At 44.7% G+C, this 72,089-nt stretch overlaps 1 protein-coding gene across 3 annotated transcripts; it reads left to right on the top strand.

The window, feature by feature from the left end:
• The first annotated feature begins 15,828 nt into the window (after positions 1 to 15,828).
• DNAL4 (dynein axonemal light chain 4) lies at positions 15,829 to 68,535 on the top strand. Of its 3 annotated transcripts, XM_073592537.1 has the most exons (6): positions 15,834 to 15,985; positions 46,187 to 46,313; positions 46,625 to 46,721; positions 49,946 to 50,056; positions 60,747 to 60,830; positions 67,032 to 68,535. In XM_073592537.1, exons 4-6 carry the CDS (start codon positions 49,985 to 49,987, stop codon positions 67,194 to 67,196), a joined length of 321 nt encoding a protein of 106 aa, XP_073448638.1. In that variant the 5' UTR covers positions 15,834 to 15,985; positions 46,187 to 46,313; positions 46,625 to 46,721; positions 49,946 to 49,984; the 3' UTR covers positions 67,197 to 68,535. The 3 variants fall into 3 exon arrangements, with proteins under 3 accessions (XP_073448637.1, XP_073448638.1, XP_073448639.1); XM_073592538.1 differs by lacking the exon at positions 46,625 to 46,721; XM_073592536.1 differs by lacking the exons at positions 46,187 to 46,313; positions 46,625 to 46,721 and having other exon boundaries at positions 15,829 to 15,985.
• Positions 68,536 to 72,089: the final 3,554 nt, after the last annotated feature.

Here is a 72,089-nt window from a genome sequence, read left to right as displayed (position 1 = left end):
GGAAGAAATTGTGCAAGCAATAAAGAATATGCAGAGCCAAAAGTCCCCAGGCCCCGATGGACTACCAGTCGAGGTTTACAAACAATTTGGGGAGGTGTTGGCCCCGGAACTTCTGAAGGCATATAATTGGTCAGCTGCATTTGGGAGCTTACCTTTATGTCTGAGGCTACTATAGTACTGATCCAGAAAGAAGGGAAAAATCAATTAGAAACATCGTCATACAGACCGATTTCGTTGTTGGGCATGGACGCCAAGATCCTGGCAAAGGTCTTGGCTACCAGGCTCAATAAATGCATATCTGGTCTGATTCACCCGGACCAGTCTGGGTTTATGCAGAATAGGTCCACTAGTAAAAACATAAGAAGAACCTTTTTGAATCTCCAGACGCCGGTAGAGAATGCAGGCTCCAGGGTTGTCCTGTCCCTGGATATCGCCAGGGCATTTGACTCCCTGGAGTGGGATTATTTATGGTGGGTATTGGGAAAATTTGGGTTCGGCCCTCGGTTCATAAAGTGGCTTAAGATACTATATCACCACCCCAGTGCTAGATTAAAAATAAATAATACATACTCAGAGCGGATCTCCCTTGAGAGGGGGACTAGGCAGGGGTGTCCTTTGTCGCCCCTGTTGTTCGCCCTAGCAATGGAGCCATTCGCGGAGGTAATAAGAAGCTCTCTAGGCCTGCAGGGTTATAAAAGAAAGGGGGGTGAGGAGAGAATAGCACTTTATGCCGATGATGTGCTGTTGTTTCTGGGGGACATGGGGCCGTCATTAGTAAGGGCGATCCAGTTGGTGGAAGAGTTCGGAAAGATCTCAGGGTTAATAGTTAACTGGGAGAAATCTACACTTCTCCCGCTTGACTCGACTACCGGCTCCCCTCCGCAGGAAATACCTCGTCTTAGGGTGGTGGAGAACTTCAAATATTTGGGTATAGTAATAACCAATACCCCAACTCAGTATATTAGAGACAATCTAGTCCCACTTTTGGAAAAGTTTAAAAGGAAAAAAGATATCTGGTGCCGGCTCCCTCTATCTATGGCAGGGCGCGTAAATTTGATAAAGATGATCTGGATGCCACAATTAATGTACATATTACACAACTCACCGGTTTGGATTGGGAGGGAATGGTTTGCAAAAATAAATTCCATCTTTCGTGAGTTAATCTGGAAGAAGGGTCAGGCCAGGATCAGTCTTCAGACCTTACAGCGCCCTAACAGGGAGGGGGGGATTGGCGGTGCCCCACCCATATAGGTACTTTCTGGCGGCCCAGTTGCAGCATCTGGGGGGGTGTGAGTGCGGGGGAGAGGCGAATTCCAGTACAAAAATTATGCTATCAGGGAACCCGCATAACTCCCTGATAGGGGCACTGGAATCGGGAACATTAGGAAGCGTATTTCCAACATACAAATTGGTTATAAAAGTTTGGCGGTCAGTGAAGATCGAAATGGGTTATAGGGGGCTTACGGAGTTCTCACCTATATGGCAGAATGGGCAGCTGCAAGAACTGAAGACTATAGGAGTGAACAGGACCTGGGAAAGGGCGGGTATAAATAGGCTGAAGCAAATATTTGATGGCAATATATTAAAAGCCTTTGTGGACCTGAGACGGGAGTTTGGAATTCCTAAAGAAACATTCTATTTTTATCTCCAGATTAGACGCGCACTAGAGAAGCAATTTAAGATCAAAGCACTGGACTGGTGTAGTGCACCTCTGCTCAGTAAGGTGGTGAGGGTATCTAGTCTTAAAGGGTTAATATCAGGGATCTATGATCAGCTAACGGCAAGGGCAATTAGTTTGGCGCCACTTTCGCGTGTAAGGGAAGGGTGGGGGCAGATGTGGGGGAGCTGAGTGATGACCAATGGGAGAGAATATTGGAGCTCGGTCCACTGGTGTCCCTTTCCCCGTCGCAGCGGGCGTCGCACCTCTTGCTGGTACACAGAGCCTACTATACCCCCAAGAGGCTGCATAGATTTGGTCGAAGACCAGACGACAAATGCCCCAGATGTTTGGAGACGGGCGATCTTATACATATAATGTGGAGATGTCCGAAATTAGCTAGGTATTGGACTGAGATTCTAAACATCATAGAAGCTAGATTTGGGATAAGAGTGGAATACGAGGCTAAGGCGTGTGTACTGGGGCTAATTAGTAAGAACAAGGGGGAAGACCACATAGGTACAGCAATTGTGCGGGGTCTATATCAGGCGAGGAAATTGATCGCGAAAGCATGGTTATCAGCAGTGCCTCCTACTCCTGAAGAATGGGTTAGCACAATGAACTCACTGGTCGGAACAGAGAGGACAATCTATATTAGAAGGGGAAGTTATAGGAAATTTACAAAGATTTGGGGTTTGTGGTGTCAGGGTAGAAATATATAAATTTTTAGTGCAGGTAGGACCATTAGTATCTAGGAATAGTTATTTGAGGGTATAGCTATCAGTAGTATGCACTTAGTTAGGTAATAAGGTTTGTTAAAGTTAAGATATTACTCTTTTACTGGAAGCAACTGTGGGGGAGGGGGGAGGGTAATGGGGGTGATTGGGGACAAGGCTGGGAGGGGGGGGGTAAAAAGGGGAAGTACAAGGGTTTGATATTTTCATTCTTTTTCTATTGTGATATGGGATAATATACGATACAACGGCTTTTCCTTGCTTGTATAATGTTTATAATGAATACTGTATAATCTGAAAAACTAATAAAAATAAAGGAAGAAAAAAAAAAAACATATTGATCCCGAACTTGACGGGCGCTTTGAGGGGCCAAGCCAGTACAGCCAGTATCCAGGCCTGTCAGAGGATTCTCTATAAGTCCGGCCTCAGGCCCAAGTGATGCAATATAATTACTGGAATGTTTGTTTAAATAATTGTGCAGGTGCAGCACGCTAGGACAAGGTGATTTAGTTTGTATTCCGCCATGTGGATAGCTGTCTGAAACAGGCAGAACTGGCTGGCCATGATCCCGAAGGCATTCTCCACAACTCTTCTCGCTCTGGCCAGCCGCCAGAAGTTAAATACCCTCCTCTCTGGGGTGAGGGTCCTTTGGGGGAATGGCCTCATCATGTGCTCGCCCAGACCGAAGGCTTCATCTGCAATGAAGACAAAGGGAAGTCCTTCCACGTTACCCGCATCAGGTGGTAATCCCAGGCGACCACTCTGGAGATCCTGGTAGAACTCCGTCTGGGCGAAGACTCCTCCATCCGGCCATTCTTCCCTATGTCTACATACAGAAATTCATATTGTGCCAACACCACCGCCATTAAGACGATACTATGAAACCCTTTATAATTAAAATAGTATTACCCCGAATGGGGTGGTGGCACGATGTGGACGTGTTTCCCATCTATAGGCCCTCCACAGTTGGGAAAGTCCCAACGGGTGGCAAAATGGGATGCCACAGTCTGCCATTCCTGTGATGTTGAAGGAAACTGGGGAGTCAAACAAGAAAAAAAAATATAAGTACTTTTGCACATAACATTGCAAGCACATTACACAAAAAACATTCTTGCCCAGCATCAGTATAACATATATTGTAATAAGTATTATTTAAAGACTAAAATATAAGGCCCACTTATCAGATTCATCACCCCCTCTGATGGCACATTGCTAAATTTTAGGGGGGATTGTAAATCAATTTAAGGACACACAGACCATTTGCAGACATTTTGGGGGGGGGGATTGTAAATCAATTTAAGGACACACAGACCATTTGCAGACATTTTAGAGGGGGGATTGTAAATCAATTTAAGGACACACAGACCATTTGCAGACATTTTAGAGGGGGGATTGTAAATCAATTTAAGGACACACAGACCATTTGCTGACATTTTAGGGGGGGGGATTGTAAATCAATTTAAGGACACACAGACCATTTGCTGACATTTTAGGGGGGGAGGGGATTGTAAATCAATTTAAGGACACACAGACCATTTGCTGACATTTTAGGGTAAAGCAATACAATGGAGCTGGCAAAATACATTGTTAAGAGACTACACTAGTTGGATATGGGCCCAGCATATGCTGGGTAGGTTAGTGAAAGCTAATATGTATGCAGTACAAAAAAGATCATTGAAATATTACAGCATGCATGAGGACAAAGGGGACATTCACACTATATTGCAATCATGGTAATTAGTGTTTGAATAAAGAAATACATTACATTAGCAAACATTAAATACAATAAAATGTGATGTTAAAGGATAAAAATTCTTTCCTTGATATAGTCCTTCTGCAGGACCTGGATGATGGCAGAACAGGTCTCTGGGATAATGATCCCCAGAGCCTGGGGGGAGATGCCTGTCGAGAACCTAAGGTCCTGCAGGCTTCTCCCCATTGCCAAGTACCGCAACGTGGTAACTAGCCTCTTCTCCGCAGCGATGGCTTGCCTCATGCAGGTATCCTGCCTGCTGATATAAGGGGTCAGCAAAGCCAACAAACGGTCAAAAACGGGGTCCGTCATCCGGAGAAAATTCCTGAAATCCTCAGGGTTATTCTCAGGGATCTCAAGGAGCAAACGCATGTGACAGAATTGGTCACGCTGGAGCAACCAATTCTTCCTCCATGAACTCCTCCTCGCCCTGTTCATGGACTGGGCTTGGGTTGAAGAATGAGCTACAGCACCAAGCACATACAATGCACGAGCTCTACGAGTACATATACGCAACATGGCTTCAAAACGGTCGGCTGGTCAGAACAAACAGAACGCACTGAAGAACAGCAAGGCCTGTGAAGAGCGAGCTGAAAATCAGCAACGAGCGGACTGAACAACAGTTAAATGATCTGAAAAATACGAGTCTCACAAGCGCGAATTGTCTCTCACCAAACTTCTACTAACACGAGATAAACACGAGTTAGCAGAAGGGGCCCAACGGGTGGCGCACAAGCTATTGAACTTCCGTTTTATAGTCTCGTCGGACCTGGTGTACGTCACTGGGTACTAGACGGTCGGACTTTTGTGTGACCGTGTGTGCGCAAGTCCATTCGTTCTAAAGTCCGTAGGAAGTCCGTCAAAAGTCCGACGAAAGTCCACTGGACTTTTGTGTGACCGTGTGTGCGCAAGTCCGTTCATTCTAAAGTCCGTCGGAAGTCCGTCAAAAGTCCGACGAAAGTCCGCCGGAATGGCCGTCGGACTTTTGTTGCCGAAAAGTCCACTCGTGTGTACGTGGCATAAGAGTTAATATGGGGAAAACGTGTCTCCTCTCCACTGAGGCTTTATCACCACACCTTGTTTCACTAAAAACCTCAAATTTTCAAAAAACATTGGTCATTGGGACAGAAAGTGAGGTGAAATCTTCTGAAGAGGTGCACAGACAGCAAAACAAATGTTACAGGGGTGATAACCCTTCCCTATGTTTTCCAAAAAGCTTAAAAATAGATTTTTTGGCTGGAGCTACACTTTAAAAATGTACCAGTTCAAAATTACAAACAGATTCTACTTAACAACAAACCTAAAGTCCCTGTCTTGTTTGCACCGCCTGTATACTGCTGTTCAGAGTATATAGGGCCTGGGGGCCCCACTAGAGTTGCCACCTCATCCCTTTAAAACCAAACACATATTGATTACACAGGTTCTGTGGCTGATTAAGGTGATAATTAAACTCACTTGGTGCCTTATCTGCACTAAATTAGTCTCAGAACCTGTGTAATTAATATGTGTTCGGGTTTAAAGGGATGAGGTGGCAACCCTAGGCCCCACTCCTTTCCTTTTTTTAATTTGGGTGCCTGGGGGCCCCACTAGAGTTGCCACCTCATCCCTTTAAAACCAAACACATATTGATTACACAGGTTCTGTGGCTGATTAAGGTGATAATTAAACTCACTTGGTGCCTTATCTGCACTAAATTAGTCTCAGAACCTGTGTAATTAATATGTGTTCGGGTTTAAAGGGATGAGGTGGCAACCCTAGGCCCCACTCCTTTCCTTTTTTTAATTTGGGTGCGGGGTTCCCCTTAATATCTATACAAGACCCAAAGGGGCTGGTAATGGGCTGGGGGGGGTACCCATGCCATTTTTCTCAATGATTTTCATTCATATTGCCGGGACCAAACATTACATTAAAGCTGCAAGCAGTTTTAATTGACTTTTTTTCCTTTAGAAATGTCATTTTGTGCAGGGACAGTTCTAAACATGGGAAACACGTGCCACTTCACAGGCATACTATAGACACCCCCCAGGTACGATATTTAAGGGAATATTTCACTTTTTTTCACTTTAAGCATCATTAACCACTTCAATACAGGGCACTTATACACCTTCCTGCCCAGACCACTTTTCAGCTTTCAGCACTGTCGCAGTTTGAATGACAATTGCGCGGCCATCCAACACTGTACCCAAACTAAATTTTTATCATTTTGTTCCCACAAATAGAGCATTCTTTTGGTGGTATTTGATCACCTCTGTGGTTTTTATTTTTTGCTAAACAAATAAAAAAAGACCGAAAATTTAAAAAAAAATAAAAGTTTTGCTTTTGTTTCTGTTAAAAAATTTTGTAAATAAGTATGTTTTCTCTTTCACTGATGGGCACTGATAAGGTGGCACTGACAGGCACTGATAAGGTGGCACCGATGACATGGCACCAATGAGCGGGCACTGACGGGCACTGACGATGGGCACTGATATGCAACACTAATGGGCATTCATAGGCGGCACTGATGGGCACTCATGGCTGGCCCTGGGTGGCACTGATGGGCACTGATAGGCGACACTGATGGGCACTGAAAGGCTGCAAAGATGGGTTGTTATGGGTGGCACTGATGGGCACTGATAGGTGGCAGTGCTGGGCACTGATAGGTGGCACTGCTGGGCACTGATGGGCACTGATAAACGGCACTGATAGGCATCCCTGGTGGCACTGGCAGTGGTAGGCATTGTGAGTGGGCACTGATTGGCAGCTACCTGGGCACAGATTAGTATTTCCCTGGGGGTCTAGGGGGCATACCTGGTGGTCCAGTGTGGATGGCTTCCCTGGTGGTCCTGGGCGGCTTCCCTGGTGGTCCTGGGCGGCTTCCCCAGTGGTCCTGGGTGGGATCCGAAGGGGGGCTGTGCTGATAAACAATGAGCACAGACCCCCCCCTGTCAGGAGAGCAGCCGATCGGCTCTCCTCTACTCGCGTCTGTCAGACGCGAGTGAGGAAAAAACGATCACCGGCTCTTCCTATTTACATCGTGATCAGCGGTGATTGGTCATGGCTGATCTCGTGGTAAAGAGTCTCCGTCAGAGACTCTTTACCTAGATCGGTGTTGTGGGGTGTCAGACTGACACCCCGCAACAACGATCGCCGCGATGCGCGCCCCCGGGGGCGTGCAGCGGCTCAATATCCTGCGGACGTCATATGACACCCAGTCAGGATGTTGAAACCACTTTGCTGCCGTCATTCTGCTATATGGCGGGCGGCAAGTGGTTAAAATCACTTCTCCCGAAAAAACGGCCGTTTTTAAAACTTTTTTTTGCATTGATACATGTCCCCTGGAGCAGGACCCGGGTCCCCAAACCCTTTTTAGGACAATAACTTGCATATTAGCCTTTAAAATTAGGACTTTTGATTTCGAACGTTCGAGTCCCATAGACATTAACGGGGTTCTAAAGTTCACGTGAACTTTCGATCCGTTCGCAGGTTCTGGTACGAACCGAACCGGGGGGTGTACGGCTCATCCCTAGGCACTGACCTAGTAGTGAGAAGGACCTACCTGGTCCTAGCCGGGCCAGCCGAGGTACGCTCAGCATCTACAGGCTCAGCAAGCAATGCTGCCGGCTCCCACTCTATCGGACAGGCTGCCTCTCCATGTGCTCCTACATCTGCCATGCCTCTTCTGCTCCGTCACGTCCCAATGTCCGTGACAGAGGCGGATTTGCGTGATTTTACCCGGGACATTCTCAGACCGGGACATTGGTCTGATTTCCAGGAAAGTCCAGGGCAAATCGGGACTGTTGGCAACTATGGGACTGGCCATCTAACTAGCAGCCCTACCAACTACATGCAGACTTTGCTGGGACTGTACTTATGTGTACCACCGGAAAAACTGAGCCCCAATGATGAAGAATGAGGACAAAGGACTGTCCTCTCATACAGATGTTTGATAAGGACTTTATGTGTTGTCCACAGGGATCTCCAAACTATGGCTCTACAGTTGTTCAGGAACTACAATTCCCATCATGCCTAGTCAGGTCTGTGAATGTCAGAGTTTTACAATGACTTATGGGACGTGTAGTTCCGCAACAGCTGGAGGGCCGCAGTTTGGAGATCCCTGGTTCAGAGTAAGAGGTACCTCTGTAGGAAAGTCTTGGTCTTAGTGTATCAATTCGTACTGAGTGCAGTCTAAGCGGCATACCCTACTGGTTGCAGGAAAGTTGTTTCAGTATTGATCACCATAGCCGTTACACTTATCTATGCCATTGACTATTGATGATTTATAGATTATTGGGTATAGAACTCCATCCTAAACTGCTATAGTATAGTGATCATATTGTCTAGTAAACTGGAACTGTGGTTGACCTAATGCTTTATCTGCTCATTTATGCACGTACTGCCTTTTACCTCAACCTGTTACAATACACTACGTTTATTTACCGTTAACCAGTCTGGTGTTTTTTCTGATACTGAGTTGCAACTGGGTGCATTGTATTCATATTCATGTGTGCAGTCACTTTTGTTCAACCAGATGTGTCAGAGGCGCTGAGGTTGTTCTTGGAGTCGAGGCACAGAACAGAGAACCCAAAATACCAAGCGAAGGTAGTGCTATTGAGATTTAGGCTTCTTTAACATGGAGTCCACTCCACTCAGAAGGGGATCCATGAACAGATCACCTGTTAAATCAGAGCTGAACGGGACGGAAGTCAAGTTTTTTTTATTGCATCTGTGCCCATTTTGTTTACACCCGGCAGACATGGCAGACCTGTGCCAGCTGTACAGATGGCCGGATGTAAACAGTCTCTGCCCAGTAACCCAGAGGATTTTCGGTGGGAAAGGTGTCCAAGTCTGATCTTGCCCCTAGGTATTCCTGCACCATGTAAAACAGACGCTGGCGATGGTTGCTGGAACCGATCATACCTTGGGGCTGCGGACCAAAAAATTGTCTGAACGCATCGGTCAGACGGCCACCTTCTCCACCGCTCCTTCTTTGACTGACCGAAGCCTCAGCAACACGTTGTCCAGAAACAGGAGTTTGTAACCTCCCAGTCTCTGGGAACGCATTGCACAGACCTTTCTGCAAGGCCTCCCGAAGATGTTTCATCCTCTGCTCCCTCTGAGATGGCAAGATAAGGTCCGCAACCTTACCCTTGTAACGTGGATCAAGGAGGGTTGCCAGCCAGTATTGGTCCTTCTCCTTGATACCACGAATACGAGGATCCTTACGCAGGCTTTGCAGGATCAGGGAGGCCATGCAGCGTAGGTTTGCTGAGGCATTCGGTCCGGAGTCCTCTGGGTCACTAAGGACGACATGGTCCGCAGCCACCTCCTCCCAGCCACGTACAAGTCCATGTGTTTCTTGGGACTGATCCCTTAAAGACTGCTGCTGATGCTGAGTGCCAGGCTCCACCTCCATACTGACACAATCTTCCTCCTCCTCCTCCTCCTCTTCCTCCTCGTCCTCTTCCTGTGTGATCGGCGGGCACGCAGGAACACTGTCTGGATAAAGGGGGCCTTGAGAGCTAAGGAAGTCCTCCTCTTCCTGCCTCTGTTCTGCCTCAAGTGCCCTGTCCATTATTCCACGCAGCGTGTGCTCCAACAGGTGGACAAGGGGGACAGTGTCACTGATGCATGCACTGTCACTGCTCACCATCCTCGTGGCCTCCTCAAATGGTGACAGGACAGTGCATGCATCCCTGATCATGGCCCACTGGCGTGGGGAAAAAAAAACAAGCTCCCCTGACCCTGTCCTGGTGCCATAGTCGCACAGGTACTCATTGATGGCCCTCTGCTGCGTGTGCAGCCGCTGCAGCATGGCCAACGTTGAGTTCCACCTGGTGGGCATGTCACAGATTAGGCGGTTCTTGGGCAGGTTAAACTCCTTTTGGAGGTCCGTCAGCCGAGCACTGGCATTATATGACCGGCGGAAATGCACACAGACTTTCCTGGCCTGCCTCAGGACATCCTGTAAGCCCGGGTACCTGCCCAAGAACCGCTGCACCACCAAGTTAAGGACGTGAGCCAAACAGGGCACATGGGTCATTTGTCCCTGTCGGAGGGCAGAGAGGAGGTTGGTGCCATTGTCGCAAACCACCATTCCTGCCTTAAGTTGGCGTGGCGTCAACCACCTCTGAACCTGCCCCTGCAGAGCTGACAGAACCTCTGCCCCAGTGTGGCTCCTGTCCCCCAAGCACACCAGCTCAAGCACCGCATGGTATCTTTTGGCCTGCGTACTTGCGTAGCCCCTTGAACGACTACGGAGCACCGCTGGTTCCGAGGAAGAGGCCATGGAGGAAGAAGAAGAGGAGGGGGTGGAGGAGAGAGGTGTGTCACAATCATTAGCATTTTGGAGGTGTGGTGGCGGAACAACCTCCAACACTACTGCACCTTGTCCTGCATCCTTCCCAGCTGCCAGCAGAGTCACCCAATGCGCCGTGAAACTTAGGTAACGTCCCTGTCCATGCCTGCTGGACCATGAGTCAGCGGTAATATGCACCTTACCGCTGACCGCCCTGTCCAGCGAGGCATGGACATTGCCTTCCACATGCTGGTAGAGAGCCGGAATCGCCTTCCGTGAGAAAAAGTGGCGTTTGGGTACCTGCCACTGAGGAACCGCACATTCCACAAACTCACGGAAGGGGGCAGAGTCTACCAACTGAAAAGGCAGCAGTTGAAGTGCTAGCAATTTTGCCAAGCTAGCATTCAACCGTTGGGCATGTGGATGGCTGGGAGCAAACTTCTTTCGGCGGTGCAGCAGCTGGGGCAGGGAAATTTGCCTGGTACAATCTGACGTCGGTGTACCAAAATCAGATTGCCCACAAGCACGTGGCTGTGACACACCTAATTCTACACCTTCATTCCTCTCAGTGCAGGTCTCAGAGAGGACTGAAGGTCTAGTGGGGTTGGAAATCTCAGCTGATGAGGAGCAAGCAGAGGTCCTCTTTGTTCTTTGGTGTGGGTCTTTTAGATACGCTTGCCAACGAACTGCATGGCAGGTCAACATATGTCTGGTCAAGCATGTGGTACCCAAGCGGGAGATGTTTTGGCCACGCGAGATACGCTTGAGACATATGTTGCAAATAGCAGCGGTGCGATCTGATGCACTCGTCTCAAAAAAGGCCCACACCAAAGAACTTTTTGAATAACGCGCAGAGACTGCAGCGCCCTGCACATGTGGAGCTTTGGGGTGTGATGCAGTCAATGTGCTGCCCTTAGGCTGGCCCCTGGAGGGCATCCTGCCTCGTTGGTGATGTGCCGCCTCCTCCTCCTCTCTCCTATCAGGCACCCACGTTGAGTCAGTGACCTCATCATCCCCTCCCTCCTCATCACTGGAGCAAACCTGGCAGTATGCTGCAGCAGGGGGAGCATGACTGCCAGATTGCTGTCCTTCTTGGGCACCCCCTCTGTCCGTGCTCGTGTTACTGCCTTCATCGAGCTCAGTATCATCATCAGAGCCTTCCAAACGCTGGGCATCCTCCTGGAGCATGTACCCAACACTGTGGTCAAACAGTTCGAGGGACTCCTCAGGAGGACATGGTGGGGCTAGGGAAGGAGTCACTGATGACATTGAGCCGAGGGAAGAGGCCGCTGCTTTGCCAGACAAAGTACCCTGGGCATGGGTGAGAGAGGATGAGGAGGATGAGGACGGCTTGGTCATCCACTCGACCAAGTCTTCCGCATGTTGCGGCTCAACATGGCCAGCTGCCGAAAAAAAGGCCAAGCGTGTCCCATGGCCACGTGCTGATGAGGATGCACCGTCTCCACGACCAGCACTAGACACAGAGCCTGCTTGCCCTCTCTTATTGGCTTGTGACTGTCTGCCTCTCCTTCTTGGCCTTCCAGACATACTAATGGCCTGTAGCTGCACTAAGCTGGGATATATATATATATATATATATATATATATATATATATATATATATGTACTGATACTGCAGCTAGCAAAATCAACTGCCTGCCTGTAGTATGAGAACACCACCAACCTTCTACAGGTAGCTTTAGCTGAACACTGTGAGGTGGACACACCCCACTAACTTGTAGGTTTAGCTGAACACTGTGAGCAGGACGCACCCCACTAACTTGTAGGTTTAGCAGAACACTGTGAGCAGGACGCACTGCACTAACTGTAAATAGTCTAGCTGCCTGACTGTGGTACTAATAGGATCAAAAGAACACCAGCAATTTTCTTCAGGTAGCTGTATTTACTGTAACAAGACAAGCCTGCCTGTCAGTAAGAAGATAACAGAAACGGATCTAGCTGAACACTGTGAGCAGGACGCACCCCACTAGCTTGTAGGTTTAGCTGAACACTGTGAGGTAGACGCACCCCACTAACTTGTAGGTTTAGCTGAACACTGTGAGCAGGACGCACCCCACTAACTTGTAGGTTTAGCAGAACACTGTGAGCAGGACGCACTGCACTAACTGTAAATAGTCTAGCTGCCTGACTGTGGTACTAATAGGATCAAAAGAACACCAGCAATTTTCTTTAAAATACTGTAACAAGACAAGCCTGCCTGTCAGTAAGAAGATAACAGGAACGGATCTAGCTGAACACTGTGAGCAGGACGCACCCCACTAGCTTGTAGGTTTAGCTGAACACTGTGAGGTGGACGCACCCCACTAACTTGTAGGTTTAGCTGAACACTGTGAGCAGGACGCACCCCACTAACTTGTAGGTTTAGCAGAACACTGTGAGCAGGACGCACTGCACTAACTGTAAATAGTCTAGCTGCCTGACTGTGGTACTAATAGGATCAAAAGAACACCAGCAATTTTCTTCAGGTAGCTGTATTTACTGTAACAAGACAAGCCTGCCTGTCAGTAAGAAGATAACAGGAACGGATCTAGCTGAACACTGTGAGCAGGACGCACCCCACTAGCTTGTAGGTCTAGCTGAACACTGTGAGGTGGACGCACCCCACTAACTTGTAGGTTTAGCTGAACACTGTGAGCAGGACGCACCCCACTAACTTGTAGGTTTAGCAGAACACTGTGAGCAGGACGCACTGCACTAACTGTAAATAGTCTAGCTGCCTGACTGTGGTACTAATAGGATCAAAAGAACACCAGCAATTTTCTTCAGGTAGCTGTATTTACTGTAACAAGACAAGCATGCCTGTCAGTAAGAAGATAACAGAAACGGATCTAGCTGAACATTGTGAGCAGGACGCACAACACTAGCTTGTAGGTTTAGCTGAACACTGTGAGGTGGACGCACCCCACTAACTTGTAGGTTTAGCTGAACACTGTGAGCAGGACGCACCCCACTAACTTGTAGGTTTAGCAGAACACTGTGAGCAGGACGCACTGCACTAACTGTAAATAGTCTAGCTGCCTGACTGTGGTACTAATAGGATCAAAAGAACACCAGCAATTTTCTTCAGGTAGCTGTATTTACTGTAACAAGACAAGCCTGCCTGTCAGTAAGAAGATAACAGAAACGGATCTAGCTGAACACTGTGAGCAGGACGCACCCCACTAGCTTGTAGGTTTAGCTGAACACTGTGAGGTGGACGCACCCCAATAACTTGTAGGTTTAGCTGAACACTGTGAGCAGGACGCACCCCACTAACTTGTAGGTTTAGCAGAACACTGTGAGCAGGACGCACTGCACTAACTGTAAATAGTCTAGCTGCCTAACTGTGGTACTAATAGGATCAAAAGAACACCAGCAATTTTCTCCAGGTAGCTGTATTTACTGTAACAAGACAAGCCTGCCTGTTAGTAAGAAGATAACAGAAACTGATCTAGCTGAACACTGTGAGCAGGACGCACCCCACTAGCTTGTAGGTTTAGCTGAACACTGTGAGGTGGACGCACCCCACTAACTTGTAGGTTTAGCTGAACACTGTGAGCAGGACGCACCCCACTTACTTGTAGCTTTAGCAGAACACTGTTGGCAGGACGCACTGCACTAACTGTAAATAGTCTAGCTGCCTGACTGTGGTACTAATAGGATCAAAAGAACACCAGTAATTTTCTTTAAAATACTGTAACAAGACAAGCCTGCCTGTCAGTAAGAAGATAACAGGAACGGACCTAGCTGAACACTTTGAGCAGGACGCACTGCACTAAATGTAAATAGTCTAGAAGATAACAGGAACGGATCTAGCTAAACTGAATACAGTGTATATATATATATATGCAACACCTGGGATGCATATATATACACAATACACTTTAAGTGCAGCTAACTGACTGACTGTCCTACCTAATCTAGCTAACTCAAATGAAATGACACTGTCTCTCTCTCTCTCTAAGCACACTGGAACACACTGCACAGGGCCGCCGTGCAGGCGGCCTTATATAGTGTGGGGCGTGTACTAAATCCCCTGAGCCATAATTGGCCAAAGCCTCCTTGGCTTTGGCCAATTATGGCTCTCTGTTAAGGCGGCGCTGTGATTGGCCAAGCATGCGGGTCATAGTGCATGCTTGGCCAATCATCAGCAAGCAATGCACTGCGATGCCGCAGTGAATTATGGGCCGTGACGCGCCACACGAATTTGGCGCGAACGGCCCATATCGTTCGCAATTCGGCGAACGATCGAACAGCCGATGTTCGAGTCGAACATGGGTTCGACTCGAACACGAAGCTCATCCCTACTGATGAGCACTGATAGGCAGCACTGATGGGCACTGTTAGGTGGCACTGATGGACACTAATATGCGGCACTGGTGGGCACTGATGGGCGGCACTGTTGGGCACTGATAGGCGGCACTGGTGGGCACCGATAGACAGCATGGATAGGCGGCACTAATGGGCATAGATGGGTGGCACTGGTGGGTGACACTGATGGGCATTGATCGACAGCAGTGATGGGTATTGATGGGCAGCACTGATAGGCGGCATTGATTGCCAGCACTGACTGGCATCGCTAATGGGCACTGATTGGTGGCACTTGTGGGCACTGTATGGTGACACTGTTTTACTATACTGTAATCAGGGCACTGATGATCAGTGAAGATGCTGCTGATAGGCTCTCCTCTCCACACACTCTGTGTGAGGCGAGCAGTCCTTGTTTACATGTGACCGGCTGTGATTGGACACAGCTGATCACATGGTTAAAAAGCCTCGGACGCGGCTCTTTACAGACCATGTCCTAGCAACACGACATGTCCTAGCAACACGACGCGGCTGCGACTGAGGGACCCTAGAAGAGGAGGATCGTGGCCTCTCTGTGCAAAACCAACCGCACAGAGGAGGTAAGTATGACATGTTTGTTATTTTGTTTTTTTAAAACCCGAACCTTTACATATCCTTTAAGCCATGTTCAATATTTAGCGTAAATTAAACCACACACACTTTTGCCACACGTCCGCAAAATTGGATGCTAATGAACATACTGCTCTGCCTACACTACCTTTCTACAAAAAATGTCCTTAAAAATGTTTGGGAAATGTTGGCAACTATGGGAAAGAGAGGCAGAGCTCAGAGAATAATAATACGTGCAAAGGCATTTCATAAAAATCGTAATTTCCTTTGCACATGATTGGATAGCTGGAGTTTATACAGTAAAGCAAGTTCTAGTAAGACCTATGATAGAGCACTGTACGTGCTACGCTGGTCATAAGTTTGTTTAATGAGCTACTATGGAGATAGTCAGGCAGTGTTAAAGCCAGCTACCGCAGTGTCGTCGCCAGGGAAACCAGCGTGCGAATCCCTCAAACGTCATCAGGAAGGCCCTCTCGTTGAACCTATCATCTACCCCTGTGTGAGGCGAAGGGGCGTGGCGTAGAGCTCGGTGGCTCCGCTTCCGGATTTGCTTGCGGTTGCCAGGGGAGGCCTGGGCCGCGGCATAGCAACGAGAGCGGAGAGACGCCGTTGGATAGAGCGATCGATGCGGTGTGCACGGGGCTCCGGTAAGTGAGTCGGGGGTCGGCTTTGTAGCAGTGGGAGAAGTGTAGTATGTGGGGAGAAAGTACACAATGACAATGAATAGACCGACAGAGAACAAAAAAAAGTCAGGAGGCAGAAGACTGACTGGAATGTGAGAGGGTGACGAGGGAAGCCGTGCTGAGGGGACAGAGGCCGGTTCATTGGGTGCTCTGTGGGGTGCACTGAGGTGATCACTCATCCATAAAGATGAAGACATCATTTTTATCAGCAAGGACTGTCCTGTGCCTTTTGTTTTGTCCTTAAACAAGAACTTTGCTCAAAAAGTGATGGACCGCTCATTCTCCCCTCCCCCAGCCTGTAACCGAGTTTCAGGATTTTTGGGAGAAGGGGGGAACATGTACCGTCTCCTGTCAGTCCTCGCTCCCACCTGCTCAGTCCTCGTCTAGGTGAGACTGTTATCGCCTTGTCCCCCGCAGTCTCCTAGGACGCGTCACATGTCTCGGTAGGCTACGGGTCCAGTCTCCCTGTGCCAACCAATCCACTATCTTGTGCATGCGCTTTTGGGATCCAGCTGGATCCCGAATCTAAGATGGCGGCGCCAGGGATCCAGCAGCGATGGGAAGAATCGGCTGTAGGAAGACAGCGCTGAACTCCATGGGCTGGTAAGTACCTGGTTTGTAAAGGGCCTATGTACACTATATGCAGTTTACCTCATGGAACACAGGTAACTGCAATAACCTGCAGGCAAAATAGTTTTCTAGGTGTCGTGTTCGCCCCCAGAACCCGGTGTTACATGGCGTTATAGAGCAGCGCAATATTCTGCAACAGTGGCAGCCCAGCCCCTAATCTACATACAGGGCGCCGGACGCATGGATTCCATTGGGGTTTTTTCTTTTAAGCATGAAACATGAGCTTAGAGCCTGAGGCTCTAATTGGTTTTAAAAAAGGGTGGGCTCAGGGCGCAGAGCAGTGCACCCTGAGCCCACCCAGTTGTGTGACAATAGCGAATTAACATTTGCTGTTGTCTTCCTGATTCTCCTCCTGGCCAATCAGGACCAGGTCCTGAGACCCAATTAGCCAGGGGTCTCAGGACCCCCTTCCTGTTTGGCCAGGAGGAGAGGCAACAGCCCCGGAGAGAGGTCTCCAGGGCCCACAACCACACCACTCACCCGAAACCACATCCAGCACTCCCCGGCTTGGACAGTGGAGGAAGGAGGAGGGGAGTGTCATCCCGACCAGGACTCGTCACCTGCCTTCTAAGGTAAGAGGGCCCAAGATTGCTGCCACCTTCCCGTCCATCTCCCGGGGGTGGGGTGGGGGTGTGGGGGTGTGCCGTTGGGTCTCCTGCCGGGGGGGTGCCGCCGTTGGTTTGCCACTGACCCCCAGCCCCCACCCCCCAAATATTGAGCACCAGCCACCACTGTTCTGTAACATATTTGCAGAATTTCACATCGCTCTGTGTGGTCCGGCATATCGCTGCACAGCAAGTGTATCATGCTGCTCTGCAGTGACATGACTGTAGTGTCGCTTTGTACAAATCTAAGATAGTTTGTTAACCACTTCAATACCAGGCACTTAGACACCTTCCCGCCCAGCCCAATTTTCACCTTTCAGCACTGTTGCAATTTGAATGACAATTGCACGGTCATGCTACACTGTACCCAAACAAATTTTTTATCATTTTGTTCCCACAAATAGAGCTTTCTTTTGGTGGTATTTGATCACCTCTGCGGTTTTTATTTTTTGCGCAACAAATAAAAAAAGACCGAAAATTTAAAAAAAAAACAAGTTTTTCTTTGTTTCTGTTAAATTTTTTTGTAAATAAGTACGCTTTCTCTTTCAATAATGGGCACTGATACGGCGGCACAGATGGGCACTGATACGGCGGCACTGATGGGCACCGATGAGGTGGCACTGATGAGGGGGCACTGATAGGCGGCACTGATGGGCACTGATAGGTGGCACTGATGGGCACTGATAGGTGGCACTGGTATGCGGCACCGATGGGCACACATAGGTGGCACTGATGGGCACTCGTAGGTGGCATTGATTGGTATATATGGGTGGTACTGATGGGTACGTATGTGTGGCACTGATGTGTGGCACTGATGGGCACTGATAGGTGGGCACTGATGGGCACAGATGGGCACTGACAGGTGGCACTGATGGGCAATGACAGGTGGCACAGATGGGCAATGACAGGTGGCACAGATGGGCAATGACAGGTGGCACTGATAGAGCATTGCTGGGCAGATCTGGGCATATCATGGACATAATAGTGCCAATCAGTGCCCATTTGTGGGCACTGATTGGCACAGATTGGGCACATGTGGATGGCCATGGGGTACATACCTGGCCATCCACGTTGCCCCTTCCCTGGTGGTCCTAGTGGCATCCCTGGTAGTCCAGTGGGGTGATCTGAGGGGGGGCTGCGCTGATAAACAATCAGCGCAGACCCCCCCTGCCAGGAGAGCCGCCGATCTGCTCTCCTCTACTTGCGTCTGTCAGACGCGAGTGAGGAAGAGCCGATCAACGGCTCTTCCTATTGACAGCGTGATCAGCCGTGATTGGACACGGCTGATCACGTGGTAAAGAGCCTCCGCCGGAGGCTTTTTACCAAGATCAGTGTAGCGGTGTGTCAGACTGACACACCGCTCCACCGATCGCCGCGATGCGCGCCCCCGGGGGCGCGCTGCGGCATGTTATCCTGCTGGACGTCATATGACGTCCAGTCAGGATAACACAACCACTTCCCGGACGTCAATCCGCTATAGGGCGGGCGGGAAGTGGTTAAACAAAAAGGGGAACTGTGTGATGTGACAAAACGCGCAACACACTACCACACTCTGTGCGGACATTGTTTAGTGTGAACAGGTCCTAAAAGTCACCAGCTACAGTATTTGTAGTTCAGCTGCTGATGTTTCATTTTTATATTAGTGGGTGAAGTTTAAGAAGCTGAAGTAGTGAGATGTGGTTTAAAGTGTTGCTAAAATCAAGTGCCCAAAAAATGTACCTTATGACGACAGGGTAGTAAGTGCTCACCTGTGCTGATGATTCCGGTTCTAAAGCAAAGAAATCATCCAGTGAAGTCTCCTTAGAAATCAAGTCTTCCAGGAGTCTTCCTCCTTTTCTTCTTGCTGACCTCAGTCTTCCTACAGGACACAGTAGTGACATAGAGGACGGTGGTAAGAACCTCTGATTGAGTTTAGGAGATCCTTGATTCCTCATCAAAAAGGATGAGCTCATGTGTGTCCAAACCCGCCTGAGTTATCCTGCCTGGACCTGTCAAAGCCAACAGCCAATCATGCGGTGGAGGCCTGCCTTGCAGCTGCACATATACTTTCCTCTTGCATATGTGCAGCTGGGGGACAGGGAATGCCTTCACTGCCTATGATTGGTTGACAGCTTCCCAGTGGTATAGCGGTAAAGTGGTTTGGGCTTTTATCCAAACACACCTGAGTTCATCCCTACTCATCAACAGAGCAGCATGGGTGGCAGGAGAAGTAAAAATTAGGGGTCTTCAAAAAGTTTCCGCACCTTTATAATTTCATTGGAAACTGTGAGGGTAGGAGGAGTTGTAATTGGTCGTGTCTGAAAGTGTCATGTGGCTAGTCTGTCTGGCAGCTTAGTATAAGGCTGCATTCACCCCTGAGCATTTCAGCTCGTAAAACGCCTGAAAAACGCCCAACACGCAAAATCCCATTCATTTCAATGGCACCTGTTCACATCTGAGCGTTTTGTCACCTGAAGCAAAATGCCTCAAAAATGCCCTAAGCTCAAAAAAGAACATGAGCTTCTTTGTGGCAGATTACAGGCGTTTTCTGCCTTTTACATTGGTGACCTGAACAACCAGCTAGAGAGCAGAACTAGAGTAACATCCGCATAAATGGCAGTACCCAAGGTTTCCCAGCAGAACATTGACCAAAGCATCACCCTGCCTCCACTGGCTTGCCTTCTTCCTATACTGCATCCTGGTGCCATCTCTTCCCCACGTAAGCAACGCACACCCACCAGTCATCCACATGACCAGGCCACCTTTTTCCATTGCTCTGTAGACCAGTTCTGTTGCTCAGGTGCCCATTGTAGGCACTTTTGGTTGTGGACACAAGTCAGCATGAGCAACAAACTCTGGTGCCCATTTTTTCTGCTTTCAACACATTAACTTCAGGGACAATATGTTTACTTGCCGCCTAATTCATCCCACCCACTTTCAAATGCCATTGTAATGAGGTAATCAGTGTTATTCACTTAACCTGTCAATGGTCATACTATTGTGGCTAAAGAGTGTGTGTGTGTGTGTGTGTATGTATATGTATGTATATGTATGTGTGTGTATATATATATATATATATATATATATATATTATATATAAATCTTCTGTATTTGGCCACATTTACAAGTTTAGGAATCGGGAAGGACAGCTCTTGGGGTCTGGTACTGGATGAGAGCAGAGCTTTGACATTGAGTGCCAGTTCACACAACATGCAGTCCAGTGCGTTTTTTTTTTTTTTTTTTGTTTTTTTCCCTGCATCAAAAATGCATGGAAAGTAGGTTATATGGTTTTCAATGGCATAGTTCACACCAGTGCTTGCAGTTCCAGTGTGTTCCAGTTCCAGAAAAAAAAGTAGAACATGCTGCAATTTTCCTGCACTGGACTGTACTGTACTGTAACGCTGTAAAATGCATCAAAAATGCACCGGAATGCACCTAAAAGCACCAAAAACGCACTGGAACACACATGTCCTATTTAAGGTTAAGAAAAAAGGGGGGAGGATGCACTGGACTGCACCAAAACGCGTCAAAAATGCTCATGCAGAAAAGCATCTGGAACGCATCTGGACTGCGTTTCTATGGTGTGAACTGGCCCTTACTACGTATAACATTTCTCCCAGGTAGTTAGTGTTAGGGCTGGTTTGCACCACAAAAACGCACTCCAGATCCGTTCTGGATGCGTTTCTGCATGTGCGTTTTTAACAAGTTTTTGATGCATTTCCAGATGCATTCCAGCTGCATTTTTCTTCTTTTTTCCTGTTTTTTTTCACTATACTAGGGTCCAGTGCAGTTTTGATGCGTTCTGGCGCATTCCAGTACGTGTGCTTGCGGGACGTTGGGAAAAGTCCTGCAAGCAGCATCTTTGGGGAAGTTTGGGAGCGCTGTATACCAATTGAAATGAATGGCCAGCACTTCGAAAGCAGGGGTGTTTTTAATCCCCTTCTTCGGCCCCTAGCGGCGCTTTAGCGCTGCCGCGACCCCAGTGTGAAATGGGTCAAAGACTCAAGAAAAACTGACCAGTGTGATGGGGCCCTTGTACAGAATGAGGGTTTACATTTGTCTTAGGAGGGAGTGGTTTTGTATCATGGTTAGTTGTTTAGACAACATTGCCTTGTTCAGAAACAAACAAGAGTCACATTTTAATAACAATAGCTGTTAAAAGTAAATGTTTGCACTTCAAGGGCATCAAATGCTAGTGTAGTAAAGCTGGATAAACTGCCCATGTACAAAGAAATCCTGTGCTGTTTTTGTATCCTATACAGTCGGGGCAGTATTTACTATAGCAGTGCAGTACTTGAGGGCCAGTGCTTAGGGCAACAAAAAGTCTAAAAATTTACAAATTGTGAATTTTTTATTTTTATTTTTTTTGTGTGCACTGGATGATCCAGAACTTCATTTTGAGTTCCAAATGAGCAGATAATACAAATTTATTGTAATTATATTGCACCTACAATTTTCGTAGCACTTTACATACTGTACATTTACATCACATTTAGTACTTATGTGTGAATGGCCAAGTCTGATAAAGATCAGCTTTCCCCTGCGTGGCCAGGGTTTCTGTGTCTGGCTTTACTGATATTTGTGGTTTGTGAAATAGAACCCCAATTCCAAAAAAAAAGTTGGGATGCTGTGTAACATCTACATAAAAACAGAATGCAGTGATTCTGATTCATAAGCCCATATTTTATTCACAATAGAAAATAGAAAACATCAAATCGTCAAAGTGATTGTAGATGCTTTTTTATATATATAGATATAGATATATATATATGTATATGTGTGTGTGTGTGTGTAATATAAATAAATAAATAAATAAATAAATATATATATATAATCTATATATCTCATACAAGTTTATACTTGCTTGCTATGTGCACTTCCATTGCACAGAGCGGCTCCAAACCTCCTCTACTCATGTACCCCTTTGGAGCTTCTGGATCCTGAAATCCACGCATACCCCCATAGAAAGACACTTTCTGTGGGGGCATTCATGCGGGCTCACTCCTGATCCTCGCTGTTTGCATCTATAGACAGACAGCAGGACGTGGCCCTGACCCCCACTCCCGCCTCACTGGCTTTGACTGATAGCAATGGGAGCCAGTGGATAAAATATGGGCTGCATCGAGATGGGGCTCAAGTAAGTATTGGTGGAAGGGGGGCTGGGGGGGGGATGCTGCACAGAGAAGGTTTTTACCTTCATGCATTAAAAACCTTGAGCCTTTAGAACCACTTTAATGCTGTGAACGCATTAAGGTTAAACATTTTTCTCCAAGCGTCTTCCAGGACAGCCCATGAGACCTTGGGCTCCTCCCACCAGGACAGGAAACACGTCACCCCCACCAGATAAAAGGGCGGTCCTCCAGGCCCAAGTCAGTTATTTGTGTTTCCTCCGGATGGGGGGTAACATGTTCCTGGAACCTGCTCCCATAGGCCTTATGAGCAGGGGCTCTGTATGGCTATTTTTTGGGGCATATCACTTACCTCTTCCTCTGCCAGAAGCAGCCCACCGCTGGGGAGGTTGGCTGTGCTGCTGTTCCCTGTCCTCAGTGCCTGGAGAGGGCCAGGACCGGTGTGAGGTCGGGCCCCCTAGCGCAGTGCATTGCACTATAGCTCAGCTGAGCATCGGTTGTCCTTTCCTGCCGACAGCGTGGCTGATCTGAGCAGGGAATGGAGGAAGCCGCAGCGCTCGAGGGGGCGGGGCTATTGCGCTCCAAGCTGTCCCACAGGAAGTGCCTGGAGAGGGTTACTTCCAGGGCATATGACGTCATAATCGGGCGCCGGAGACGCGGTTCCAGTCTCCATTAACGGCGCGAACAGAGAACGCTGGCTTCTGGTGTTTCTTGGTGTAAAGCAGCCAGGCTGTGGACAACCAAGAGGGGCAGAATGGATCCTCCTGCAGTACCTGCACAGGCAGCGGATGCGGTTCCCAACACCAGCACCTCACAGGTAAGCCTGGGGTGTTCTGTCACCACCTTGCTATCCCTGTGAGTGTTCCCTCCCCCTCCCCCCTCTGTAGTAGTGGGTGTAAGGGGACACATTTCCTCCCTCCTGCACGTGGTGTTACGGAGCGATTGGGTGGCTTTAATTACATTGTGGGTCATTTATTTTGTCTTGCAGACCAAGACTCAGGACAAAGCCCAAGCGCAGCCACTTAAAAGGAAATGTGCGGTTTGCGCAAACAAATTGAGCTGCTCATGGAGCAAAGCAGTTTGTCGCACCTGTATAGAAGGCCTAGTAAAAGATGACCCGATTGCCTCTTGCCAGAAGATGCTTACTTCTGTTAGGGATGAGCTTGCGTCCACCTTCAGTTCTTTTAGAACGCTTATTGACAAGCGCCAGACTCCAGCAGAGAGTCCGTCTTCACTGAAGGCGTCAGTCAGCACTCCGCAGCAGGCAGAGAGTGAGGACTCTGAGGCTGAGGTCAGATCTGCCCATTCTTCTCTGGAAGAATCAGTGTCAGATACAGAGCCCAGGGATAGAGAATCCACTCGAGGCTCAAGATTTAAGTTATCTGTTGAGGATGTAGATGACTTATTAAAGGCTATCTATACTACCCTTGAATTAAAAGAGGAAGAGGTTCAGTTATCCAAACATGATCTTATGTATAAAGGATTGCATAAGAGAAAATCGAGAGTTTTTCCAGTTCATAGTTTTTTGGTTGATACTATTAAACTGGAATGGGATAATCCTGAGAGAAAACCATTCTTCTCTAGTAACCTAAAAAGGAGGTTTCCTTTTGATGAGGACACTGCGAAGCCGTGGAATAAGAATCCCAAGTTAGACGCACCTCTTTCAAAGGTTTAAAAAAACTCAGACCTAGCGTTCGACGATATGGGCGCGCTTAAGGATCCGATGGACTAGAGAGGGGATATCCTTCTCCACAGAGCCTGGGACTCAGCGGTTGGAAACCTGAAACCAGCTCTGGCTTCCACTTGTGTGGCCAGAAATCTGGAGGTTTGGTTGACTCAGATTCAGTCACATCTGTCAGCAGGTACCTCCAGAGAGCAAATTTTAAAGTCTTTTCCTCTCCTATTTCAGGCAGTGGGTTTTTTGGCAGATCCTTCCGCTGAGTCGGTAAGAATGTCGGTCAGGACTTCGGCTCTAGTGAACTCGGCCAGGAGAAGCCTTTGGCTTAAGACCTGGTCAGGGGACTCGGCCTCCAAGTTGCGCCTTTGTGGCTTTCCCTTAACTGGCGATCATTTATTTGGCCCAGGTCTACAGGAGGCACTGGAGCGCACGGCTGATAAAAAAAATGGCGTTTCCAGAGAAAAAGGGAGTTCCGACAGCCAGAAAATTTTTTCGTGGCCAAGGCAGGCAACAGAGTCCTAGAGAAAAGGACAGTAGGCCGAAAAAGCATTGGACTGGGCACAAAGGCAGAGGCAAAGGGGGAGTGCTGTTTAACCCTCCTCAACAGCCCGCCAAGCCACAGTGACTTGTGTTCCCCGGTGGGAGGAAGATTGAGGGCCTTCATCCCAGGGTGGGCAGCAGTCACTCCGAGCCCCTTCATCCTGGACCTAGTGACCAACGGGTACAGGCTGGAACTTGTTCACCAACCACCAGAACGTTTGTTGGTCACATTTCCTCCACAAGATCGGGAGAAAGCGAGGGCTCTGGGTCTCCAGATCGGAGACTTATTAGATCAAAAAGTCCTGATTCCTGTTCCTCAGTCGGAGCAGGGCAAGGGATTCTATTCCCATGTATTTGTGGTCAGAAAGCTGGCAGGAAAGTTTCGACTTATCCTGAATTTCCGGACTTTAAATAAGTCCATCAAACATTTCCGGATGGAGACGGTTTTTACTATCAAAAACCTACTATACCCAAACTGCTTTATGGCCACGTTGGACTTAAGGGACGCCTATCTTCACATCCCTATCCATCCAGCCTTCCAAAAGTTTTTGAGATTGGCAGTGAAGATGAGTATGGGGACCCGACATTTTCAGTTTCAAGCCCTCCCATTCGGTCTTTCCTCAGCCCCACGCATCTTTACGAAGGTGTTGGGGGAAGCGCTGGCTCCACTAAGATTAAAGGCGATAACTGTAATCCCTTACTTGGACGACCTCCTGATAGTGGCAAAATCATACCAAAGGCTGTTGGAGGATCTCCAGGCTGTACAGGACTTCTTACAGTCCCTAGGCTGGCTGATAAACAAAGAAAAATTGTCCTTGATTCCGGCCCAGAAAGTAACTTATCTGGGTTACGATTTTGCTCAGTGAACCAAAGAGTTTTTCTTCCTCAGGAGAAGATTACCAAAGTGTTCCAGTCAGCATTGCAGACCAACCAGTCGGTCTCTCTGAGACAGGTGTCGAGGGCAGTGGGTCTTATGACCTCATGTTTTCCCGCAGTACCATGGGCGAGACTCCGTCAGCGTCCGTTACAAATGTTTCTTTTAAGAAACTGGGACGGGGATGTAAGGTCCCTGGAGTCAAGGATCCGGCTTCCCGACAGGATAAAAAGAAGCCTGTGGTAGTGGAGAGCTGGTCAGCACCTAGCAGGAGGTCTCCCATGGTCCTTTCCCATTTCCCGAAGGATTACCACGGATGCGAGTTCCTGGGGATGGGGGGCCCACCTCAGCAATGCAGTAGCACAGGGAGAGTGGTCCTCAGAGGAGGCAAGGGCCTCATCCAGTCAAAGAGAGCTGCTTGCAGTCCAGAGAGCCCTGCAGTTTTTTCAGATGGAGATCATGGGTCACAACCTCCAAATTCTGTCGGTCAATATCGCGACAGTCACGTATATCAACAAGCAGGAGGCACGAGAAGCCGGAGGCTTCAGTCCATCACCCAGGAGATCCTTTCATGGGCAGAGGGGAATCTAGCTTCTATTTCTGCTGTACACCTGAAGGGGACAAACAATTACCTGGCAGATTATCTCAGCCGTCACAGGATAGACCGAGACAACTGGTCCCTTCATCCCGAAGTCTTTGCAGACCTCACCAAGAGATGGGGTTATCCCGTAGCGGATTTGTTCGCAAACCGAAACAACCGCAAGACCGAGTTATTCTTTTCCATGAACCCGGCAGACCAAGCCTTGGGGATCGATGCTCTGGCAAACCCGTGGCCTCCAGGCCTATGTTATGCCTTCCCGCCAATCAGACTGATTCCAGAAGTCCTCCAAAAGTTTCTGCTGGAAGAGACGGATCTGATTCTAATTGCCCCATTTTGGCCCAAGAGGCCATGGTTTTCCCTGCTACAGTCTCTGGTTTCAGAGCCTCCGCGGAGTCTTCCGAAAAGGGAAGACTTATTATTGCAGGGACCAGTATCACACCCTCGGGTGGTTTCCTTAAACTTGACGGCATGGTATCTGAAGAAAAGATACTGAGCGCCCAAGGGTTCTCTGACAAGGTAGTCAAGACTCTCGTTAATTGCAGGAAGCCGGTTACTAGAGCCATATATTCCAAAGTTTGGAAAAGGTTTAACTCATGGTTATCTGAAAATGAAAGATTAACTCATGATATTCCGTCTATTTTGGAATTTTTCTAAGAGGGTGTCGACAAAGGTCTTTCAGTTAGTACCTTAAAGGTACAGGCGGCAGCTATTAGTGTGTTCCTCCAGTTTTCTTTCCTGGAAAATCCCACTATAGCCAGATTTTTCAAATCTATCTCTAGGGCCAGACCAGCAGTGGTGAGAAGTTGTCCAACGTGGGACCTGTCCCTAGTACTTCAAACTCTGGTAGAATTTACGTTTGAGCCTCTGGGAAGTATGTCAGTTAAGTTACTTACATTAAAGATTGTGTCCCTTATAGCTGTTACCTCAGCTCGTAGGGTTAGTGAGTTGCAGGCCCTATCAGTAAGGGAGCCCTTCCTCACGATTTTTGAGGATCGAGTTGTTTTACAAACCGATCCAGGTTTTTTGCCCAAGGTGGCAAGTACATTTCACCAATCTCAGGACATTGTATTGCCAACCTTTTTGTAGTTCGCCTCAGGGCAACTTAGAAAGAAAATTTAGTTTTCTAGATGTAAGAAGGATTCTCTTAGTCTATCTTGAGGTCACTAAGACCTTTAGGAAAACTGCTGCCTTATTTGTCCTCTTTTCTGGAGTTCACAAGGGGAATAGTGCATCTGAAGCCACTTTGGCTAGATGGATAAAGCAAGCCATCTTGGAAGCTTACAAAATTAGGGAGGTTCCTACACCTTTTGTTACTGCGCACTCAACTAGAGCCTTGTCTACGTCTTAGGCTGAGAGGGCTGGTGCCTCACCGGAACAAATTTGCAGGGCTGCCACTTGGTCCAGTTACTCGACCTTCATTAAACATTATCGCCTGGATCTCCTATCAGTTCAGGAGCAGGCGTTTGGTCGTAAGGTCCTTCAGGCAGTTGTCCCTCCCTAGACTGGTAAGTTCTGGCTCATTGTCTCATGGGCTGTCCTGGAAGACGCTTGGAGAAAAGCTGAGTTAGACTTACCGGTAACTCCTTTTCTGAGAGTCTTCCAGGACAGCCGGATTCCCACCCGGTATTGTCTGAAGTTATGTGTATTATGCATATGTTTTGCAGGGTCCTACGGTTCTTGAGAAGACTGACATGGGCCTGGAGGACCGCCCTTTTATCTGGTGGGGGTGACGTGTTTCCTGTCATGGGCTGTCCTGGAAGACTCTCAGAAAAGGAGTTACCGGTAAATCTAACTCAGCTTTTTTTAGGCTTCTGTAGTATTCCAACTCTGAACTCTCTAGAACACTCCTTCCCTCTCCCATAGCAGCAGCTCTAGACCAATATATATATATATATATATATATATATATATATATATATATATATATATATATATATATATATATATATATATATATATATATACACACACACAGTTGCAATAAAAAGTATGTGAACCCTTTTGGAATGATATGTATTTCTGCACAAATTGGTCATAAAATGTGATCTGATCTTCATCTAAGTCACAGCAATAGACAATCACAGTCTGCTTAAACTAATAACACACAAAGAATTAAATATTACACCATGTAAACATTCACAGTGCAGGTGGAAAAGTATGTGAACCCCTAGACTAATGAGATCTCCAAGAGCTCTCAGAAGACCTACGATTAAGAATTGTTGACTTGCATAAAGCTGGAAAGGGTTATAAAAGTATCTCCAAAAGCCTTGCTGTTCATGAGTCCACGGTAAGACAAATTGTCTATAAATGGAGAAAGTTCAGCACTGCTGCTACTCTCCCTAGGAGTGGGCATCCTGTAAAGATGACTGCAAGAGCACAGCACAGACTGCTCAATGAGGTGAAGAAGAATCCTAGAGTGTCAGCTAAAGACTTACAAAAGTCTCTGGCATATGCTAACATCCCTGTTAGCGAATCTACAATACGTAAAACACTAAACAAGAATGGATTTCATGGGAGATTACCACAGAGGAAGCAACTGCTGTCCAAAAAAAACATTGCTGCATGTCTACAGTTTGCACAAGAGCACCTGGATGTTCCACAGCAGTACTGGCAATAATATTCTGTGAACATATGAAACCAAAGTTGAGTTGTTTGGAAGAAACACACAACACTATGTGTGGAGAAAAAGAGGCACAGCACACCAACATCAAAACCTCATCCCAACTGTGAAGTATGATGGTGGGGGCATCATGGTTTGGGGCTGCTTTCCTGCATCAGGGCCTGGACGGATTGCTATCATCGAAGGAAAAATGAATTCCCAAGTTTATCAAGACATTTTGCAGGAGAACTTAAGGCCATCTGTCCACCAGCTGAAGCTCAACAGAAGATGGGTGTTGCAACAGGACAACGACCCAAAGCATAGAAGTAAATCAACAGAATGGCTTAAACAGAAGAAAATACACCTTCTGGAGTGGCCCAGTCAGAGTCCTGATCTCAACCCGATTGAGATGCTGTGGCATGACCTCAAGAAAGCGATTCACACCAGACATCCCAAGAATATTGCTGAACAGAACTGTAAAGAGGAATGGTCAAGAATAGGGATGAGCTTCGTGTTCGAGTCGAACCCATGTTCGACTCGAACATCGTCTGTTCGCCCGTTCGCCGAATTGCAAACGATATGGGCCGTTCGCGCCAAATTCGTGTGGCACGTCACGGCCCATAATTCACTGCGGCATCACAGTGCATTGCTGGCTGATGATTGGCCAAGCATGCACTATGACCCGCATGCTTGGCCAATCACAGCGCCGCCTGAACAGAGAGCCGTAATTGGCCAAAGCCAAGGAGGCTTTGGCCAATTATGGCTCAGGGGATTTAGTACACGCCCCACACTATATAAGGCCGCCTGCACGGCGGCCCTGTGTAGTGTGTGTTCCGGCGTTCATTGAGAGAGAGAGAGAGACAGACGGTGACATTTGATTTGAGTTAGATAGATTAGGCAGAACAGTCAGTCAGTTAGCTGCACTTACAGTGTATTGTGTATATATATGCATCCCAGGTGTTGCATATATATATATATATATATATATATATATACACTGTATTCAGTTTAGCTAGATCCGTTCTTGTTATCTTCCTACTGACAGGCAGGCTTGTCTTGTTACAGTATTTACAGCTACCTGAAGAAAATTACTGGTGTTCTTTTGATCCTATTAGTACCACAGCCAGGCAGCTAGACTATTTACAGTTAGTGCAGTGCGTCCTGCTCACAGTGTTCAGCTAGATCCGTTCCTGTTATCTTCTTACTGACAGGCAGGCTTGTCTTGTTACAGTATATACAGCTACCTGAAGAAAATTGCTGGTGTTCTTTTGATCCTATTAGTACCACAGTCAGGCAGCTAGACTATTTACAGTTAGTGCAGTGCGTCCTGCTCACAGTGTTCAGCTAAAACTACAAGTTAGTGGGGTGCGTCCTGCTCAGTGTTCAGCTAAACCTACAAGTTAGTGCGGTGCGTCCTGCTCAGTGTTCAGCTAAACGTACAAGTTAGTGGGGTGCGTCCTGCTCAGTGTTCAGCTAAACCTACAAGTTAGTGGGGTGCGTCCTGATCACAGTGTTCAGCTAAACCTACAAGTTAGTGGGGTGCGTCCTGCTCACAGTGTTCAGCTAAACCTACAAGTTAGTGTGGTGCGTCCACCTCACAGTGTTCAGCTAAACCTACAAGTTAGTGCAGTGCGTCCTGCTCACAGTGTTCAGCTAGATCCGTTCCTGTTATCTTCTTACTGACAGGCAGGCTTGTCTTGTTACAGTATATACAGCTACCTGAAGAAAATTACTGGTGTTTTTTTGATCCTATTAGTACCACAGTCAGGCAGCTAGACTATTTACAGTTAGTGCAGTGCGTCCTGCTCACAGTGTTCAGCTAGATCCGTTCCTGCTATCTTCTTACTGACAGGCCGGCTTGTCTTGTTACAGTATATACAGCTACCTGAAGAAAATTACTGGTGTTTTTTTGATCCTATTAGTACCACAGTCAGGCAGCTAGACTATTTACAGTTAGTGCAGTGCGTCCTGCTCACAGTGTTCAGCTAAACCTACAAGTTAGTGGGGTGCGTCCTGCTCACAGTGTTTAGCTAAACCTACAAGTTAGTGGGGTGCGTCCTGTTCACAGTGTTCAGCTAAACCTACAAGTTAGTGGGGTGCGTCCTGTTCAGTGTTCAGCTAAACCTACAAGTTAGTGGGGTGCGTCCACCTCACAGTGTTCAGCTAAAGCTACCTGTAGAAGGTTGGTGGTGTTCTCATACTACAGGCAGGCAGTTGATTTTGCTAGCTGCAGTGTATATATATATATATATATATATATATATATATATATATATATATATATATATATATATATATCCCAGCTTAGTGCAGCTACAGGCCATTAGTATGTCTGGAAGGCCAAGAAGGAGAGGCAGACAGTCACAAGCCAATAAGAGAGGGCAAGCAGGCTCTGTGTCTAGTGCTGGTCGTGGAGACGGTGCATCCTCATCAGCACGTGGCCGTGGGACACGCTTGGCCTTTTTTTCGGCAGCTGGCCGTGTTGAGCCGCAACATGCGGAAGACTTGGTCGAGTGGATGACCAAGCCGTCCTCATCCTCCTCATCCTCTCTCACCCATGCCCAGGGTACTTTGTCTGGCAAAGCAGCGGCCTCTTCCCTCGGCTCAATGTCATCAGTGACTCCTTCCCTAGCCCCACCATGTCCTCCTGAGGAGTCCCTCGAACTGTTTGACCACAGTGTTGGGTACATGCTCCAGGAGGATGCCCAGCATTTGGAAGGCTCTGATGATGACACTGAGCTCGATGAAGGCAGCAACATGAGCACGGACAGAGGGGGTGCCCAAGAAGGACAGCAATCTGGCAGTCATGCTCCCCCTGCTGCAGCATACTGCCAGGTTTGCTCCAGTGATGAGGAGGGAGGGGATGATGAGGTCACTGACTCAACGTGGGTGCCTGATAGGAGGGAGGAGGAGGAGGCGGCACATCACCAACGAGGCAGGATGCCCTCCAGGGGCCAGCCTAAGGGCAGCACATTGACTGCATCACACCCCAAAGCTCCACATGTGCAGGGCGCTGCAGTCTCTGCGCGTTATTCAAAAAGTTCTTTGGTGTGGGCCTTTTTTGAGATGAGTGCATCAGATCGCACCGCTGCTATTTGCAACACATCTCCCGCTTGGGTACCACATGCTTGACCAGACATATGTTGACCTGCCATGCAGTTCGTTGGCAAGCGTATCTAAAAGACCCACACCAAAGAACAAAGAGGACCTCTCCTTGCTCCTCATCAGCTGAGATTTCCAACCCCACTATACCTTCAGTCCTCTCTGAGACCTGCACTGAGAGGAATGAAGGTGTAGAATTAGGTGTGTCACAGCCAAGTACTTGTGGGCAATCTGCTTTTGGTACACTGACGTCAGATTGTACCAGGCAAATTTCCCTGCCCCAGCTGCTGCACCGCCAAAAAAAGTTTGCTCACAGCCATCCACATGCCCAGCGGTTGAATGCTAGCTTGGCAAAATTGCTAGCACTTCAACTGCTGCCTTTTCAGTTGGTAGACTCTGCCCCCTTCCGTGAGTTTGTGGAATGTGCGGTTCCTCAGTAGCAGGTACCCAAACGCCACTTTTTCTCACGGAAGGCGATTCCGGCTCTCTACCGGCATGTGGAAGGCAATGTCCATGCCTCGCTGGACAGGGCGGTCAGCGGTAAGGTGCATATTACTGCTGACTCATGGTCCAGCAGGCATGGACAGGGACGTTACCTAAGTTTCACGGCGCATTGGGTGACTCTGCTGGCAGCTGGGAAGGATGCAGGACAAGGTGCAGTAGTGTTGGAGGTTGTTCCGCCACCACGCCTCTAAAATGCTAATGATTGTGACACACCTCTCTCCTCCACCCCCTCCTCTTCTTCTTCCTCCATGGCCTCTTCCTGTGCTTTGTCCTCGGAACCAGCGGTGCTCCATATACGTTCAAGGGGCTACGCAAGTACGCAGGCCAAAAGATGCCATGCGGTGCTTGAGCTGGTGTGCTTGGGGGACAGGAGCCACACTGGGGCAGAGGTCCTGACAGCTCTGCAGGGGCAGGTTCAGAGGCGGTTGACGCCACGCCAACTTAAGGCAGGAATGGTGGTTTGCGACAATGGCACCAACCTGTTTGGCTCACGTCCTTAACTTGGTGGTGCAGCGGTTCTTGGGCAGGTACCCGGGCTTACAGGATGTCCTGAGGCAGGCCAGGAAAGTCTGTGTGCATTTCCGCCGGTCATATAATGCCAGTGCTCGGCTGACGGACCTCCAAAAGGAGTTTAACCTGCCCAAGAACCGCCTAATCTGTGACATGCCCACCAGGTGGAACTCAACATTGGCCATGCTGCAGCGGCTGCACACGCAGCAGAGGGCCATCAATGAGTACCTGTGCGACTATGGCACCAGGACAGGGTCAGGGGAGCTTGTTTTTTTTTCCCCACGCCAGTGGGCCATGATCAGGGATGCATGCACTGTCCTGTCACCATTTGAGGAGGCCACAAGGATGGTGAGCAGTGACAGTGCATGCATCAGTGACACTGTCCCCCTTGTCCACCTGTTGGAGCACACGCTGCTTGGAATAATGGACAGGGCACTTGAGGCAGAACAGAGGCAGGAAGAGGAGGACTTCCTTAGCTCTCAAGGCCCCCTTTATCCAGACAGTGTTCCTGCATGCCCACCGATCACACAGGAAGAGGACAAGGAGGAGGAGGAGGAGGAAGATTGTGTCAGTATGGAGGTGGAGCCTGGCACTCAGCATCAGCAGCAGTCTTTAAGGGATCAGTCCCAAGAAACACATGGACTTGTACGTGGCTGGGACGAGGTGGCTGCGGACCATGTCGTCCTTAGTGACCCAGAGGACTCCGGACCGAATGCCTCAGCAAACCTACGCTGCATGGCCTCCCTGATCCTGCAAAGCCTGCGTAAGGATCCTCGTATTCGTGGTATCAAGGAGAAGGACCAATACTGGCTGGCAACCCTCCTTGATCCACGTTACAAGGGTAAGGTTGCGGACCTTATCTTGCCATCGCAGAGGGAGCAGAGGATGAAACATCTTCGGGAGGCCTTGCAGAAAGGTCTGTGCAACGCGTTCCCAGAGACTGGGAGGTTACAAACTCCTGTTTCTGGACAACGTGTTGCTGAGGCTTCGGTCAGTCAAAGAAGGAGCGGTGGAGAAGGTGGCCGTCTGACCGATGCGTTCAGACAATTTTTTGGTCCGCAGCCCCAAGGTATGATCGGTTCCAGCAACCATCGCCAGCGTCTGTTTTATATGGTGCAGGAATACCTAGGGGCAAGATCAGACTTGGACACCATTCCCAACGAAAATCCTCTGGGTTACTGGGTCTTGAGGATGGATCACTGGCCAGAGCTTGCACAGTATGCAATTGAGCTACTGGCCTGTCCTGCATCCAGCGTTCTTTCGGAACGCACATTCAGTGCTGCTGGAGGCGTGGTAACCGATCACAGGGTGCGTCTGTCCACCGACTCGGTCGATCGACTGACCTTCATAAAAATGAATCAGTCTTGGATCAGCTACCAAGCACCTGATGTCGATGTAACCGAATAATTTTTTTTGAAATCTCAGATCCCTTCAAAGACTGCCTATGCTGATGCTGAGTGACTATCCCTGAGTAATTATCCTCTTCCTCCTCAATCATCACGCTGATAGCTTGTAAGAACATTTTTGGTTCTGGGCGCCACCACCAGTGCCTAAGGCACAATTTTTCAGCCCCTGTTTAACAGGGGCGTGTAATTACAATTTTTGATGCAATACTTTGCAGCAGGGCTCATTCCTGCGTTCCAACTAGAGTGTCTGTGAGGGGTTGCAGTGTTGTGGCACCACCACCACCACCACCACCAAAGGCCCAATTTTTCTGCTCCTGTTCAACAGGGGCATGTAATTACAATTCTTGATCTAATATTTCACAGCAGGGCCCATTTCTGCACCCACCAAGAGCGAGTGAGGACTTACAGTGTTGTGGCACCACCACCACCACCACCAAAGGCCCAGTTTTTCTGCCCCTGTTCAACAGGGGCATGTAATTACAATTCTTGATCTAATGTTTCACAGCAGGGCCCTGTGAGGGCTTACGTTGTTGTGGCCACAACAACACTTAAGGCCCAAATTTCTGCTGAGTATATAGGGCAGGCCCCTACTTTCAAACATCTAACTTACAAACGACTCCTACTTGCAAATGGAAGGAGACAACAGGAAGTGAGATGAAATCTACCCCTAGGAAGGGAAATTCTCTCCTGTAAGAGTTAATATGGGAAAAACATTTCTCCTTTCCACTGATGCTTTCAAATCCTTGTTCCACAAAAAACCCCAAATTCTCAAAAAAACATTTGTCATTGGGACAAAAAGTGAGGTGAAATCTTCTAAAGAGGAGGAAAGACAGCAAAACAAATGTCACAGGGGTGATAACCCTTCCCTATGTTTTCCAAAAACCTTAAAAAAGATATTTTGGCTGGAGCTAAACACGTTAAAAATGTACCCGTTCAAAATGACAAACAGATTCTACTTAACAACAAACCTACAGTCCCTGTCTTGTTTGCACCGCCTGTATACTGCTGTTCAGAGTATATAGGGCCTGGTGGCCCCACACCTTTCCTTATTTTAATTTGGGTGCGGGGTTCCCCTTAATATCCATACAAGACCCAAAGGGCCTGGTAATGGACTGGGGGGGTACCCATGCCGTTTGTCTCACTGATTTTCATCCATATTGCCAGGACCCGACATTACATTAAACCCGCAAGCAGTTTTAAATGAAATTTTTTCCTTTAAAAATGACATTTGGTGCAGGGACTGACGGGAAACACGCGCCACTTTACAGGCATACTATAGACACCCCCAGGTACGATATTTAAAGGAATATTTCACTTTTTTTTTTTTTTTACTTTAAGCATCATTAAAATCACTGCTCCCGAAAAAACGGCCGTTTTTAAAAGTTTTTTTTGCATTGATACATGTCCCCTGGGGTAGGACCCGGGTCCCCAAACCCTTTTTAGGACAATACCATGCAAATTAGCCTTTAAAATGAGCACTTTTGATTTCGAACGTTCGAGTCCCATAGACGTCAATGGGGTTCTAACGTTCGTGCGAACTTTCGGTCCGTTCGCAGGTTCTGGTGCGAACCGAACCGGGGGGTGTTCGGCTCATCCCTAGTCAAGAATTACTCCTGACCGTTGTGCACGTCTGATCTGCAACTACAGGAAATGTTTGGTTGAAGTTATTTCTGCCAAAGGAGGTTCAACCAGTTATTAAATCCAAGGGTTCACATACTTTTTCCACCTGCACTGTGAATGTTTACATGGTGTGTTCAATAAAACCATGGTAACATTTAATTCTTTGTGTGTTATTAGTTTAAGCAGACTGTGATTGTCTATTGTTGTGACTTAGATGAAGGTCAGATCACATTTTATAACTAATTTGTGCAGAAATCCATATCATTCCAGAAGGGTTCACATACTTTTTATTGCATTTATAATATATATACAGTCAGGTCCATAAATAATGGGACATTGACACAATTCTAATCTTTTTGGCTCTATACACCACCACAATGGATTTGAAATGAAACAAACAAGATGTGCTTTAACTGCAGACTTTCAGCTTTAATTTGAGGGTATTTACATCCAAATCAGGTGAACGGTGTAGGAATTACAACAGTTTGTATATGTGCCTCCCACTTTTTAAGGGACCAAAAGTAATGGGACAATTGGCTGCTCAGCTGTTCCATGGCCAGGTGTGTGTTATTCCCTCATTATCCCATTTACAAGGAGCAGATAAAAGGTCCAGAGTTCATTTCAAGTGTGCTATTTGCATTTGGAATCTGTTACTGTCAACTCTCAATATGAAATCCAAAGAGCTATCACTATCAATGAAGCAAGCCATCATTAGGCTGAAAAAACAGAACAAACCCATCATAGAGATAGCTAAAACATTAGGTGTGGCCAAATCAACTGTTTGGAACATCCTTAAAAAAGAATGCATCGGTGAGCTTAACAACACCAAAAGACCCGGAAAACCATGGAAAACAACTGTGATGAATGACTGAAGAATTCTTCCCCTGGTGAAGAAAACACCCTTCACAAAAGTTGGCCAGATCAAGAACACTTTCCAGGAGATAGGTGTATGTGTGTCAAAGTCAACAATCAAGAGAAGACTTAACCAGAGTGAATACAGAGGGTTCACCACAAGCTGTAAACCATTGGTGAGCCTCAAAAACAGGAAGGCCAGATTAGAGTTTGCCAAACAACATCTAAAAAAGCCTTCACAGTTCTGAAATAACATCCTATGGACAGATGACACAAGATCAACTTGTACCAGAGTGATGGGAAGAGAATAGTATGGAGAAGGAAAGGAACTGCTCATGATCCGAAGCATACCACCTCATCAGTGAAGCAGGATGAATTCTGAAGTGTTTCGGGCAATATTATCTGCTCATATTCTGCAAAATGCTTCAGAACTCATTGGACAGTGCTTCACAGTGCAGATGGACAATGACCCAAAGCAAACTGCGAAAGCAACCAAAGAGTTTTTAAGGGAAAGAAGTGGAATGTTATGCAATGGCCAAGTCAATCACCTGACCTGAGTCTGATTGAGCATGCATTTCACTTGCTGAAGACAAAACCGAAGGCAAAATGCTCCAAGAACAAGCAGGAACTGAAGACAGTTGCAGTAGAGGCCTGGCAGAGCATCACCAGGGATGAAACCCAGCGCCTAGTGATGTCTATGCGTTCCAGACTTCAGGCTTTAATTGACTGCAAAGGATTTGCAACCAAGTATTAAAAAGTGAAAGTTTGATGGACGATTGTTAATCTGTCCCATTACTTTTGGTCCCTTAAAAAGTGGGAGGCACATATACAAACTGTTGTAATTCATACACCAGTCACCTGATTTGGATGTAAATACCCTCCAATTAAAGCTGAAAGTCTGCAGTTAAAGCACATCTTGTTCGTTTCATCTCAGATCCATCGTGGTGGGGTATAGAGCCAAAAAGATTAGAATTGTGTCGATGTTCCAATATTTATGGACCTGACTGTATGTATGTGTATGTGTGTGTATATATATCTCTTTTATTTTTTTATTTTTGGTGTCCTTTGGCCAGTCGCATGATGCCACAAGTCCTTTGCATCCTTTTTCCTCATGCAGTTAGTGGATACTGAATGCTGTAGAGAACAGCATGTTGATATGGCGTCATTCTAGACAGCATTCTCCTGTGACTCCAAAGCAGTGGATGGACCCTTGACACCCTGGACTCACAGCAGGATGGTGGAATGATGCCCAGAAATGGACTGGCACAGCATTGCTGAATCAGTGAGTGTTCGGGGACCATGTTGAAAATTGGGTATAGAAGCCAGAGCTGATTATTTATTTTTTTTATTTTTTTTTAAACATGCTTGGGAATGATAATTTTTTTTCCCAAGCTGTATTTGGATTTAATTTTTTGCATTTTATGTTATTTTATGAAAACTAGGGCTAGCTATCAATGTTATTCATTTTAATTAACACTGGAGATCTATTTTAGGTCTAATGCACACAGAGCTCTTTTTTTTATTTTTTATCTCAGGAAGCAAGTGATTATACAAGGAATAACTGCCTTGCTGATGTTTGGAACAGCTTTAGCTATGTTATGTACGGAAACACTTTTATAGATTAGAATAGAAAACACAATAGAATAAAAAAAGAGAGACTATAACCGTCTTTTTCTGAATTTTGAACAGAATAGAAAAGTATAACCGTCTTCGGGAATTCGAATTTAGAATAGAATAGAAAATAAGAGAATAGAAAAGAACTAAATAGATTAACATAAAATATAACAGTCTTCCGAAATTCAAATTTCGAATAGAATAAATTTTGAATGCTGAATTTGAAAATGATTAAATGAAACTAATTCCAAAAACGAATTTTAACTAAACAAATTTATTTAAATAACGAATTGAAATGTAATACAAGAGTACCCCGCAAAGAAAAAAAAAAAAAATAGAACATGTGTTATATAGACCTATCTTATTAAATAAGTGGACCAATTTACTTATTTATGTATTAGAAGAGTGCTAAGCACCAATTTATTAGGCGCTGGAGCACAGTGGACCACTGTCCCCCAGTGCCGTTAATAGTTATGGTCTATAGTATTCTGTTCCTTAACATTCGGCAGCAACTTCGAGAAGGGGAAAGGTGGGGGGGGAGGGAATGGGGAGATTAATAAAAAAAGGGGGATTAAAATTTTAAATCAAAGTCAAAGCAGCCAGGAGTAGGCATCCATGAAGAAACTTCACTTAGTCATATTTGGAACCTACTATGATTTCATAGAAAGATTCCAAATTCCTGTTGACTCCCTGAATTCCCTCCAGGGGGCCCATATCTGATGGCATTGTATTCAGCTCATACACCACGAGGAACTCCATCCTTTCAATATAGTACATCTGTGACCCACTCAGTCACAGAGGGGGACTGCATCGAACGCCAATGGCATGGTAGAACTGATCTCACTGCTGCCAACCAGTGTTTTGATGGGTTTGAAGGAACCCAGTAGAATAGAAAGCAAGGTGGTTTGTGGCGTGTTAGAGGCAATCCCCCCATGACTGTAGTATACAACTGCATAATCCGGCCCCAAAAAATCATACATTGGAGGGCATTCACACCAAATGTGCAAAAGCGAGCCCTTAGCAGAATGGTAACGCCAACATATATCAGATGCATCTGGATATATACAATGAAGTGATGTTTGGCACCAATACCAGTGGGATAGAAGCTTATAGTTCATCTCCTGGGCTTTAGTCGCTGAAGACCAACAATGTGTAAGAGTGATCGACTTCTCCCACTCTTCTGCTGTAATTTGGACATTGAGATCATATGCCCATTTGGTTGTGAATTCCGGAAGATCAGGGTGGTATTTTGCAAGAAGAATTTTGTATACTGCTGAAAGAACTTTGTTTGGTTTAAGACCTTGCAGGAGAAGTCCAGATCTCTATTAAAAGATTCATTTAGAGTGATAAAAGACGACAGTTGCTGATACTCCATCCATTGCATAAGTGGGGCTGTATTATAAGAGTTAAGTTCGATAAGTGTGGAAGTGTTCCTTGACAGAGAATTTGTCTTACTCTTCAGTGGGACTCCTTATTCCACGTTAAAAAACGAGTCCAGGTCACCGCAGGTGGAAATTGCAGATTACCAAATGAGTCATTCGTCCTGATTGTGAGGAAAGCCCTAGTCGAGATACCAATTTATCCCTAATAATTAGTAAATGAGATGTGAAAAAAGGTAGAGAGGAGGGTGGGACCTTTTGTGAGGACCGCAAAGAGGCGGATCTATCCAAGGAAGCGCCTGAAGATCATATGGATTCATTGACTAGAGACCCATTGCTTGGAATGAGAATGGTAGAAACAGTTCACCAACCTGGTTAGAACCACAGCAGCATGATAATAGTATAAGTCCAAAGACCTACACCTCCCTTAGCTTTAGGTAAGGATAAAATTGAATTGTCCTATGTAATCTAGGTCTACTTCGTCCCTAAATAAATCTTATAAAGGCAGATTGTAGTGTGTTGAAAAAGGATCTGGGAACAGCAATAGGCATAGTTTGAAAAATATACAAGAAACGTTGTATTGTGTCCATTTTCAGTATGTTAATCCTCCCGAACCATGAGTATAAGACATGGTCATACTTTTTGAGATCTTGTAGTGTACGTTGCAAAGGAGGAAGATAATTTGTCGAATATCAATGAGCTGGGTCAGGGGGAATTCTAATACCTAGATATTTGAGTGCAGAGCTGCAGAATTTAAATGGAAAATTATTCCTAAGAGCCTGAACTTGATATGGTAAGAGTGACACATTGAGGATTTCTGATTTTGATAAGTTTACCTTGAAGTTACTCAAGGCTCCAAAGCGCTGAAATTAAAATAGAATAGGAGGCATAGAGACATGTGGATCAGTGACATAAAGTAGCAGGTCATCTGCAAATAAAGCAAGTTTCACCTCCTGCTGGTCTATTTGAATGCCGGTGATAGAAGAATTTTGTCTAGGGGCTATTGCTAGGTGTTCCATTACTAGGACATATAATAGAGGGGATAATGGGCATCCCTGGCAAGGTGCCGTTTTGGATGGAAAAACTTGAGGTCAATGACCCATTGATCCTTATTCTGGCACTAGGTTTAGAGTATAATGCCAAGATTTTACATATTGGACCCAGCCCTTTTTGCGCCAGTGAACACTCAAGAAGAGGCCACCCAACACCGTCAAAGGCCTTCTCTGCATCAACAGAGAGAAGGCATGCTGGTATTTTAGCTGTTTGGGTATGACCTATAAGTAGGAGAAATTTTATTGTGTTGTCACGCACTTCTCTTCCTTGAACAAATCAGACCTGGTCTATATGTACCAAAGTTGGGAAAAGAGGTTGAAGATGTGACGTAAAATTGTTATGTCTACCCCAAGTAAGGATATACAGTTGCAATAAAAAGTATGTGAACCCGTTTGGAATGATATAGATTTCTGCATAAATTGGTCATAAAATGTGATCTGATCTTCATCTAAGTCACAACAATAGACAATCACAGTCTGCTTAAACTAATAACACACACAGAATTAAATGTTACCATGGTTTTATTGAACACACCATGTAAACATTCACAGTGCATGTGGAAAAAGTATGTGAACCCTTGGATTTAATAACTGGTTGAACCTCCTTTGGCAGCAATAACTTCAACCAAACGTTTCCTGTAGTTGCAGATCAGACGTGCACAAAGGTCAGGAGTAATTCTTGACCATTCCTCTTTACAGAACTGTTTCAGTTCAGCAATATTCTTGGGATGTCTGGTGTGAATCGCTTTCTTGAGGGCATGCCACAGCATCTCAATCGAGTTGAGGTCAGGACTCTGACTGGGCCACTCCAGAAGGCGTATTTTCTTCTGTTTAAGCCATTCTGTTGTTGATTTACTTCTATGCTTTGGGTCGTTGTCCTGTTGCAACACCCATCTTCTGTTGAGCTTCAGCTGGTGGACAGATGGCCTTAAGTTCTCCTGCAGAACGTCTTGATAAACTTGGGAATTCATTTTTCCTTCGATGATAGCAATCCGTCCAGGCCCTGACGCAACAAAGCAGCCCCAAACCATGATGCCCCCACCACCATACTTCACAGTTGGGATGAGGTATTGATGTTGGTGTGCTGTGCCTCATTTTCTCAACACATAGTGTTTGTGTGTTTCTTCCAAACAACTCAACTTTGGTTTCATCTGTCCACAGAATATTTTGCCAGTACTGCTGTGGAACATCCAGGTGCTCTTGTGCAAACTGTAAATGTGCAGCAATGTTTTTTTTTTTTTTTTTTTGGACAGCAGTGGCTTCCTCTGTGGTATCCTCCCATGAAATCCATTCTTGTTTAGTGTTTTACGTATCGTAGATTCCCTAACGGGGATGTTAGCATATGCCAGAGACTTTTGTAAGTCTTTAGCTGACACTCTAGGATTCTTCTTCAGCTCATTGAGCAGTCTGCGCTGTGCTCTTGCAGTCATCTTTACAGGACGCCCACTCCTAAGGAGAGTAGCAGCAGTGCTGAACTTTCTCCATTTATAGACAATTTGTCTTACCATGGACTGATGAACAGCAAGGCTTTTGGAGATACTTTTATAACCCTTTCCAGCTTTATGCAAGTCAACAATTCTTAATCGTAGGTCTTCTGAGAGCTCTTTTGTGCGAGGCATCATTCACATCAGGCAGTGCTACTTGTGAAAAGCAAACCCAGAACTGGTGTGTGTTTTTTTTTTTTTTTTTTTTTTTTTATATAGGGCAGGGCAGCTGTAACCAACACCTCCAATCTCATCTCATTGATTGGACTCCAGTTGGCTGACACCTCATTCCGATTAGCTCTTGGAGATCTCATTAGTCTAGGGCAAGGATCCTCAAACTACGGCCCTCCAGCTGTTGCGGAACTACACATCCCATGAGGCATTTTAAAACTCTGACATTCACAGACATGACTAGTCATGATGGGAATTGTAGTTCCTGAACAACTGGAGGGCCATAGTTTGAAGACCCCTGTTCTGGGGGTTCACATACTTTTTTCACCTGCACTGTGAATGTTTACATGGTGTGTTCAATAAAAACATGGTAACATTTAATTCTTTGTGTGTTATTAGTTTAAGCAGACTGTGATTGTCTATTGTTGTGACTTAGATGAAGATCAGATCACATTTATGACCAATTTGTGCAGAAATCCATATCATTCCAAAAGGGTTCACATACTTTTTATTGCAACTGTAGGGTGATAGCTGGAGCAGAGCGTTAAGTCCTTGTCCGGTTTGGAAATCAAAGTAACATGGGCTTCAAATGTCAGGAATGAATTGGTGGCCAAGATGAAGATATTCTTTTATATGTTTTGTAAAATTTTGAGGTAAATCCATCTGGGCCAGAACTCTTACTCGATGGAGTGTTGGCAACTGCGCCTAATTGTTCCTCATTTGTAAAGGGGGAGTCTACGAACTCCCTATTATCATCATCTAATAGGGATGTTGGAATTTTTTTTCCTCCATGTAATCTATAATACGATGAGTGATAGACCCTGGGTCCTCTGAGGATGATGGTGGAACAAGGTTATACAGAGCTGAGAAATAATCCTTTAAAAGCTTGTTTAAGGTATTGCGGATCTAATTTCGCCCGATGGCTTCCTAATACTGGGTATAAAAGCCTGAGAAGAACGAGGATGTAATGAGCGCGCCAGCAATTTCCCACATTTATTTCCATGCCGATAACTACCCAGAGCACATCTTTGTTGGCGAGAGCTATGGGATGCCTCCGAAAGCTGCAGTAAAGATGCTCTAGTAGACGATATGTGGGCCAGTAATCCTGCAGACTGAGAGGCTTCATGCAATGTTCCCAGAGAGTGAAGCTTTAGCAAAGCATTTTTAATGGCAGCGGACCTTTCTTTTTTTAAGATGAGAACCATGTTGAATAAACAGCCTTCGAAGTACAGCCTTAAGGGCTTCCCATTTTAGGAATAGGGCAGTCCTCATTGTGTTCAAGATCAGAAATAAAATTACAAATTGCCTCTACAATTGCCTGATGACAAAGCGGGTCTGACATAAGAGTATCATTTAACCACTTCAGCCTTGGAAGGATTTACCCCCTTCCTGACCAGAGCACTTTTTGCGATTTGGCACTGCGTCGCTTTAACTGACAATTGAGCGGTCGTGCAATGTTGTACTCAAACAAAATTGACGTCCTTTTTTTTCCCACAAATAGAGCTTTCTTTCGGTGGTATTTGATCACCTCTGCGGTTTTTATTTTTTGTGCCTTAAAAAAAAAAAAAGAGCGACAATTTTGAAAAAAATTTTTTTTTTTTCTATAATAAATATCCCCAAAAAATATATAAAAAAACTAATTTATTTCTCAGTTTAGGCCGATATATATATTCTTCTACATATTTTTTGGTAAAAAAAATCGCAATAAGCGTATATTGATTGGTTTGCGCAAAAGTTATAGCGTCTACAAAATAGGGGATAGATTTATGGCATTTTTATTTATTTTTTTTTTTAGTAGTAATGGTGGCGATCTGTGATTTTTATTATGACTGCGACATTATGGTGGACACATCGGACACTTTTGACACTATTTTGGGACCATTGTCATTTACACAGCGATCAGTACTATAAAAATGCACTGTTTACTGTGTAAATGACACTGACAAGGAAAGGGTTAAACAGGGGGCGATCAAGGGGTTAAGTGTGTCCTAGGGAGTGATTCTAACTGTGGGGGGATTGTCTCACTAGAACATGACAGAGATCACTGCTCCCAATGACAGGGAGCAGTAGATCTCTGTCATGTTGCTAGGCAGAATGGGGAAATGCCTCGTTTACATAGGCATCTCCCCTTTCTGCCGCTCCATGACACAATCGCGGGCCCCCGGCGGACATCGAGTCCGCAGGCACGGTCACAGGTGAGAGTGGAGGGGGCACTGTATGTACTCCTAGAGGGGCCATTCTCGTAGCGGACCTTGTGTGATCTCCCGGGGATAAGACATATGGTGGGGTGAGTGGAGTTCTGCCCCCCCCTTCCTCTGGACGCAGTCACATGACCTCTGACATGCTGCTCTGCACACCTGTTGCGGTTTGGGCACTCGGGCTCAAAAAGGTTCGCCACCACTGCACTAGAGGGTCTAAAGTACAAGAACAGAGATAAGAGAAAGGGAAAACAAATTTTCCCAAGTTATAACTAACATTTAGTCTTAACAATAAATGTATGAATCTATTGTTTGTGTAAAGTAAGGCGGTTTGAGGTCATTCAAGTCAGACTGTCCATCAGGCATCTCCAGGGTACATCCTGAGTCTTAATTATAAGTGTGGTCTTCAACAAGTAAGCTTGTAAAATTGCTTATATTTGATCCTGTGGTGCTCCTAATATGTTCTTTTGCTATTTCTACATCAGTTAAAAACTGAGTTAATTAACATTTTAATGTTTATATAGAAGAAACCAAAAGTATTACTTTAGAAAAATATAGCACAAAAAAAAAAGTACAACACCAACCAAAGGGTTCCAGAACTTTCATGTTGAAAAGATGTAGCAGGGCCACGGAATTATAGCCCCCTAGATAATGAATAGGTATAGGGCCAGTCTATAGGTGGGAGATCCAACAGACATAAAGCAGACTGCACTGCAGGGATATTAAATGAGCCAGGAATAATAAGCCACTTACCATTTTTCCTAATATGTAACTGGAATAGGAAGTTTCAACAATAGAAAATACAGTGATCTTGCAGCATTGTAAGCAAAGGCTTCAGGGCTTTTGGGTAAATCGTCATAAGTCCGGTAGTAAATGAATAGTAGCCCCATTTGATATCAATAGGGCCTTTTGCATCTGGCATCTCAAGCAATGAGACCAATTTTTTTTATTTTTGACCGTTGATAGGTGTTCTGCTCCTGTTGGCAAAACAAGAGTGGATAGAGAGCGGGGATTATAACGATGCCTAAGAACAATATATTTAACACCAAGAAATAAAGAATATTATATTTTATATTTTATTGGTACAAAATAGTTTGTTTTTTAAAAAAACAGAGGGTACATATACATACAGGAGTGTTGACAATAATAGAGCAAGTTATACATACAGAGATGGCCAAGTATGTTATAAGGCCAATTAGTGTAACAGGCAATATATCCCTACATGTTTCGCCAATACATTGGCTTCTTCAGTGATATTGAGAACCTGTACATGTAAGTTGAATCTAAGAGACACAAAATATAACATTCAAAGAATTATTGCAAAAAATTGTTATCTTGAAAAGATAATCATAGCAGGGTATTTGAACATATTAGAATCCAAAATTGATTCCGTTACGGCATGATGCCATTACGGACACATGCGCAGACGTCACTCTGTCCAGTCCTGGCCGGCGACGCTGTACGCCGATCAGGTGAGGGGCTTATAAAGCCAGCCCAGTCCAGCCTTCATCTCGCTGGACTCCAGGGGCGCCTTATGACGCTGTCATTGCTTAATGGTATGTTTTATTTTTATAGACACTCACTGCTGGTTTCTCTTTTTGTTATACTCATACTATCATCCCTTCTCCTGCTTTTTAGGGGACCCTACCTACTTCAAGAAGCGGCTTTGATCATTTTGCTGACACTCTCAGGCTGTTTCCACTCCAGCTGGGTATTTAATTCACCCTGATATAGGATCCCATTTCACACACGTTTTCATAATTGGGTGAGTGTTATGGGGATCTGGTCTGCTCTTATTACAGTACTCTGATTTTTAATTTTGTTTTTTGTATTTTTTCATTTCCTTTTTTACTTTTTCTTTCTTTTAGTCTACCAGTACTTTACTGTGTTTGACTTATCATTTGCTGTGGTTACCATTGAATCAAAACTATTGGCGCCCCTGTTTCTTTATTGTTTTTTTAAACTTTGAGTTGTGAGTATTGAGGCTGTGTTAGCCCATTTCTCTGGGATAGTATATCCCATTTTTTCACTTTGTAATATAGCCACATTATTCCTTTTTCTTTTTTCCTATGCTAGGTCTTCATTTGTCCTCTGCAGCCATAATTTGTTGCGGTATTTGGTTGCTAATTCTCCAGAGGAACTTGGTGTCCTGTCCGCTTTTGGGGACTTCCGGGTAGGTATTAGGGGAGTAGGGATTTTGTGGGAGATCATCCATTGTGGGTTGCTTTTTAAAGCCATGCCATGCTCTCAATTTTGGATTCTATGTTCAAATAACCCTGCTATGATTCTCTTTTCATGATAACAATTTTTTGTAATAATTATTTGAATGTAGTCTTTCTTAGATTCAACTTACATGTACAGGTTCTCAAAATAACTTCCCCTGAAGAAGCCAATGTATTGGCGAAACATGTAGGGATATATTGCCTGTTACACTATTTGGCCTTGTAACATTCTTGGCCATCTCTGTATGTATAAATTGCTCTATGATTGTCACCACTCCTGTATGTATATGTACCCTCTGTTTTAAAAAAAAGAACAAACTAACTATTTTGTACCAATAAAATATTATATTCTTTATTTCTCTGTGTTAAATATACTGTTCTTAGGCACCATTATAGTCCCCGCTCTTTATCCCCTCTTCTTTTGCCAATAATAAATAGGGATAAGGTACCGTAAATCTTGAGGACTTTCCAGCCATACCCCATTTTTTTCTGCTCCTGTTGCCTCCGGAAACCCCTGGTTCCAAATATTATTCCTTCTATTGTGATTATTCTGGTTCCCAAACAACTGGAACAATGTATATATGTATGATCACATGTATCTAAGCATTGATCCTGGTAATGCACAAAGTCTGTTAAAACATCTAGAGAATGTTCCAGCTCTGCCATTTTTTAAACCTGTTGCTTGTAGCTGTGATTTAATAGATTGGAGCTCCTTGCGATATCCTTGCTATAAGTGTTGAACAAAAGCCTCCATGTCACTGCAGCTTGGCAGGGCATGGAGGTAGCCTAGCAGGTCTACTTCTTCTGAGCCCTGACCTGCAGCTGCAGTGGTGGAGAAAGGTGGGAGAGGAGTAGAATCCACTGCATACGCTCCAGCTAGATCAGCAGAAGGAGCTGAGGGAGAGGGCGCTGGGCTTGAGATCGGGAAGAGAGAGCAAACGCCGGCGGATCCTGCGTTTTTTGTTTTTTTTTTGTCCTTTCACCATCTTGGACATAGAGGCGTGGGTCCGGCCACTGATGGGGAAGAACCCCAGTATCCGTAGCTGAGCGGCCGCTGAGGCTACAACAGGTGAGTGGCTAGATATACCACATCCTCTCCGTCCCATGGATCTGAGATTGGCTGTGAATCTCGGGTATTTAGGTCAGTATTCCCGGGTCTCAGCTTCCTCCCCCATGTGTAGCCACGCCCAAGCAAATCTCCAGAAATTTTTTGTAGCCTTTCCCCAGATCTGTTACAGTATGCATTGTCAGCTGTGACGCCTTTTATAGAGAGGTGTGTGCCTTTCCAAATCATGTCCAGTCAATATAACCTACCACAGGTGGACTCCAATCAAGGTGTAGAAACACCTCAACAATGACCAAGAGAAATAGGAGGCACCTGAGCTAAATTTAAAGTGTTGTTGCAAAGGGTCTGAATACTTATGCCAATGTGATATTTCAGTTTTTTCTTTTTTGCTTTGTAATTATGGGGTACTGAGTGTAGATTAATGAGAAAAAAAAAAAATTGAAGTGGGTCTGAATGCACTGTCTGTTGTTGTTATCCTCAAACTTAAATGGAGAACTGTAGAATATTGGGTGACATTACAACCTAGATTAATAACTCTTCCTCACAACATTGGTGGCCCAAGATGTCTGCAGTGCACCATAGACATCTAAGTAGTTACCTGGTTGTGTGCAGATTAGTTGAATAATATGACGTTCATGTAAAGAGAAGAAACAAGGTGCTGAATGATTTGTTCAAATTTCATATAACCTTTAGGCTTCATGCACACTGGATGTTTTTGGACGTTTTTACAGCTGCTGTTTTTGGCTTTTTTTTTCTACAGTCAATAAACTCTCCAGCATGTTATCCTATGTGTCCATGCACACATAGGCTGTCATCAATTGTTTTTGGCTGGGGCGTTTTTCGACTGGAAAAAAACCCAAAAACTACTGGGTTCCGAGAGGCATTTTCCAGCTGTAATAATGCTCTAACGTCAAACGCCAATAAACGCTCAAAAACGGGGCTCACCAGCGTTTTTTAACGTTTTTGATCAATTTGGAAAGAAACGGTATTGCGAAAACTCATTTTTATAATGTTATAACGTTCCAGTGTGCATGAGGCCTTATTCTTGATAATAAGGTCACAACCAGTAGAGAAACGTGGTAACGCCATTACCCAGCCACAGAGCTCCCCAAAATTTCAGTTTAAGACACCCGCTTAAGAAACACCTCAGTCCATATCAGGAACTCTGGCAACAGAGCTCCAGCCCTGATGGGGATTTTCACCCACAAAAAGCATTGGATAATGCTTTTTTACTGTTTGTGACTTCATTATCAAAAATAAAGGATATATAGATTTTTGAACTGATAATTTGGGGCTTTGTTTCTTCTCTTAAAATGAACCTCTCATGTTGGGTGTGTCCCACTCCTGTTGGGACTATTCCTCCACTTTGTGTTTCTTGAAGCAGCCTGGATCCATTTGATAAGAGCCAGTTCTAACCTGCATAACCTGCAAAGCCGAGCATAGGCTCCAGCATCTCTAGTTTGTTTTATTGTATTAAATAACCCGAGGGACTATGATCAAAACGTATTTTACCATACATTCTTATCTTTAATAACTGTATACTCTTTGTATCCAAAGTCTTACTATTGCTGGCATATTACCTAGGAGAAGTTTGCAGCCATCAATCAAACTGAAAAAATTATAATTGAGTGATGTCTTTAGGTATGTGTTGGTATAATACGCAAAACTGATGCAATGTCCTATAAAATGTAGTTTCTTTTTTTTTGTTTTTTTTTTTCGTTATCCTTCGGACGCAATCCTACCTGCCGTTGCCCTGGTGATACAAAGAAGAGCTGTGCTCTTTAATGTTTAGCCTGCCATTGTTTGCAAGTAAAAACAAATTTAAACAGCACAGTGGTGGCCCTGAAGTTCATACATTGAGCAGCAAGCATCTGTACCTTTTTGATTCCTTTTGTTCTTCCATTGTGCTCAGGACTTGCAGCAATGTTTGATATCAACATCAGTGCATCTTTTGTGATTAAATGTAGGTGAAAGAACCTGGGAGACTGTGTTTAGCTTGAAATATGTTGAACATTTTGTGCCTCTTTAGGAAATGAAAACAAGCCGTTATCACTGCTGGTTCTTTAATATCCTCTCTATGCTATATATTCTGTTTTCTACAACTTAAAGGTATACAGTGAGTGCTGCAACGATAAAAGAAAAACAGGAATGGCCGATCCTGGAGAAGGCAAGAAGGATGAGGCTGATTACAAGAGGATGCATAGCTTTCCTTTAATACGGGTAATGCAAAATATTTAGTAATCATGTTTGTTGTACTCTGTGCTCACAGTTCCTGAGGGAAAATTGCAAAATAGGTGAAAATTGTTGTTGCGCGTGATATCCTGCCCATGACTTTCATTGTTCAAGGTATTTACCGTCTTAATTTTAATGTATGAGTTTTCTTAAAGCCGAACGCCAGCTTTTGTTACACTTGACATAGTTTGTTTGGGTCAAGTCAGCCCAAACAAACCATGTCCCTCACTAACGGGCTATGGGAGGCCTTCAAATCCCAGAAAATGCTCTAGGCATAGCTTTAACTTGATTCAGTCTAAAAGAGCTTTCAGGCTGACATTTATCAAAGGGGTCTATTTAAAGCTCAAATCCAGATTCACTTCAGCCTTGCACAGTTGTACAGGCTCCCCTCCTGTTCACTAATTGGTTAGGGCCAGTCCACACAAGGACTGTGCCGGACAACATTTCCCAGTGCAGTGACAACACAAGACAAGGTAAAAAACCTTGTTCCCAATCATATCAGTTCACTCCACCATGTTGCAGTGGTGTGCCCTGAAAAAGTAGAGCATGCAGTACTTTTTTAAGCGCAGCTTGGAGGGATGCAGTCCACCCCATCACATAAATAGCAAAGTGATTTCGCGCAGAACTCTTAAAATAATAACTTGTCACAGTAAGTAATCAAAAATACATGCGTGAACGTGTAATAACAAATGTGCAACTATCCGTGAGGGCTCACAATGAACATAGAATGGTTTTAAAAATGAAACTATGGCAAAAATAAATGGTAATAATAATGATAGTGATGTATAAAATAAACCACAAAAGTGGAGATGATAATGAAAGTTCATGCAGAAGAAGATACTGGAGTAAATTACATCAATGGGTTCACTCCAACGGTGAATAAAGTTCATGAATAAGCTGGATAGGTGAAGTAAGAGATTCCCTGAGGAATCTCACAAGGTCACGTGACGTAACGCGTAGGATCCATGCTAGCCGACGCAACCGGAAGGTATTACTCTGTGACCCGGTTGTTTACATCGCGGACCAGAAGTTCCGTTTAAGGTGCCGGCGGAACGCCGTCTTGCACTGTGCTTTTTTGCAAATGCCCTGTACAGTACATTTTACTCAATAAACTTGGATTTTTTTATACTACACCATTGGAGGCCCCCCCTGTCTTTCCTCTTTCTCTGCATGGTTGTCTGGATCGTGATGCAAGCCTGACACAGCACTTTGACGGATATCCATCCACCTGAGGCGATCTATGGTCCCCACTGCCATCCAACATCTTGTACTACTAAGGCCTTTGTCTAGGTCCTTCGAGGTAAGGGCACTGGGAGCACATTTCTACATAGACTCTATCTACTTTTGCCCACACTATTTACTTTACCTATCCAGCTTATTCATGAACTTTATTCACTGTTGGAGTGAACCCATTTATGTAATTTACTCCAGTATCTTCTTCTGCATGAACTTTAATCATCTCCACTTTTGTGGTTTATTTTATACGTCACTATCATTATTATTACCATTTATTGTTGCCATAGCTTCATTTTTATAACCATTTTGGGTTCACTGTGAGCCCTCATGGATAGTTGCACATTTGTTATTACACGTTCACGCATGTATTTTTGATTACTTACTGTGACGAGTTATTATTTTAAGAGTTCTGCGCGAAATCACTTTGCTATTTATTTATTTTGTGGCTAATTGTGTACACCATTAGATTTTGCAGCATTACACTATAATACACATTTTAGTAGCGCAGAGGTTTTCACATATATTTTTTTCATTTTTCCACCCCATCACATCCCACTATAGCCAGTAAAACTTAATGAAATGTCACTGACTGGCATTTCAATAAAGGTCATACAAAAAAGTAAACCACGCACTGTTCCTCCCCAGCATACACCAGCAGCTGTGGGTTAAGCATGGCTGCTGGTGTGGACAGGACTTAATCAGATTTCACTGCAGACTGTGGTCCAAACACACACAACAAACAAAGTTAAGCGCTGTCCCCACTATACCTATTCCAACAGTAAACAGTCTGTATGTATATTCCTCGCTTAAGGTGTTGCAGCTCTCCCAAAAGTCCACTGGGTGGTAGACATGATTCTGAAAATATATAAAAATATATATGCGCTCTCTCTTGTTTTTATACACTGCAGACTGTGAGCTTCAGACTGTCTGCATCCAGGGCAAATCATCTGCAGGTGGTAATCCTAGCATGATCAGTTAGATGTGTACAGGTCCTGGCTGTGGGTGCTGTCAGGCTCCCATTGCTTTCAGTGGGGCTTTTATCTCACACCTAATTGCATGCATCCATGCTGAATCTTCCACAGGTAACATTAGCAAGTGTGACTGGGGCCTTACAGTCCCTGGCCTGTCCCTTTTATTGGTTGGATATCAGATCTTTCGGTCATGAAAGCTCAGCATCCCATGTGGATGTTACCCAGGGCAGTCTGCACTCAGGTACAGGAATGCCCACTCTCCCAGGCTGAAATTCACCCACTAAACGTGCAAAAGGCAGCCTAACCTGAGCCAGTGGGCTCTTCAAATGTTTTTGCCCTCTCACTAGATAAAGATAAGAGTGCAGCGCCGGATAAATACTACAAGTGAGTATGATGTGTGTAATGATAATGTATACAGTATATTACCAGTATAACAATAGTGATCAATAATCTAGTGCAAAATGAAAAATCAAATGAAAAATAGTCCATATGTAATTACTCCATGGCAGTAAACATGCATATAAAGACACAAAAAATTGGTGACAAAAATAATTCATAAATGAAAATATCCAAATGGAAGTTTTCCAATGCGTGACCCAGGGTCTATGTTTTCCACCATTTGTACTGCCCGTCACCTTTCAATAATGGAGGCTTACCAGAAAGCTTGCGACCGCCCTTACTGGGGGGGGGGGGGTCAAAACAGGCTTAGTAGAGCAACAGGAATGCTGCTAGGATCTCACAGACCTCCTACACAGGTGACCGGTCAGCATCAATGAAGATCATCTTCAATGGCGCACTCCCAGGTGACAATCGCTATACACCAATGGGCGTGTGCTTCCACGGGTTAGGCATAAGCATCCAGTGGATTATCTGTGAATCTTGTCTGCAAATTGCTAGGGACTCTTTTCTGAAGTGGAGGGATACAGGCGAATAAGCCGCTAATGATCAGTTAGACCCGGCAGGGGCTGGGTGGTGAGGCCGCATCAGTGGTTGCGCACATCCATTGGTGTATAGCGATTGTCTCCTGGGAGTGTGCCATTGAAGATGATCTTCATTGATGCTGACCGGTCACCTGTGTAGGAGGTCTGTGAGCTCCTAGCAGTGTTCCTGTTGCTCTACTAAGCCTGTTTTGATCCCCCTGAGTAAAGGCAGTCGCAGGCTTTCTGGTAAGCCTCCATTGTTTTTATTGAAAGGTAACGGGCAGCACAAGTGGTGGAAAACATAGACCCTGGGTCACGCATTGGAAAACTTCCATTTGGATATTTTCATTTATGAATTTTTTTGTCACCAATTTTTTGTGTCTTTATATGCATGTTTACTGCCAATGGAGTAATTACATATGGACTATTTTTCATTTGATTTTTCATTTTGCACTAGATTATTGATCACTATTGTTATACTGGTAATATACTGTATACATTATCATTACACACATCATACTCACTTGTAGTATTTATCCGGCGCTGCACTCTTACCTTTATCTATACCTTTTTGTGCCCTATATCGGGATTATAGTGCTTAGCTGCAGGATATCCTTCACGGCCCCCCTTTTAAAAAAAAAAAACATATTTTCACATTTATCACGCACATAGCGCAATTGTTCTTTTTATTTATTTATTTTTATTTTTTTGCCCTCTCACTGCTTCGTATAAACTTCTATCAAAATCCCAGTACTGATCAGAGTGCCCACAGTCCATTCAAACTACAAGTTCATCTGCCACAGCGGAAGATGAGACTTTTCGTTTTTTCTTTCACAGATTCCTGCGGGTGGAGCCTTTCACAGCTGCACTGTTTTAAAAATCTAGCAGCAGGGCGTGGGGATAGGAACTCCTGTCTGTTGTTTTACTGGGAGGGGGAAGTGAGGGGTGGAACAAGAACATGTTACACCCCAAATACGAGTGTAACATGTAACATCCATTCAATGAAAAAAAGCCGGCAGCTTGTTATCGTCTACATCATCTCATAAAGTCTTTATTGCTACATAGTAAAATCTAGTAATGGACAGGTTAACATGTTTTAGCTGTGTAGCCTTGCTCATAGCACTCTCCGATACACATTAAACATACACATTTATACCTGTGACCTTCCCTAAAATGAGGGTGGGAAAAAGCAACAGGTGAACACTAATTAAAGCATAGTAAGCTTCTGTGCAAAATAATTCCAACTAATTAACGTAATTGCTGGCTCAGGCTCTCAGCCAGCTGCTTCTCAGGCATCTAGATGGATCCAGACATTAAAATCCAAATCTGTACAGAGCCTGGAGCAGCTGACAGCGGGCTTTAGTTTGCCGTTGGCTGAATTTGGGTCACAGGAGTGCAGAACTAAGTGCACTCCTGTGACCCAGAAGAGAAGTATGGCCAAAAGAACTTGGCCATACTTCTCTTTTAAGGCATATTGATATATGCATAATTCCTCCCAAGAGCCAGACCACTGTTTGCATCATGATTGAGGGCTGTTGAGTATTGTACTAAAGCAGGATGCTGTGATGTTTTCAGAAAGATAGATACAACAATATTCTGGCCTCTTTCACTAGGCATAATATGCCTGCATTGCACAGAAACCCAATGATGATATATTTGGATCTAAAATAAGGTTTCTTTATCGTGCATCACAGGACACAGAGTAGGCAATGCACCACCTATAAGTGAATGAACACTGGCAGATCAATCAAACAGGAAATTTTCCCCTATATAACCCCTCCTGTACAGGAAGTATCTCAGTTTTTTTTTTTTCTCCAGTGTCTGTAAGGTGATGGTCACTGATGTGCTCTTGGAGCGTACCTGGAGGTCCGAAACGGTTCTTCTGTGAATCAGGTACTGAAATCGGATCCATTCAAAGGGCGATTGGCTAAAATTGATAGTACCCGGGCCTCGTTGGATAGGAGAGAGAATCCTTGAGGTTTGCCTGTAATGCAGCCTTACAGCGCTGGACCCTGCATAATGGAACCTTGTACAGTGTTTGTTCTGACCAAGGTGCTTTCCAGCAAGGTGCTATACCGGTCCAGGGGAGTGGACCCCAGATTAAGGGGGACCGAGTCCTTGAAGGTCTTTTATGACAAAGTCCGCCTTAAAGGGTGAAGGTTGGACTCCTGTTATGATTCAAAGTCCTGCGGCGGGAATGGTAAGTTTACATTTGCAGTGTTTCCTTGAAAAAATTACCTAGCCTTCTTTTGTGCAGTGGAGGCAGGAAGTAGAAGGATGACCATTTTGCTTATGGTTGAAGTCACACGTGGGCTGAAAGATCAGTGAGATTCCTAAGGGACAGCACGGATACGTAGCAGTCCATGATCATGTGTGAGTACTACCTGTGGGGAGCTGCATGACCAGACAGGACACGATTATACACTGCATTTGTCTGCATAATCCCGGGTGAGCTCGTACAACTGTTTTCTGTTACACCCCTTTACGGCTATCAGCGAATCTAAATTTCTGCATAATTGTAGAACTGCATCCTTGTATAATTGCATACCCGCATGAACTGCATACTTGCATTAACGGCATACTTGTATAACTGCATTTCTGCGTGCTTGCATACCTACGTGTTTGCATAGCTATAGACCAACATGGCAGTGGACCTGCATCCCTGCAAGACTGCATAGTCAGGTTTTGGCAATATAGTTGCTACATTATTTATTTGTTATATGATTTAAATGGCCCCAAAAGGGGGAGGCAGGTGCACCACCCTCAGGTCCAGTGGACTCGGGTGGTAATCTTTTGCTGTTTGCATCTCCCGACAGACCAGTGGGCTCAGGTAAATCTGAGCCACTGTGTTTGTCTGGCATTGCAGCAATTTCTGATGCATAGAATATCATTAGGAGAATTTAGCATCGACATTGACAGCTGCAATGGACTGTGGCTGCATCACCCTGAACGCACCTGATCTCGGAGCCTAAACAGGATCGGGGCTGGTTAGTTCCTGGATGGGAGACTGCCTGGGAATACCAGGTGCTGGAAGCTTTTCTCCTCTTGAGTGAGGGAGGCTTCTAAGACTGCTGTGTTTTGAGAGCATCCTTTTGCCTTGTATTTGCTCTCGGAGCAGAAATTATGGGTTCATTATTGTAAAACACTCAACTGGTAGCAGCCCCAAAACCAAACAGGGACATGAGGTCTATCTTAGATCTCAAGGCACTAGACAAATTTCTAAATGTCCCTCTGTTTCAGAGGGGATCAGTCCGATCAGTGATGGCCTCTCTGTAAGAGATAGATTTTGGGTGTCCATAGTCCTCAATGATGTATATCTTAATGTGCCAGTTTTTCCAGGCTCAAAGGTTTGTGCAATTTGCAGTAGAAAAACTCCATTTACCTTAAACGACCCCATGGATAAGAAGATGGAAGCCCTACTGAAGAGGGCTTGGGAAGCTGGGGCATCAAACCTGAACCCACAATAGCTTCCACCTGCACCTTACTAATATGGTTGACTCAACTGCAAGAGTTACTGGAAGGTGACACGCCAAGGGGGAAGTTAGTAAGAACTATCCCCACGCTAACCAGAGTGGCAGGTTTCCTAGCAGATGCCTCGGCCGAAAACCGTAAGAATATCTTCAAGGGCCGCGGCCTTAGTAAATTCGGCCCAAAGAGCCCTGTGGCTAAAATCATGGGAAGGGGATATCGCTTCCAAGAACAGGCTGTGCGGAATCCCATTCACAGGAGATCTGCTGTTCGGGCCTGACCTAGAAACAGTACTAGACAGGACCGCAGCAAAGAACAAAGGGTTCCCCCAGGCTAAAAAGAAGCAGGGGAAGACGCCCTTTCTTCAATTCAAAAAATTCACAAGCCGAGTGCAAAAAAGTGCTTGGGACAGCAAAACAAAGGCAAGGGAGAAATCATCCCCAAGCCTGCCAATTCAAAGAACAAAAAACAATGACGGTCTTCAGGTGGGGGGCAGACTGGCAGCCTTTGCCCACCAGTGGAGGGAAGCTACAAAAAAACAATAGAATTTTCCGCCTGCCCCCCAACCATCCTCCAAAGGGCCGATAACCAGGCAAAGGCCTTTCTAGAGTCCCTGGAAATCCGGTTGACCCAGAAAGTGATCTGTCATGTCCCGCAAAAAGAGGATAAAACAGGGTTTTACTCACATATCTTTGCAAAGAAAAAACCATCAGGCAAGCTCAGGCTCATACTGAACCTCAAACTGCTCAACAGGAGAATAAAATATAAGAGATTCAGGATGGAGTCCATCTACTCAGTCAGGAATATCCTACCATCAGGGATACTCATGGCTACAATAGACTTACAAGATGCTTACCTCCATGTTCCCATAAAGGAAAGTCATCAAAGATTCCTAAGGTTCGCGACCGGCGGCCACCCTGCACCTGCAGTACACGTCTTTGCCTTTTGGCATCTCTTCTGTGCCCAGGATCTTTTCAATGAAAATGGCAGAAGCTCTAAAAGGCCTAAGACAACAAGACTTAAGCGTGATACCATACCTGGACGATCTACTGTTCTTTGCGGAGACCCTAGAAATCAACCTTCGCACAAGTATATCCTAGCTACAAAACCTGGGGTGGATGGCGAGTACAGAAAAATCGCAGCTGATCCCAAGCCAGAGGGTAGTGTACTTGGGTTATGTGCTGGACGCCAGATTAACCAAAATCTTCCTGACAGAGAAAAAGAGCGAGAAAATCACGCAGGCTATAGCCTCTCTGATGAGGGCCAATTCCATCACAATCAGGCGACGAATGGCAGTGGTATGGACTGATGAGGGCTTCGATCCCAGCCATCACCTGCGCACAAATCCACACGAGGCCTTTACAGAATTATATTCTGTCCCAGTGGGATGGCGACCACTCATCCCTAGAGACGTCCATTTCTGTCCCGCAGTTGGTCAAATAAACACTTTAGTGGTGGCTCAATCCGCTCCGCTATATCAAGGGGGCAGATGGACTTAAACCAACCCTATCAGGATCACCACAGACGCCAGTACCCTAGGGTGGGGAGCGCACATGGGGGATCTTTGTACATGGGAAATGGAACCCCAGATGGTCCCAAGCCTCATCAAATATGAGGTAACTAAAGGCCGTGGAAGATGCACTAAAAGCTTTCCAGGCAGCTATACAGGGCAGAGACGTAAGGATCCAATCAGACAACGTCACGACGGTGACATACATAAACAGGCAAGGAGGAACAAAATCCCAGCATAAAAACAGCATAAAACCTGTGACTAGAGCCATCTATGAGAAAGTGTGGAAAAAGTTTGTCTGCTGGCATAAAAACAAACAGCATTCCGGCAGAGGAATCATCCTGTCAATTCTGGATTTCCTGCAGGAAGGAGCAGGCAAGAACATCTCTCAGAGCACACTAAAAGGTACAGGTGGCAGCACTCTCCTCCTTTTCTGAACACCAGACTAGCAGAGGATCCACTCATAAAGAGATTTCTAATCTCATTAAATAGAGCTAGACCTGCGAAATTGGGCAGAACTCCAATGTGGGATCTTTCCATGGTGCTCAGATGATTTTTCTCTCTCCCCTTTGAACCATTGGAAGAAAGCTCAGATAAAAATCTTACTCTAAAAACCACACTTCTAGTGGCCCTAGTATCGGCCAGAAGAGTGAGCGAAATTCAAGCACTTTTCATGATGGAACCATACTGCTTTATACAAACAGACAAAATCGTCCCAGCCTTTCTACCAAAAGTCTCTTCAACCTTCCACAGGACTCAAAATGTGGTTATCCCATCTCTTTCAAATCAATGAATAGCAAGAAAAGAGACACATACAACAAGCTAGATGTAAGAAAAATACTCATAGCTTATCTCGAGAGAATGAAGGACTGGCGATGAACTACCTCATTATTCTTCCTCTACGCAGGAGTCAATAAGGGAAAACGGGCATCAAAAAACACGATAAGCAGATGGATACAACTTGCCATACAGATGATACACACAGCCTTGCCCCTCCAAGCGGGATCAAAGCCCATTCAACCAGAGCTTGGGCATCCTCGGTCACAAAGAAGGCAGGGGCAATTCCGGAGCAGATCAGCAGAGCAGCGACATGGTCGAGCTTCAGTACCTTCACATGGCACTACCGTATCGACCAGCTGTCCAGCCAAGTCCAGACATTTTGGTCGTAAGGTGCTCCAGACCTTATCCCTGCCCTAGTAAGTATTGCTTGATACATCCTCTCGGATGCTGCCCTGGAAGACCATTTGTGAAAATAGAGTTGGGTACCTGGTAACTCATTTTCTAGGAAGCCTTCTAGAGCAGCACTAGTTCCCACCCTAAGCGATAGTACCAGGTATTGTGGGTTCCTTCGGGGCTTTAATATTAACTGAGGCACACAGGTAAGACGAACGAATTTATAATGGTGGACTAATGTGTTTCCTGTTTCAGGGAGGAGGAGCCTATCTATATATCGGATGCTGCCCTGGAAGACTTCCTAGAAAAAGTTACCAGGTACCTAACTCTGTGTTCGTTTTATGGCACTGCCCTTCGGGCTCGCCACAGCCCCCCGAGGGTTCACAAAGCTCCTAGCCCCAGTGCTGGTCTTGCTGAAGACGCAGGGGGTGTCACTCTTAGTATACCTCAATGATCTTTGCTCAGGGAGCAGTCGGATACAGGCTTAAAGCGAAATATATGAAGCAAAGGGTATCCTTCGATACGTCTCTGCATGAGAAAATGGTATCTACATTGAAGCGGTTCCCTATGTGCAGTTTCACTCCAGATCTTTTGTAGAGGAACATTCTCTCTGTCTGGAACATGAGGGTACAAGCATTGGATTGCCAGAAGGCCCTCTCCGGGGTATTGCAGAGTTCAAATCAAAATGGGAGATACTATATTTATTAGTACCGTTGGATGCCATCATTATTTCCTTTTCTGGTTGGTCAGCATAGCCGAGATTCGAACCATGTGTGGGCAGGCTGAATGTACTAAGTTCGATCGATCAATCAACTTAGGTACGACCAGCCTGCCGGATTCGCTTGCGATTATCGCTAGTGGCTGTTATAGCCGCTAGCAATAATCACCGTCTTCTCCAGGCGGAGACGACTTCCCCTGCCAGGAGCAGACAATTCCTCGGCAGGAGGGGTTCCCCTGTCAGCACTGTCTGTGTTGATGGGGGAATCGTGCAAATTTGCACTGTCTATGGCCTGCCTTAGACAATTTTTACCCTCTTCTCTCCTCTTTTCTTGGTTTTGTGACAATTGTGAAATCCAATTGCTTTCTTTCTTAGTGACAATGGTCACAAGGACAAATAAAGGTGAATCTACCTAGCAGAGGCACAGACTTCGTAAAAACCTGATAGTGCTTTAAACTCTTACCTACTCAGACCAAAATAAAGAAAAAAAAATTATACAATGTGATCAGACCATGAAAGTTGGTCAGTGTTTTGGAGATTAAAATGGCAGGTGCCTTCAATTTTAGTTTTTTTTTTTTTTCTTCAGTTGGAGTGTTGTTTTTTCAAGGATGTGCTTTAGTGTGTAATACAAAGGGTTCTATTGCCAAAAACCTGTTCTAACAGCATTGTTTCCTCTCTGCAGCACACGGACATGCCAGAAGAAATGCGTGTAGAAACCATGGAGCTTTGTGTTACAGCCTGTGAAAAGTTTGCAAGTAATAACGAGGTATAGTCAACATACGCGTCACAGCTTAGGGATACTCAAAGATCCCTTTTTAAAGCCAAACTCCAGGAAAAAAACATGTTTTTTTACTTTAGATTGGCCCAGCTTAGTTATCTCTAAAGCTGTATATACTACTATTGAGAGGGCTGCTGAGGATACTAAGAATATTAGTTCTCTTCTTGACAGATTTATTGTCAGCTTTGATCTTCTGGGCGCTGGGCTGTTTAGATACAATTTATTTAGAATAGGCTTAACTACTTGCCACTCGTAGGACGTCCATGGATATCCTCGGGTTTCAGTAGTTATACTGAGATGATGCCTGCACCTTCCAAAAAAATTGTGTTTGAAAGACTACTGCGCAAATACTGTGTGACATAAAAAATTGCAACACCCAAAAAAAAGTAAAAAAGTAGATTTTAACATGTTGGAGTGAAGTGTTAGAATTGGCCCGGATACGAAGTTACATAGTAGGTAAGGTTGAAAGAAGACACAAGTCCATCAAGTCCAACCTATGTGTGTGAAATGTGGTTATTGAAATAAGAATGGCTAGACACTAGTTCACCAAAAAGCAGTGCTTTTACAAATCATAATTGTGCTTTAGTTTTTGTTTTCCACTTGTGTTATTCAACTCTATCTATCAGCAGGGAGTATTTTTATTCCTCTTTTCACACTTAATTTTCTGTATCCTTACCTTTGAACTGTGTGGCTTGTTATATAAAATTGTCTATATGCTGTGCAGACAACTCAAGGTTATAACATAGCAAATAACCCATGGAGTGCATTATATGATGAACGGTGTAGTTTTTGTCTACCCCCTGATAGCTGGTTTTAATAAATACATTGATCTGTATAAATTCCAGTAAATATAACATGCACAACAGGATACCTTGGTAAAATAAAGTAGCACTTCTAAATAATGTTAATAAGGGGCAGTTCACACTACAATGTGCGCTAGGAGCACAGGTGAACACGCGTGCGTTATTTTAGGTTTTAACATGCACTGCATTGCTGCTTTTATTTTTTTAAGTGCAGGACAGCATACATCACCATACAACACCATAAAGCACCAATGTGAACTGCTGCTATTTATACATTGCTTTTACAATGTATATGCACTGGCATGCATTGATTGACCCTAATATCTATTAAAGCTTAAAAAAAAAACAGTTTCCTTTCCTCACACAGACACAGCGTGGGAGGAAAGGACTGCTAATAACTGGCAAATTTGTTTACATGTGATTGAACACAGCTGATCACTTGGTAAAGGGCCGCTGTAATTGGCCCTTTAACGCGATCTGTAATCAGCCGTGTCCGAAGGGGGCATGCGGGAGGTGGGGTTCTGGCAGGACATTCATGGACGCCCTTCCAGAACTGGAAGCCCGTGCTGTAGCCGTCTTTTGTCTATAGCGCAGGTGGGAAGAAGTTAAACCTGGGTTCCCAGACCACCCTTTACATCAGAGTTTCCCTTTACATTCCAGAGTCCACAGAGATCCCCCTTACAGTGTAAGTGGAAATTCTACACACTCTGATGTAAGGGAGAACTCTGTGGACACTGATGTAAGGTTGGCTCGTGGAACCCTGGTTAAAGGGGAATGCTGGGAGCACTGATGTAAGTGGGGGCCCTGGTTATCGGAGTCTGTAGCATTTCCCCTTACATCAGAGTTCTCAGTGTTCCCCTTAAATTAGAGTCCCCAGAGTTCTCACTTACATCAGAGTCTGCAGAGTACCCCCTTACAGTGTAAGGTAACTCTGCAAGTTCAGAAGTAAAGGGAAACTCTGTAGATTAGGATGTAAAGGGGGAACTTTGTGGACTATGATGTAAGGGGAGACTCTTGTGATTGAATCCATATGATTAGAAATGTTATTTAATCACAAAATATATGTATAGCGTAAACTACAAAAAAAATTGCTGTGCGCTGCTAAAGTCTTCAAGTTTGACTTGAAGAAAAGGTGACAACCCTTCCCAAGACAGCAGGAAGGGAGCCCGCTGCAGAATATGTGAAAGGGTCCTGCTGCAATAAAAGAGCCCCACTATTGGAGTAAAGGCCCCTAGGCTCAGAGGGAAGGAAGGGGATCTCTTCATGGTTTCTTGCACTGGGGCCCTGAAGGTTCTAGTTATGCCTCTGGGCTGACTCATTAAAAATGCACTCCCTGTTTGGTTAATATCTTATTCCAGTTCAGCAGCAAGGTTGAACGATGCTGAGTGAAATACAGATATATATTATATACAGTGGGGACGCGGAAAGTATTCAGACCCCCTTAAATTTTCCACTCTTTGTTATATTGCAGCCATTTGCTAAAATCATTTAAGTTCATTTTTTTCCTCATTAATGTACACACAGCACCCCATATTGACAGAAAAACACAGAATTGTTGACATTTTTGCAGATTTATTAAAAAAGAAAAACTGAAATATCACATGGTCCTAAGTATTCAGACCCTTTGCTCAATATTTATTAGAAGCACCCTTTTGATCTAATACAGCCATGAGTCATTTTGGGAAAGATGCAACAAGTTTTTAACACCTGGATTTCGGGATCCTCTGCCATTCCTCGTTGCAGATCCTCTTCAGTTCTGTCAGGTTGGATGATAAACGTTGGTGGACAGCCATTTTTAGGTCTCTCCAGAGATGCTCAATTGGGTTTAAGTCAGGGCTCTGGCTGGGGCATTCAAAAACAGTCACAGAGTTTTTGTGAAGCCACTTCTTCGTTATTTTAGCTGTGTGCTTAGGGTCATTGTCTTGTTGGAAGGTAAACCTTTGGCCCAGTCTGAGGTCCTGAGCACTCTGGAGAAGGTTTTCGTCTAGGATATTCCTGTACTTGGCCGCATTCACCTTTCCCTCGATTGCAACCAATCGTCCTGTCCCTGCAGCTGAAAAACACCCCCACAGCTTGATGCTGCCACCACCATGCTTCACTGTTGGGACTGTATTGGACAGGTGATGAGCAGTGCCTGGTTTTCTCCACACATACCACTTAGAATTAAGGCCTAAAAGTTCTATCTTGGTCTCATCGGAGCAAAGATTCTTATTTCTCACCATCTTGGAGTCCTTCAGGTGTTTTTTTAGCAAACTCCATGCGGGCTTTCATGTGTCTTGCACTGAGGAGAGGCTTCCGTCGGGCCACTCTGCCATAAAGCCCCGACTGGTGGAGGGCTGCAGTGGTGGTTGACTCTCTACAACTTTTTCTTATCTCCCTACTGCATCTCTGGAGCTCAGCCACAATGATCTTTGGGTTCTTCTTTACCTCTCTCACCAAGGCTCTTATCCCCCGATAGCTCAGTTTGGCCGGACGGCCAGCTCTAGGAAGGGTTCTGGTCATCCCAAACATCTTCCATTTAAGGATTATGGAGGCCACTGTGCTCTTAGGAACCTTAAGTGCAGCAGAAATTTTTTTGTAACCTTGGCCAGATCTGTACCTTGCCACAATTCTGTCTGAGCTCTTCAGGCAGTTCTTTTTGACCTCATGATTCTCATTTGCTCTGACATGCACTGTGAGCTGTAAGGTCTTATATAGACAGGTGTGTGGCTTTCCTAATCAAGTCCAATCAGTATAATCAAACACAGCTGGACTCAAATGAAGGTGTAGAACCATCTCAAGGATGATCAGAAGAAATGGACAGCACCTGAGTTAAATATATGAGTGTCACAGCAAAGGGTCTGAATACTTAGGACCATGTGATATTTCAGTTTTTCTTTTTTAATAAATCTGCAAAAATGTCAACAATTCTGTGTTTTTCTGTCACTATGGGGTGCTGTGTGTACGTTAATGAGAAAATAATATGAACTTAAATGATTTTAGCAAATGGCTGCAATATAACAAAGAGTGACAAATTTAAATGGGGTCTGAATACTTTCTGTCCCCACTGTGTATATGTATGTATGTATGTATGTGTATGTGTGTGTATATATATATATATATATATATATATATATATATATATATATATATATATTTATATATATATATACAGAAAGCATTTATAAAATTATTAACACTACAGAAAAAACCTTAAAGTAGAACTATAGGCAAAACCTTTTTTTTTCATTTTGGATAGAGCAAGGGATGGTTATAACCCCTGTGAGATTTTTTTTTTTTTTTTCATCATCTGTGTCCCATTGCAGCATTGTAGAGATTTCCCTTCAATTCCTGCCCCATAGCCAAACAGGAACAGGAGAGGAAATCCCTGAAAATGAAGGGAATTCTTTTGGGGACCCCCAGCTCACCAGAACTACTACCCTATTGGAAGATTTCCCCTATTACTTTTCAGGAGAGAACACAAAATTTAGAATTTTCTTTTACTTTCACTTTCATTGATAATGATACAAAGGACAAATAGAGGAGTTTTATCTTCTCAATGGGGGCACAGACCGCAATAAAAAATGACAGGTGTTCTAATCCCTCTCCACTCTATCCAAAAGTAAAAAAAAGTTTGCCTTTAGTTATACTTGAATACTGTGATTTTAACCATTTTAGATTTAAATGACAAACCCATATCACACACATGCTATAGGGGCATGGTGCATGTGTTTTTAAATTACAGGAAATTTTTAGCATTCCTTGATCTCTATAAATACTTTTTGGCTGGACAGGGTGTTTTTGCATGTAGATGGCTTTTTGGGGTTGACAGGGATTCTGCCACAGTATTGGAGGTAGCAGTGCTGGGCTCATTTGAGAGTCTGCGCCTCCTATTGTATAGAGACTCTGGGGCTAAATTTCCCCTAACAGGGACAATGCAGGCTACAATTAAAGCATGGGACTGTGTTCAGGAGTTACTGGCACCTGCTTCTGGTTCCCTACCACCGGCCTCGCTGCTGTGGATCACTAACCGTTTCTCTAATTCCCTAATTTTCTCTCTATACCCGATTGTATTATATGGGCAACAAAGGGGATTAAAACTTTGCAGACCTAAAATAGAGGTTTAACCTACCTAACCCCTATCTCTTACACTACTTCCAATTGCAACATGCATTTATCTCCCAATCTGGCTCCGCAAGAGTGGAAATTCGGTCTTCAAGTTTGGAGAATGTCCTACTGGACGAGTCCATGAAAAAGCTGTTATCAGAATTGTGTAAAGAACTTTTCTCTGTCCCTCCCCCCTCGGTAACCAGGTGTAGGGAACAATGGGTTGAGGAGGTTCCAGACTTGGGAGGGGAAATCTGGAATGATATGTGGAGCTTCCCTTTCACTCATTGAGTATCAGCAGGAAACCGGATAATTCACTTTAAATACCTACATAGGATATAATATACTCCAGCAAAGCGATCTAGAAAGCAAAGCGATCTAGAATTTACTCCGGGGGCCTCAGCGGAGTGTTGACGCTACTCACATTCTCCGGCAAACTTTAATCACATCTTTTGGCATTGTCCTGTGGTTCAGGAGTACTGGTCTGCCATTGTGCGCTGCATTGTTGAGATCACCTCTTTGCCTGTGCCTATGACAGTGGCGATCTGCCTACTTGGTCTAGTGGAGGGCCTGGTGCCTACTAGGTCTCAGCGCACTTTGCTTAGCCTGCTACTATTTTATGCTTGCAAAGCGATAATCCTCTATTAGAAAAAAAATACGACACCCTCCTTATCTTACTGGAAGGGGCTTGTGAATAAAGTGATTCCGTTCTATAAAGCCTTGTACCTGATCAGGGGTTGTCCTCGGAAGTTTGAAAAAGTCTGGAAGATCTGGTTAGGTAGTCCTGTTTCTGTCGCATAAAGTTCTCACGGCATTTATGCTCAGGTGAAAGCTAGTTGGGTGGTGAAGTATATGAGTATACCTTGTTTTGGAGTCCTTTTTCTTAACCCTGGGGTCTGCTTTAAGTCGGACTGCTGCATAATTTGTACAAGAATATGTAATTATATGCGCTAATGCTTCGGGGACTGCAATTCTTTCTGTATACGATTTGACTTTGTTGCTCCTACCCCTTAACGGGGACTTACTTCCGGGGAGGTGGAGTTGCTTGCAGGGTGTTGAGCCTGGACTTGGGGGGGGTTGGGGGGTTGGATGGTTTTCAACTGTCCGGTGTGGCATTAATTTTTGTTACTTGTGTTTTTGTTTTTTGTGCTAAGCATAAAACAATAAAAAGAAATTTTGCAAAAGAAAAAAAAAATTGCAGGAAATGATTAACTATCTGTAAACATTTGATAAACATTATATTCACTGCTATATATACCCCATATAGGTTTTTCTAACATTCTGAATTTTTATTTCTCAGAGCGCAGCAAAGATGATAAAAGAGACTATGGACAAGAAGTTTGGCTCATCGTGGCATGTAGTGATTGGAGAGGGTTTTGGTTTTGAGATCACGCATGAAGTAAAGAACCTTCTCTACATGTTCTTTGGGGGAAGTCTGGCTATTTGTGTCTGGAAGTGCTCATGAGGGATCCAACACACAAGAAACAATCTCTCCACTTCTTACCTTCTACTCAGGATGTGCTGCTACAAAGCCTCGCTCAGGAAAGAGTCTTTTGCTGGGCTCTCTATCATTTGGGGTGTCAGGATTTCTCTTCTTAACTCACTGGGAACCAGAGGGGTTTGCAATAGATTTGCATGCACCTCTGACTTGAAATTCAAAAGAAGGTGATTGGTTTGGCTCTTGCAATACATATGTAAGTATATTCTTCTGAGCCTAGGAATAGTCTGTCACACCAAATGAAGAAAATGAACTGCTATCAGTTTGCTTTTCCTATGCCCTGACCCTCAGAGGCTTTTGTAACCAGTAATAATGTATGCACAGGGTTTTTCTGTCGTACTGGCACCGCAGCTCTGGTTTCCCAAATACATTTTGTATTCACTGTCATTTTGGCACCTTCTTTTCCCTCTCTGATTCAAAAAATATCAAATTCATAATTGGTTTCCTTGTTGCTTTGCCTTCCTGCTATTCTCTATATCACACATTTTCTTATGTATGAGTCATTTTACCCTCTCTCCTTAACATGTGGACTCACAATCTCTCTACAGAGAAATATGTTTTGTTTTTAGTTCAGTATATTGTTTCCCTATACACCCACATAGGTTTGTGCGATTAAAAATAACCTGTTATCAGAGCAACCGCAGACTTCTAGCATGCTAAGAAATAAAATCTATATGTCGTATTCTCAGAATTAGTTGACTGACACTATACGCGGATTGGCTTCATTGGTGGAGGTTGGTTTATTTGTAGTAGTTGACTTTTGGGGGAGTCTTCACTTGCTGGAACTTGGAATTCTGAAACTTGTTTTAATATTGTATAGATTAGCTAACAATTCTCTGAGTACAATATTTAGAGCCGTTTCAAGATATTTTTTCACATTTTTCTAAATTCTATATACAGTATATGCATATTCATGTGACTTAGTTGCTAGACTTTTTCTGTGCTTGTTCACATGTAAATTATTTCTATTTTGCTATTGCTTTTGTTTCTAATTTCTCACTCTCTGGCTGCATATCATTCCATCTAGCTTCCCTTTTGTCCATTTGACGTAGATGTGCATCATAGACTCTCCACAAGCCATAAATAATAGATCAGGAGATTTAGGATACCACAGAGAAGCCTGCCAGCTACTAGTCCTTAATTCCTCTTGTTCAGTGGCAGAAACGTGAAGCCATGTTTCTTGGAAGGATTTTATATTCTGCTGGAACTTCAAGTATGATGTTTTTTTATGTTAAATCTGGTTGTATAATGGTTGATGCTCTACTTGTCATTAATAAACTTTCTTGGATTTTTTTTAAGAAAATAATTTTATGTGTATAAATCTGTCAACGTTTGTGCTATACGCATTGCAAAAGGATGTATATTTTATGTCTGTATCTTTGGAATGCTGGACATATTCAAAGACCTATACAAACTGTTTTTTAAAATATGCATTCCCTAATGAAAATAAGGTTTTGTCTAATTATTGTATCTGAGTACATATAAGGTTACAGAGTGTACTTTGAAAATCATTTGTACATTGCCCAACTTAGAGTAAGCTACCCCTGTAGTGTAGTCATCACTGGGTGCCAGATGGTACCTGTATGTCACTTTCTCTCCACATCAATGTGCTAAATTTTGATATTTTAATAGGCTTAGATATATACATGCTTACAAACAACCTAACAACTGAAGTTGCCCAAGCACCAAACACTGTCATGTGGTGAGTTTGCTGCTTGCCCTATTTACCAAAAGTTTAACTTTTATCAAAAGACCCATGGTTTAGTAAAGAGGTAGAAAGTTTACAAAAAGGTATTATCTAACACCTGACTGTGCCAACTCTACACAATCCAACTTAGTTTGTTGGATGACTGTACTCTTAAAACCCATTAGCAGTTTTATTATATCCAGGAACCATAATAACCTTTGAAAATATCTGTTTCCTATATCTTCCATTCCATGTGCCTAAAGAGCTGCCATTACACCCTCCGAAACTCACAGCTGCTTATCAGAATCTTCAGAGCGGAGCCCACATATGCACTCTGCAATCTAACTAATTTCTGTAGAGAGTCTGGAGTCCAAGTTCATAACCCAATCTTCTCTATAGGAATGATTAAGATTGCAACTGTGCAGTCTAGTTAGTGATATATTTTGGAGCATGGATAGATTAGCATAAGACTGAGAGCAGGGGGAAGGGGAGAGTAAACTTTAATATATGTGTAACTTCGATCCAGCCAAATTTAGATCCATCTGATCATTGTGTTCTCACCACAGGGAAGGCTCCCTGCGGTGAGAACACAAAATTACTGCAAGATTGATTCCCCAATCTACATCGAATGTGTAGAAGGGGGAATCGGCACTTTTTTTTTTTCAACCCACTGGTTGAACAAAAAAATGTATAAAGAATGGCCTGCCTAAGACAATAATTGGGTCTACAGGACTTGAGATATTCCTACTGCGTCTAGGTTGCTTGAGGGTACGCGAATAAAACCTGCCTTTAATCTTATTGCTGATGTATCAAGCCAAGTGAGCAGTATGCAGTATAAATTCAGGAAACAGAATTGCTCACCACACATAAGGAAAGTTTGAACATCTGACTAAAGCACCTGAGTGTCTGGCTTTAGAAACTGACCTGGAACAAGCTAGACGTTGGATTAATATGTCATTTTTTTTTAGAGTAGTTTAATAGTTCCTTAAAGTAGAACAGCAGAAAAAAGAAAGGAATGGGACTTTGAGTGAGGCAGGTCACTGAATGGATACCTTATTCAAATCATTTATAAAATTGTTTATTAATAATAACAAGTCACGTTATAGAGAATGTCAATCTGTAAATATAGGACACAATATACTATGATACACTTGTATAAATATATAATTGTTATACAGAATAAGGTAACACATAATCAGCATTACAGTTACATAAAAACACTCATCCATTTGTAAAAATTCAGTGAATATAATCGATTGCTCATGGTGAGCCAAACTTGTCTAGACAATCAGTTCAATGTAACTCAGTGTAACTCAACGCATGTTTCATGGCTCATGCCAATCATCAGGACTAAAATGCTCTGAAATTAAATTAATATTATCTATAAATAGAGGATGTTCTTTAAATGGGAAACAATCTCTCAAAATAAAGGTGTGTAACTTACAATACGACCCAAAGGTGGCACCCAAACTTGGATCCAAGGGAAGACGGGACAAGGATGATCATGTCCCTCGGCGCTGAGGTGGGGAGTTCCATCCAAACCAGAGACAGCAAACAGGTGAAGACCAGGCGACCATGTGAATGTAGTTTATGTTAAACAGTCCACACTCCTCTGCAAGAGTATGAAAATAAAACGATGTGAAAAGAAACAATTAATGAGATAAGCCTATACCTGTGAGTGAGTGAGTGAGTGAAGTGAAGTGATGAATAGTGGTGATTGCTATAATGATATGAGGTGTATTAGCTGAAAAAACGAGAGAGAGAGAGAGAGAGAGAGAGAGAGAGAGAGAACATATACCAAAAAAAAATATAATACCAAAAAACAGAACCACCAAATAATGGTGTGCTGTATAATGTAGAACTAAAAAATAATAAACCCAAAGAGATGTTGTGATGAATATGAGTAAACCTTAACCACTTGCCGCCCGCCATATAGCAAAATGACAAAGTGGTTTCAATATCCTGACCGGACATCATATGATGTGATCAGGATATTAAGCCGCTGCGCACCCCCGGGGGCGCGCATCGCGGCGATCGTTGTTGCGGTGTGTCAGTCTGGCACACCGCAACTCGGATCTAGGTAAAGAGTCTCTGATGGAGACTCTTTACCACGTGATCAGCCATGTCCAATCACAGCTGATCACAATGTAAATAGGAAGAGCTGGTGATCGGTTTTTCCTCACTCGCGTCTGACAGACGCGAGTAGAGGAGAGCAGATCGGCTGCTCTCCTGACAGGGAGGGTCTGTGCTAATTGTTTATCAACACAGCCCCCCCTCGGATCCCACCCAGGACCACCAGGGAAGCCCACCAGGATGGCCATCCACACTGGACCACCAGGTATGACCCCCAGGGAAATACCAATCTGTGCCCAGGCAGCTGCCAATCAGTGCCCACTCCAATGCCTACCACTGCCAGTGCCACCAGGGATGTCTATCAGTGACGCCTATCAGTGCCACCCATAAGAACCCATCTTTGCAGCATTTCAGTGCCCATCAGTGTCGCCTATCAGTGCCGCCTATCAATGCCCATCAGTGCTGCATATCAGTGCCCATCGTCAGTGCCTGCTCATTGTTGCCACCTCATCGGTGCCGCCTTATCAGTGCCCATCAGTGAAAGAGAAAATGTATTTATTTACAAAAATTTTTTAACAGAAACAAAAGCAAAGCTTTTATTTTTTTTCAAAATTTTCGGTCTTTTTCTATTTGTTTAGCAAAAACTAAAAACCACAGAGGTGATCAAATACCACCAAAAGAAAGCTCTATTTGTGGGAACAAAATGATAAAAATTTAGTTTGGGTACAATGTAGCATGACCGCGCAATTGTCATTCAATTGCGACAGTGCTGAAAGCTGAAAATTGGTCTGGGTAAGAAGGTGTATAAGTGCCCTGTATTGAAGTGGTTAATTACCTTATGTGTGGTTCTGTGGCCCTAGGCATGCCTGAAATCCTACTTGTGTGAATGGTCCAGGTGAAATGGTCAGCCGGCCAGCCTGAGCAGCTCTGTTTTTTTGGTATTATTTTTTTTTTTTGGTATATGTACACACACACACTCTCTATGGCTGTTGTTTTACAGCTAATACACCTCATATCATTATAGCAATCACCACTACTCATCACTTCACTCACTCACAGGTATAGGCTTATCTCATTAATTGTTTCATGTCACATGGTTT

Source organism: Aquarana catesbeiana, linkage group LG07, assembly GCF_042186555.1.
Source record: "Aquarana catesbeiana isolate 2022-GZ linkage group LG07, ASM4218655v1, whole genome shotgun sequence".
Lineage (NCBI taxonomy): Eukaryota > Metazoa > Chordata > Amphibia > Anura > Ranidae > Aquarana > Aquarana catesbeiana.
The sequence above is the reverse complement of the archived record's forward strand: the minus strand, read 5'-3'. Positions and strand labels throughout refer to the sequence as shown.

What these genes read in the sequence shown, in the direction of transcription:
- DNAL4 (XM_073592536.1), top strand. Translation starts at nt 49,985, where the DNA reads ATGGCCGATCCTGGAGAAGGCAAGAAGGATGAGGCTGATTACAAGAGG. An exon ending in ATAGCTTTCCTTTAATACGG is followed by an intron (nt 50,057 to 60,746) that starts GTAATGCAAAAT and finishes TCCTCTCTGCAG; the next exon opens with CACACGGACATGCCAGAAGA. An exon ending in AGTTTGCAAGTAATAACGAG is followed by an intron (nt 60,831 to 67,031) that starts GTATAGTCAACA and finishes TTTATTTCTCAG; the next exon opens with AGCGCAGCAAAGATGATAAA.